The following is a 64,666-nucleotide window of genomic DNA, read 5'->3' on the forward strand; positions in this document are numbered from 1 at the left end:
ATGACATTCATTCCAACCAGTAACATTTAGCAGAGCCACCCACTTCTATCAAACAATTAACTCAAATTGAGCCGTTTCTTCCTTTCTCTCTTTCTTCTCATCCCTCTCTTTTCATTCCTCCCTTCCTCCCTTTTCATGTCCTAATATGAATAACGAGGCAGGGGGTTAACTGCAGGTCACAGACATCTCCCTATCTCCAGGGTTAGTTATTCAGCAGAATGAGAAATTGATCACATTATTGTGTTAAGAGGGAGCTGATTCGTTATAATAAGCCTGGTATTGGCAGTTGTAGGCCCGCAGGCCTGGTTGTAGCTTTAGGTATGTTCAGCCTGTCATAGGTCACCACCGCTCAGGCCATTTCACAACTTCAAGTCACCTCCCTGACCTTTTGATGACCACTTACCAAAATGGAGGGGTGGACGAAAGACAAAAGGAAAGCAATGAAGGGGAGTGCAATATTAGTCGGTGAACAGACACCATGCATCTTGACTACAGGACATGTGGTATTGTATGCCGAGGGGCAGAGATTCAATCACATTAAATACACCTACACCTATTCCAGTAATCTTAGAAGCAAGCACAAAACATATCAACAGTATGCAAAATAAAAATTAAACGTGGGAGCGTGATTAAATCTATTTGTGACATTGTCCTGTCATTCTAAAACAAACTGAATCAGACCTGTTGACTAAGAAATGATAAGATTAGTACTGGCTTTCTATTGACCACATGGAACCATATTTAAGCTGTGCATCCATTTCAGAGCCATCATGCATTTTATCACCATCTCCCAACCTATTTACATGCCCAAGAAAGACAGTTATGTGACAGTGCTCAATTGAGACAGCTGTATTCAACAAATCCACAGCATTCAAGAAATTAGCCCACTGTACAAAAGTCATACGTTTCAATTTGTTTTATTGAGCGTTTGCCTCCTAATGTAACTCAATGGCATCTTTCCAAATGAGTGAAAATGGTTTAGAAGACCTGGTACTCTAACTAACCTCTCTCCCTCCCAGGTTACATCAGCCATTACAACAGACCATTAATCAGGGGAGCTCCATCACTCTGTTTGCATAGCGGACGGCAGATATTTGTTTATGCCTGTTGATCAAACCCATAACGCCTCAACATGGGAACACGTCCTTGGATCTAAAATTAATCTTCAACATAGATGTATGATTTTTCTCGGGAAAGACATATTTGTTTTTACAGTATATAAGACTTGTAACGTGCCGTGCCGCCGCACCCAGGGCTGAAAAACAGCCCTACTCCCTCTTTCTCTTCACTCTCTCTTCTTCAGCCTCTCTCTCTCCTCCCCAGCCTCTCTTCCCCCCTCTTCTCCATCCTTTCTCTCTCCTCCCCAGCCTCTCTTCCCCTCTTTTCTCCAGCTTCACCAGATCTGTACAGCTGTTTACAGTGAAAAACATCTGCATTTAAATTATTCCACTTCCTCAGGCTTGAACAAAATCAGTCTCCTCAAAACAACAACAGGAAGAGAGCCATTTTTACAATAGCTGTACTTAAATGTGTGGAACAATTCAGTGACGCCTGCTGCCCGCCTGTATGCAGATGAATACACTGTGAAAGTACCCCAGCATCGTCTGCTGCTTGTATGCAGATAAATACACTGTGAAACTACCACAGCATCGCACGGTAATGCAAAACAACACCATATTTATACATTAGCAAATGCCAACAGAAAAACATTTAGCAACTTTAAAAACGTGGGTCCCAAATTTTTTAATCTTTGCATTTGTATTTGTTTTTCACAGAGGAACATAACATTTAGAGTAGTCCTTTTGATACTCGGCACTATCAATCAAATCAATCAAATGTTATTTATAAAGCCCTTTTTACATCAGCAGATGTCACAAAGTGCTATACAGAAACCAGCCTAAAACCCCAAAGGCAGAAACCTAGGAAGAAACCTAGAGAGGAACCAGGCTCTGAGGGGTGGCCAGTCCCCTTCTGGCTGTGCCGGGTGGCGATTATAACAGTACATGGCCATTAAAGCCAGATTTTTCTCCAAGATGTTCAAACGATCATAGATGACCAGCAGGGTCAAATAATAATCACAGTGGTTGTAGAGGTTGCAACAGGTCAGTACATCAGGAGTAAATGTCACTTGGCTTTTCATAGACAGGCATTTAGAGGTTGAAATAGCAGGTGCGGTAAAGAGAGAGAGTTGAAAACAGCAGGTCTGGGACAAGGTAGTACGTCCGGTGAACAGGTCAGGGTTCCATAGCCGCAGGCAGAAGAGTGTGTTACCCACAAAATAAAATACTTTCATCATTACGTCTACAACATCTGTAATTGTATTGCCTAGGTTATACCAGAAGATAATGTTCTGTAGATGTGGTCAGAATTACACCATTACACATAATAATAATCTGAAGCCCCTGTGGCACTACATCAATGTTCCTTCAGTGTTCTCTCCTCTCCTCCATCTCTCTCGTTCTCTCTCTAATATCTCTTCCTAACACATACTGGAGGCAGAAATCTGTCTTTCCTCCCTGCAGGCAGACATGGCAGGCAGCTCTAACTGGTCAATCATTAGCCAACAGCTGCCACTGCCTAGCCCTGGGCACTTAAACACACACAGGTCTCTCACAGGACCAGCTCTATAGTACACAGTGGTCCTGGGAACCAAACCTCACAGCACACACTCAATCTCATTTCACAGGGAAAGGTACAGGGTGGCAGATAAAACCTTTAGTGGTTGAGTAGTCAAGAATGACAGCTTGTATATAGATGCTCATTTATTTAGGAGCATTAACTTCACCAAGCTCATTCAAGCTAATATATGGAAATGATTAAGGACAGAAGAAGTCATATAAAATACTTGTTTACATTAGGCCTACTGTAACATTTGAAAGAGTATTGTAACAGTATAATGATAGTAACCCGAGTCCCTTTATCGTCCTGAAAATGTTCTTATTTTCCTCTCTTGTTCTCAGAGTGTTTTAGTCACAGGAATCACCAGCATAAGGCACCTAGCCAACCGTTTCAGTCACAGGAAACACCAGCCTAAGGCACCTAGCCAACCGTTTCTGTCTCAGTGACTGCCTGCCTCCACCGGGGAGAAGGGACCACGGTGTTGAAAAGAGGCAGGTACTCATGTAAACAATCTTCCCACTCCACTCTGCTCTGCACGCTGCCCTAAACTTGTTTAAAAATGTCTCAGCGTCCGTCACCCTGAAGCGTTTACACAGCCAGTGTGCACACTGTTACACACACGCAGAATTAATCTGAAAGGCTTACAATTAAGACATTGAGGAATTTCCCTCTATGCGATGAGGATATGACCCTGTGATCTCTAGAACGGTAGTCTGTAGGACGTGTGTGTATACAAACCTCCTGTGGTTGCTCCAATGCTGTAAACTGTATAACTAAAGCTTAGGCCTCATTCATAAGCTGTTTACCTTGTCGATAAATCACTTTGTGTCCGGTGGGACAGGTAGCGACAGGAAAGGAGCTAAACACGAAAGCTTGTCACGAAATATACACCAAATAAAAGTAATTCTGTGTCCACCAAAATACACTTACAGAATGTACAACATTGTACAATAATGAGCTTTTCCGTACACTGTATTTGTTCTGTCAACACTTTCTAAATGAAACAGTTAAACAGACTGCAATAATGCAGTTGAGAGAAACAAACAATTAAATACAACTATTATTCATCAACCAATACATTCAAACATTGTCCATTCTTTCTCTCATGCCTTTGGAATTTTCCCAGACTGTTAAAGCGGGTGTGCATGCTCTACCTGGCCATTCAGCAACACGGTACTGTGCTCTCAGACAGAGCTACAGTACCAGCAGTGCTTTTACAGGCCAGTGAAAAGGCCTGGCCATGGGTTGGTGGATACTCCAGTGTGTGTGTGTGCGTGTGCGTGTTCGTGTACGTGTGTGTGTGTCTATGTATGTGCGTGTGTGTGTGCGTGCGTACATTTGTGTGTGTGTGTCTGAGACAGGGGTGCTCTCCAGCTCTGGTTAGAAGGTATTGCTGTGGCACATTCCTCAAGTCCCTGCAGTCTACTGGACACCGCCCTGTTACATTCCCCAGAGATACAAATGCACGCTAGCTGGAGACCTCTTCAAAAGAGCAGGGCAGCAGGGCCTGTGGCACACGTCAGCCCACACCATGATGGATGTATCTAGTAGACATGGACACGTGTGGACACTGGTACTGTATGAGTAAGACCTGACACCGGAGTGTCGACTGAATCATCTAAACCTGGTTCTGACTCATTGTTTTGTGGTAACATGATCACTTCCTTATTGTTTGTGGGTTATTTTCTCTGTGAACGTTCTACAGACGGTAGTGGGCCATGTTGAAAACAGTGTGTGTGAATAAAGCAGCAATTCACTCAATAACAGTAATAAACAGTATCATATCTCTGCGTATCCATCCTCCATCCTCCTCTACATTAAACCACTAGAGAGGGAGACTCCTGCTGTATCAGAAGCTAGCCGGGTCTGCATTTCTAAGCTCCAGGGGTGCTGAACATCAATTTGGTTCTCCAAGGCTTTTCACAACCACCTTCTGGGTCAATGGTGCTTGACCAATCCCTCACACACTCAGTCAAGTGTACAGTATGAATGCAATGACATTCATTTAGGAACAAGCAAAGGGAGGGTGGTTAGGACTAATGCTAATACACAATCCGGCCTGGAGCCTTTTACATGGTTTTACACATTATTAACAGTGTTGTCACCTGGTAAGGTCACCCTTACAATCAGCCTTTAGTCTGGGAGCCCCAAGGTTACATCTGAGTAAAAAGATATTCAGTCCTGTTTACGACGGGCCAGCCCAGTAAAGCTGGAGTCAGTCTGCATGTGAAGTGTGGAATAAAGGACTTCTCAGGTTTAGTAGGAGGGGTGTGTGTTTCTGTCTGTGTGTGTGTGTGTGTGTGTGTGTGTGTGTGTGTGTGTGTGTGTGTGTGTGTGTGTGTGTGTGTGTGTGTGTGTGTGTGTGTGTGTGTGTGTGTGTGTACAGGGTGTTGTGCAGTCCCATGGGGAACAGTGGCATTAGAAATTAAACTGTGACTGCTCTGCTAGCTAATAGCCATGCTGCATGATAACAACACAGCTGCTATGAAACTTCTTCCTCTGATGTCTGTTACAAACTGCTACGGTTTCACTTGCCCTCATCAAACTTCAAACTTTTAAATATTCAAATAAGAATATGAAGAGTGAATATTGAAACCAGGGAGGTATAATACTTTGACAATGTTTGACAATGTTCAATAGTTTTGACACACAAAATGAAGGTCATATAAAATTATTTGGTTTCATTACGTTTCATATGAACATTGTAATATTTTAACAGTCGGTTAATTCAGCAAAAAAAAAAAACTATGGCATTACAGAAATGGACAAATATCTCATTTATGTAAAAATTTGAATAATTTCCACCATAAAATTCCAGTAAATTATTGTAACAAATATCATACCAAATACTTAGCGTACAGTCTTTTACGGTACTGTTACATCTCTGGTCATGGCCCTCCTCTATGCCAGGCAGCACATGACCCCTTTGTCACAGTAGGATTATCACAGATGAACACTCACAATAAGAAATGCTTAAACGCTACAGTAGCAGTGGGCTAAAATCCGCAGTATGATGATTAGACTGACACATTTGTCTCTCTGTAATGAAAATAAGCCATTGACGGCACTATTCAGTCATTCAGTCATTTCCCTACCGCTGCCACCCACATCCTGCCTCTTTATCCTTCATAATAGTGTCAGACAGACAGATAGGAAGTCTGTCAGGGGATGTGACTGAGGGAAATAACAGTCACGGAGCCAGCCAGAGGGGTGAGGTAAATCTATCTGTCACTCTGCATACAGTGCTGTTGTGTATGACAGACCTGTCTCTCCTACTATAGTACGCTCTCCCTCTGACTCACCACGCATAGTTAGTTACTACGTACTGCATGTGTGTGTGAGAGAGAGCTCAACCAATATTATAGAAAAAAAATAACTTGTGGAGCATGTTCAATAGGCTAATTACTATTTGCAATTTAAATAATAATAATGCCCTTGGATTTCGCCAACGATGATTATGAATTTTTTTTTAAACAACAATAACAATATGTGGAAGAAGAAAAACTATTATTTACAGTTCTTTGGACACTAACCACTAACCTTAATGAACAAAGCTCTTATTTAGAGTTGTGGGCCTCTTCATCCACAGTATATCAACAGTCTCCTCTGTAGATATGGCAGGGCAGAGAACCACACCAGACCTGATAAAGCCAGTGTAATCCTGCCTCATGGTTAACGTCGGGCCCCACTGAAGTTGTTTGATCCTGGGTTAGTGGTGGTGACCCTCTGCCCTGTGTGTTGGATTCACCAGGCATACATACTCTCTGAGAACTCCGTTACGGGAGTGTGTGTGTGTGTGTCTGTGTGTGTGTGCGTGCGTCTGTGTGTAGTGTGTGTGTTTGTGCGTGCGTGGATGTATGCATTCGTGCATGTGTGCATGTTTGTGTGCATGCACACTGTGAGAACTTTACACTACCGGAAACCTGGTTTTAATGTCCGACTGGCAATCTGATGACTTCACAGACCCACTGTATCCGTCTGAGACAGTAATCTACCCCCCTAACCCCCCATAACCCCCAAAGCCATGGGATCAGCACTGACAAACTCCTGACACACACTGGATACAGACAGAGCCACTTTCAACACACGCATGTTCACATCATTGAACATTTCAGCGGTTGGTTGCTTGCAGCTGCTCTCAAGGACTCTCAAACTAGCTCTAAGAACAAGACAGAAACAACAGACTACTGGAGGCCTGACCTAACCTGTGACCTCTGCCCCCTCCTCCTCCTCATCATTGTCATTTCCATGTCTGGCATTAGGTTTTGTTGTGCGGTGGTCCTTTTAACTTGATTCCCTCTCTTAAACGTGCCCTGTGGGGGCTTTCTCTGCAGCTGCTCTGTGGCACCCTGACTCCAGTGTGACAGTAATGTAACACAGCCTGCTGAGGACCCTGGTCCCAGAGGTGGCCCATTAGGGTTCAGGTGAGGCTAATTACAGAGAATTGTTAAGCTTTCCACTGTGTGTGTGTGTGTGTGTGTGTGTGTGTGTGTGTGTGTGTGTGTGTGTGTGTGTGTGTGTGTGTGTGTGTGTGTGTGTGTGTGTGTGTGTGTGTGTGTTGGGAGGAAGGGAGGGTTTGTTTGATGCCTCCAGTGTTGATTCGTGTCGTGTGTGACATGACTGTGCAGGCTCCAGGGGTGTTCACAAGCACATTTACACACAGCCGGGCCCCTCTACAAGTGCCAATCACTTACTGGAACAATTCTACATTGTACTCCACAGCACAACCACAGGACAGGAAAATACCCTGCAATATCATTAGCTTACACTTTGATATTTTCCAAACACAACCTATAATTGACAATGTGATAAATTGGTTGACATAAATTTTTTTAACTAAATATACAGCATATACAAAACATTTGAGAATTAAAAAGATTTGTATTTTATCAAATGCTATATACACCAATTTTTCACATTTGTGTTTTTTCATCAGAAATGATTGCTTATGGGTACCTTCATGTGTGTATAAAATATTACTGTTCTCAGATTTTTTATTCATTCTCAGATTCATATTCAAAACGCTATATATCCATTGTTTAGCTGGAATGGAATGTTTGTATCCTGTGTATTTGACTGTGATAATATCATAATATGTGGTTGTGTCGCCTAGCTATTTTAAGATGGATGCACTTACTGTAAGTCACTCTGGATAGGAGCATCTGCTAAATGACTAAAATGTCAAATGTAAATATTTTACATAAAGATCTCATATTCCTGTATTGAATTATTTTATTAATATTGATGTCAAATGTGTCATTTGTACATTTCTTTATTTTATTTAATGATATTTTTGTACATTTGATTGTGTAAAACCTAGCAGTACTAGTTATATATCTGAGAGTGAGGCAGATATATAGCATTTTGCTAAAAAACATGATTATATGTCTGTCTGAAATGAAATCATCAAGTGATAGATATTAAACAAATACATGTCTGTCATTGAACAACCCCATGCCATGATTAGATAGTGAAAAAGCACACCAATCTCTTTCATAATTTCTTTAAACAATAAAAGCTTACTTACCAACATTTCTGAAAACAGATATATAATGTTTTGGAATGGCATTTTCAAAGTTCTAAAATCAGGCAGTTTGAAACAAGCATTATGCATGTCCAGACAAAGAAAAACGAGTGACTTTAAAAGGCATTAAGCCATGTTTGGCTAAGGATGGGATTATATTGGATTAAGAGGGAATTTTGCAATGCAAATGAATACACCTAGAATCAATAAGTCCTGTTCAACTCAATATACAAACTAATTAAGAGGTAATACAGTCAAACTAAAATAGATTGTTCAAGCCTCTTCAGAAAAAAAAATCCAATCAAACCTTTTTATGTGAATGATAAAATCTAAAGCGATCCTTCTTTGTACGAATAATGACCTGAGCTTTGTGTCTACTTAATAAAGGAAACTTGTCTTAAGAGGTTACATTCAATGTGCATATTCTAATCAATATGAATTACATAGGGTTTTATGTTATCTGCACCAGACGGCTAAACTAATTAATGTTTTATTGAGTGTTTTAACTCAATTATTTTCCAAAGTCACAGAAAGGTAAAATGCCATTTTCTATACGAAGGCAAATCAAGCAGGAGTAGAGTCTATTTTCAATGCAGTCTCAAGGAGAGTTTAGTTCCTTAGTAAATAAACCTTAATGGAAAACAAAGTGTACTTACCTAAGATGCATATTTTCAGTTTAATAATAACTACTACTATTTATACTAGTGATATTAAACATGTAGATAAATATTTATAGAAAACGAAATTAATTAAATATCAAATTGATGAATTACACCAACTCATATTATAACATTTACATTTACGTAATTTAGCAGACACTCTTCTCCAGAGCAATTTACAGTAGTGAGTGGATACATTTTCATTTGTACTGGTCGGCCGTAGGATTCGAAACCCACAACCCTGGTGTTGCAAGTGCCATGCTCTACCAACTGAGCCACACAGGACCACCCTGTGTGTGTGCACAAGTGTAGTGTTAGTTGTTGATATATCTAAGTATCATATTATTTCACATGCACAAAATGCTCAGCATGCCTATAATGACCAAAGTTTGGATATGTCCCCCACCCTTCTCCCCTTGTTCATTCCAGCTGATTGCTCATTTTCTAATGCTAATGTCTGGGCTGCCTGTGAGCCTATGGCTGGTCTATAGCCTGGACTAGGAGGCTAGGGTTTCTCCCCTGTCAGCTGGCCAGCCTGGCTGCTCTCTGGGACTGCTCTCTGGGGCTGTGGGACGGATCTAATGGGCTCTGACAGGAGGGAACTGATCTCATTCACAGGGGATTTGATATGTGGCATGAATGTGGTGACCCTCAATGGACATATTAATGACCGTTATCATTCACAGACTTTCTGCTGCCATTCATAAAGAAGCCTTTTTCAATACTCCGGAGCTGGGACACAGTCACACTGCTGCTCCCGGCTGCATAAAAGACATGACTTATGGATGAGCTGGCCATATATTGTTTTCACTGCCTTTAAGATAACGCAGTGTCAATGTGGCTTAGCCTCTGTTCTTGTGAGTGGGTAGGTGGGTGGGAGGGGGTAGTTGGGTAGTTGGTTGAATGCTTTGAGCAGCAACATAGTGCAGTAAATAATAACATTGTTTACAGTTCAGTTACAACCACACGCTGACAGAACAAAAACAAAAGCCTACAGTCTGTCACCAGAAACCCATGCTGCAGTCACATGGTCAATATTTAGCATCAGCCCACTGCTATTTATGATCGAGATGCTTGTTCATTTTCTCCAAACAATGTTAGGGACCCCTCCTCTCTCTCTCTGCTATTCACATCTTTCCCTGTAGTCAGTGTAGTGGGACTATGAAATGGTTAAATGTTAATTAATTTAATTTTGTTTATATCAACAACTATACCCAATCAAACATTTGTATTTATTTACAGGAAGCTTTGAATATCAGTATATGATATTACAAACAGACTTACAGTATACATTTCTCCATTTTATTAGAAACGTATCAAATAAATATTCAAGAATTAAAAATACTTAAAAATACTGTAATAAAAAGTTTGAGAATCTATACCTAAATTGTAAGCAGAAAAAAAGTTAATATTTACACAAAACCATATAGTACTTATTAATTTAGAGGTTCATCTGTGGTATGAATGCTTATAAGGATTATCAATTTTAAATCCACTTAAAAATCGAAATTTAAATACATAGTAATTTCAAATGAAAAATGCCAGATTGCTGTAACGACATGGTTACAATAATATATTTGGACGCCCAAAAACAAACATTGCTTTAAAAAGAGCGCACAGCAAGTGAACAAAATAGAACGGTTATAATTAAATGTTCTAGAGGCAGGACGTTCATCAGTGTGTGGTTTTACAAAAAAATCCCAAACAAATCTATCCTCTCTATGAATGGGAGAACAGTCAGAGAAATGTTTCAGTCACATTGAAATGAAATGTCCATGTGGTTCAGTCCAGTGAAGAGGGCTGGTTGGGTTCTGCATTACAAAGGGTGTCCATTACAAACATGTGGAGAGGCAGCTGCAACATGAGTATTCTCTCTATGTACCTGGCTTAGATGTCAGTCAGAAGGCTTTTGGTCTGCCTCAAAAGACCAATAAACCCACAATATGATGTTCAAAACTATTGGACTTGCTATTGGTAAATTAATCAACAATCAGGAAATGTAAATGTATCACCTGTCAAACTTAAATCTCATAATGTGCTTTTTTTAGCCAGAGCATTTTTTTGTTTAGGTAGATTCCACAAACTCAAATGTTTGAAACTAATGTTTCAAAGGTTGTACTTAACGAAAGCGTGTATTTAGCATTTTTCCATTACATTACTCCAAGCTGGCAGGCCAAATTGTGTTTTCCAAGAATAGGTTTCTTGACATAATACACACTGAAAATTAGCTAGCAAGCTAACATCACAACTTTTCTAATGAAAACTAGCAAAACAAATTCCAATGCATATGCAAGTCTAATTTCCACTGCAATATTATTAGAGAGGCAGAGGTGCTGATAATAATATGAAAGTTTGTAGAGTTCTATGGGTGCTGCCTGCCTGGCTGCCTGGCTGGCTGGCTGGCTGGGACTCAGAGGTGTTGTTTGGCAACTGCACAGGAAGAGCATCCCTCCCTCCCTCCACACATAGAGGTGTCAGCAGCGTCTGTACATTTCCAATTTTGATGTCAGATTCCCTGTGCATGTGTCGATATCAAAATCAGATCCTCTTCCGCTCTACATCGCTGCTTACCTCTGTCTCATACACCAACCAATCTGTTCATTATGATAAGTTGCTCATTAAATTAAAATGTGTACTTGTTCTTCCAAGCTCACAACAAAAGATTTTATGCAATTATTCATTCCAAGCATAGCTTTACCAACACTGAGGGGTGTTTGATAATGCTTTGAAAACACTTAATTTAATGTGTGCTTTTACGGGTGAAAAAATAAGCTACACTGACATACTGTTGAGAAATATATACATTTACACCAAATGAACAAACACCCCCGTCACTTCATAACAAATAGAGATGCCGCTGGGTTAATGTACCCTTGTCACAATTTAAAATAAAGCAATTGATATTACAGTTTATGCTTTTCAAAATGGTATATATAATTTTGTTACCTTAAAATAACTTTAGTTGAAATGCTTAATCTGATAAGTAAAACAGAAATATAAAAATGTAACATGGCCAAAGTAATAAGCTCTACACAGACAGCAAGTGAGGCAGGAAGGACGTTTTCTACCCAGCTTCCAACTGAAGGCAGTGAGGGCAGCCTCTAAAATCCTCCCCATGCGAGTGCAGCCTCTAAAATCCTCCCCATGCACATAACTCCTATTGTGAGACACCGGCCACTTTACTTTTACAGTCCAGAGATCAAACCAGCAGCCATGTTTCCAGAGGAACAAACGTCTTCGCATGCTGGGCGGTTGGGCCGGTGTTGGTGTGAACACAGATATAACGCTGACAGGAAGCAGAGGCAGTCAATTGGAGAGTCAATTATGGGCAGAGCTGCAGGGGAAGGTTTAGAAACACCAGTGTTTCTGTGTCGCGCCACTCTAGGGTACATGATTAACTTCTAAAAAAGTCCCCGAAAGTCAGTCAGCCTTTTGTTAGTGGCAGTGAAACAGTGTGTTGGCAAGTTGGCAAGTTGGGGGTGGCACTGCCCAAAGACACCAGACTGGCACAACAACAACAACCAGACAACTAGTAACGAACCAACCAACCAGAGGGCTTGTTTTGTTGTTCCCCGAACTGACTGAATTACCACATTCTTCAGGCTTTTAATGGTTCCTCTTTTTTCACATTGGGTTAAGTTTTAGAGTGTTACAGTGTATCAGTAAGAACATGCAGGTTATGAGGCCTCTCTTGAAGCTACGGCGTGGAGGGAGGCAGGGCAATGAAGGCATTCTCCTCCAGTAGAGTTAGGAGGAATTCAAGTTGACCCATCCAAAGAAAATAGCTCCGCTTTATGGGAAGAACTAATTACAGGACTTTGCCATCTGAATGGAGGTTGAAGGAGAAAGTTAATTAACTGGCCTCCAGAAAACAGAAAACCCTGCTTCGCCTCTGTTAGTTCGATTTTCCACACAAAATAATTTAGCAAGTAAGCAAGGGCTCATCAAGATTTGCTCTGACAGTTTATATTTCAAAAATAGAAGAAAACGAGGGATTGAGAGAAGTAATTCCCTGCTGGTCAATCTCTTTTGGTATCAAAATAAGGAGTGTCCACATGTACCGGCTCCTCCTCTATGGCATTGTGATGATGGCAGAGAGGGGTTAACAGTGAACAACAGTCTTTTAACTACCCATGGCTACCAGCCCTCCGACACTAGCTGTATTTAAAAAGTTCCTTTCACTCCATCTGTCCTCCTCTGTTCTCTCCTTTCTTCACCTGACTTGCTCAAGAGATTCGCTTTATCTTAAAGGTCATTTCATTCAGCCGGGCACCAAACAGAACTGAATATAACTGTCCCGATCTTTTCCCTCAGAGCAGAATTCATGCTTGAGTTGCCTCAAATAAAACAGGACCCCAGCTAGCTAGCCGGCAGCAGAGAGAGAGGGAACTCTAACAGAGCTCAGAGCAGCTCTATTGAAACTGCTCCATGTATCATACAGTTCCACTTACAACAGAACATTTCCATTTAATGACACCAAACATATTAACCCTGGTCAGCACCCAATTACTCAGAATAAGTGAATTATCTGCTCCGCCATGTAATTTGAAAATGTTGTCATGCAATGTGAGCCAGGCCGACACAGAGGGAGGGCCCCCTTTTTTCATTTTCATTAATCCAGCTCTCATTAAATCCCAGGCCTCGTGGGTTATTTCAAATCCATTAGCTTTGAATACAGGTGACTCCCTCATTCCCGTCCGCCCATTCAAACAGAAGGGAACACCGAGATTCCCTGTCTGTCAGGGGCTGTTGTTAGGGGTGTAGAATGACACGAACAAAACTGATTTGATGAGCTTTTTCCTCCCAGGCCAGCACTCAATCAAACAAACTGGCCGGGCAGCGAACAGAACTCCATTCATATTTAATTACAGGCTTCTAACATCTCCCTCGGATAGCATTACACCACTCAGGCTTATACCAGTTCTGTTGCTATCAAATACTGTACATGGGGGAAAAGTTCTTGAGAGTTTGTTACACCTTAATTAACTCTCCTTCAAGACATACAAAGATGTCTCTCCCTGACACACACATATCTTATTCTACACCTCATACTGATGTGTGTACAAAGTAACAATGTTTCAGTTGTAGCACCGAGCCAGCAGCTCCCATCTCACGTTTAATGGCATGTAAATAACACCAGGTGGCGAATATTAAGTATCTAACGTGTCACATGACCCAGCACTCTGTGGGTGTAAAGTCCCTGCTGGCCTCCCAATCAATGAGAGTAGAGGGTGATTTAAGTTATGGGCTGAGCTGGTGAACGTGTTACACTCTGAGCCATAGCATTTATTCTACACTGTAGACTAGAACATGGACAGCTAGTTTAGACCGTACAACATGGACTGACAGATAGGGTATCAACTATTATGCAGTAGAGACATCCAATGAGCATGAATGCACAATGAATGTGTAAACATACTATTATAGACTTGTCTTGGATACACGTATGCACACAGGACACACACACACACACACACACACACACACACACACACACACACACACACAGTACTGTCAGTGTATCCTGGCATAAAAACCCAGGCTGGCGCCTGTCACTCAACGAGGTCCTGGAATATGCACGGGGTCCATCGACAGGACGGGCATTCACATCGATGCCTGACAAACCTCCAGGCACCAGGCTGTAATTGGAACGGCTGGCCTAATCCTCAGATCAAGACAGACTCATTGACAACCTAAGGGGGTGGCCGGTCCCAGCAGTGTCTTCTCAGTGGAGGGAGCAGCCCGCCTCTGTGGTGGAGGAAGTGGTGATGTCATCACTACTAGACAAACAACACAACCCTAAATAAAGCACTCCACCTTTTACACAGCATAGTATTGTGAACTATAACTCTATCATATATCGGCTGTTCCAGTGTGTGTATGTGTGTCTTTGTGTGCTTGCAATCAACTGTGTGTGTACATGCATCATATCCTCTTTAATTGGCCATCCTGTGTATCCCGTGTGTGTCTCTGTTCTGTTTGGTGCCATGGATGGCCAGGCCTATGCAGTATCATGTAGAAGAAGTGAAACATCAGCCTCATGACTTTAACACACTGGGCCAAGTCTCCTCTTCACAGTATACTGAAGGCCATCTGAGGAGTCGCTCACTCAGGATACACACACCTTACTTCTAGGATCACTCTGAGCAGACAGCCAGTAGACAGCCTCTCAGACCTCCCTGCCTCAATAGAAATAGCCACTACTCTCTCTTGAAATTGCCCCATGTCCCTTCCCCTCACCTCCCAGATAGGTAATCTTCTCTCTGGTAAAAGGGAGTAGAGGAGAGCCATGAAGCAAAGGCCTACTGTGACATGTTCTTGGCAGGGTCTCACAGTTTGGCTCCAAATCCTATTTTCAACAGCCAAGTTGCACCAAAAAACTGCACAGTGTTCATTTGTAACCCTTGTGAGTGCCTGGGATCGCCTGTCACTGAGCATATCAGGGTCTGTCTATGAAGTGAAACACACAGACTCATATACACTAGTGAAACAGGACAATTGGGTGGTTGCTGCTACCAAACATTTCAAATAGCAAATTATTGATCAGTGAAGTGCCACCTGTCTTAAAAAGTCAATAAAATGGTGGGAATGACACAAAACTATTCACATAAAACTACCCACAGAAAAGTAAACAATGGAAACATCATGTAGTTCGCTCAATCACTGGAGCTGCCCTGTAACCAACAACAACCAAGCAGTGCTGATGTGGTCCACTGGTACTGCAGCAAACTAAATCAAACACATCCCCAAATAGACAAAGACAACAAATGTAATGTTACACAGAAAACAACAATATTTCCCTTTTTTTAAAGAAAGGACACTCTTTGGCAGAACCCAGGAGGCGGGAGAAACATCCTCTCCATACAGAGCTTAATATTAGTGAGGGTGATTCCTGGGTATTGTTAGCTGAGTGGCCTTTTTAGATGTACTGAGGGAGTTGGGATGAAGGAGCTGTTTCATTACAGAGAACGAACAGGAGGTATCGCCTTCCCCTTGCTGTTAGAGTTAATTCAGCTAACACACAATGCGTTATTATTGGTTTTGAATTTAAATGTGAATTTTGGGAACTAGGCAACTGTGACTGCCAGAGAGCTCTGTGTTCATTCCTCATTTGTCAGTCTGTCTGTAAACTAAAGGACAGTATGTCTTCATGTTAATGGTTAACTCCCAACTCTCCATGCTACACCTAAGCTCAACACAGGAAGGGACTGAGGCCTAGCCTATACCAGTGTGTCTACACTGCAACCAGTCAGACGTCTCACCAGCATTTGTCTAAAAACTAGACCCAGTGGGAACCTGTGGGATCCTTGATCCTGCTTGGCATGACAATGATCATAGGAGTTTGGCTATGCAGCACAAACAGATCTGGGACCAGGCTAGAGCTCCAGGGCTAGGCAGTGAACAGTGGGTGTAGCAGGGCTCCAGGGGCTACTCCTACACTCTGGAGCTGGGCAGTGAAGCTCCGGGGCTGGGCAGTGAAGGCAGTGAACAGTGGGTGTAGCAGAGATTTGGGGCTGGGCAGTTGAGACAGTGGGAACACAGACGTGGGTTGTGGTTCATAAACTCTGAGGAAGGAGTCACTATTGATCTGGAGTCTACAGGTCTAAAGAGAAACAGGATATTCCAGTGGCTGGTGTATGGCGTGGTGCGGTCAGCGGGTCAGACTCAGCACTATACTGCTGTACACAGAAAGAGAGAGAGAGGAAAGAGGAGAGATGAGAGAGAAAGAGGAGTGGAGTGATGAGAGAGAGAGAGAGAGAGAGAGAGAGAGAGAGAGAGAGAGAGAGAGAGAGAGAGAGAGAGAGAGAGAGACGCAGTAGAGAAATGAGTGCATCAGCAAGCAGGCCATCCAGGGAGATCTATATGACAGGAATTAAACGGCATAATCAAATTGTTTGCGGAACCATTTAGCATCTCATTCCCCCAGCCTGCCGCCCTGCCCTGGGGCTAAACTGACCACTGGAGACCGGCCATCCGACCGACCTCAGCAGTAACAAAGTAGAGCAATAACTAACAGTGATTAAAGGAATATTGATGGCCTGTGACACACAGCATCCTGAAAAATGTTATTTGGTCAAGTAGCTACAATAATTAAGTATATGAGGGTCAGTCAATTTAATCTGGTGTTTTTATATGGGTCCATTATTTAGATAACAGGCCAAGGCTTCAGAGAGTCATTATTGCTGACCAACTGTTTGATCATTCCATACTGCATGAGGTGTAGTCTCATCATGCCATAGTGTATGCTGGTGTATCATCAAGACCCAGCCGAAATATACTACTACAATACAAACATCTCTCTACACTATTACAATACAAACATCTCTCTACACTATTGCAATACAAACATCTCTCTACACTATTGCAATACAAACATCTCTCTACACTATTACAATACAAACATCTCTCTACACTATTACAATACAAACATCTCTCTACACTATTACAATACAAACATCTCTCTACGCTATTACAATACAAACATCTCTCTACACTATTACAATACAAACATCTCTCTACACTATTACAATACAAACATCTCTCTACACTATTACAATACAAACATCTCTCTACGCTATTACAATACAAACATATCTCTACACTATTACAATACAAACATCTCTCTACACTATTACAATACAAACATCTCTCTACACTATTACAATACAAACATCTCTCTACACTATTACAATACAAACATCTCTCTACGCTATTACAATACAAACATCTCTCTACACTATTACAATACAAACATCTCTCTACACTATTACAATACAAACATCTCTCTACACTATTACAACACAAACATCTCTTTACACTATTAAAATACAAACATCTCTCTAACATCTCATACTTGACGAAACAAGCACCACAAATAATTACATAGGATGTAAAATTTTCCTAAACCTGGTCTTAAAAACAATTAAAGTAATGAATGTGTATATGTTTAAAACCTTCTGCCTTAGATCAGGTACAGGCAGTGGTTAAAAATAAACAGGACAATGTTTTGTCCCTTCTCTGATTGATTAAACATTAACCAACAGGATGTGGGATATTTCCAATTCATCACAGGTGTTATGGCCATGAGGTACAGACCAAATACATATTTTCCAATACACTTTTCACTAAGGAAGTACATTTCAGTCACTTAGCAGATGCTCTTATCCGGAGCAACTAGGGTTAAGTGCCTTGTTCAAGGACACATCGACAGATTTTCCACCTAGTAAGCTCAGGGATTCAAACCAGCAACCTTTCAGTTACTGGCCAACACTCTTAACCGCTAGGCTACCTGCCGCCCACCCTTTGGCAACAACTGGTCTAACCCAAGAGCAACCAACTCAAACTAAGGGCTCTATTCAATCCATAGTGATGAAGATCCGCTGTATAGCGCAATTGAAATTGAAATGTAATTTCCGATTGAGCCGACATATGCAGTGTTTACCATGAATGCAGGGAAACATTTTCTTTCAATGTCTATCGCGCTGTAGCGCAAATCTTCAGCGCTGCGGATTGAATCGAGCCCTAAGGCTCTGAGCTACTGGATATGTCCTGTATGGCTGCAGGTGTTCTAAAGACACTGGCAGAGTTTTAGCATCAACATCTAGGTCCAATGGGTTCCCAGTATTTAAGGGTAAAGCCTATTGAACAGAGACAGCAGAAAGCAGACCTGGACCTCTATCAAACCAAAATGATTTCCCAACCATCCAGGGCTTGGCAGGAGGGACTATTACACAGGCATAATATGCCAATGAATATTCCTCTCCTCCATTATGACGGTCTTAAAGTCAACCATTTCTGAGTTCTAATACTAAAACCTGTCATCAAGATCACTCCTTCAACTTTTTTGCTATGACCTAAACATTCAAAGAGCCTAAGGACATCTCCATATGACAAAATTACAATATAAATAATCTTTCAGCTGTTTCACTGCTGATGTATGTACAGTGAAGGAAAAAAGTATTTGATCCCCTGTTGATTTTGTACGTTTGCCCACTGACAAAGACATGATCAGTCTATAATTTTAATGGACAACAAAAAAATCCAGAACAATGCATGTCAAAAATGTTATAAATTGATTTGCATTTTAATGAGGGAAATAAGTATTTGACCCCTCTGCAAAACATGACTGAGTACTTGGTGGCAAAACCCTTGTTGGCAATCACAGAGGTCAGACGTTTCTTGTAGTTGGCCACCAGGTTTGCACACATCTCAGGAGGGATTTTGTCCCACTCCTCTTTGCAGATCTTCTCCAAGTCATTAAGGTTTCGAGGCTGACGTTTGGCAACTCGAACCTACAGCTCCCTCCACAGATTTTCTATGGGATTAAGGTCTGGAGACTGGCTAGGCCACTCCAGGACCTTAATGTGCTTCTTCTTAAGCCACTCCTTTGTTGCCTTGGCCGTGTATTTTGGGTCATTGTCATGCTGGAATACCCATCCACGACCCATTTTCCTGGCTGAGGGAAGGAGGTTCTCACCCAAGATTTGACGGTACATGGCCCCGTCCATCGTCCCTTTGATGCGGTGAAGTTGTCCTGTCCCCTTAGCAGAAACCCCCCCCCCAAAGCATAATGTTTCCACCTCCATGTTTGACGGTGGGGATGGTGTTCTTGGGGTCATTCGCAGCATTCCTCCTCCTCCAAACACGACGAGTTGAGTTGATGCAAAAGAGCTCGATTTTGGTCTCATCTGACCACAACACTTTCATCCAGTTCTCCTCTGAATCATTCAGATGTTAATTGGCAAACTTCAGACGGCCTGTATATGTGCTTTCTTGAGCAGGGGGACCTTGCGGGCGCTGCAGGATTTCAGTCCTTCACGGCGTAGTGTGTTACCAATTGTTTTCTTGGTGACTATGGTCGCAGCTGCCTTGAGATCATTGACAAGATCCTTCCATGTAGTTCTGGGCTGATTCCTCACCGTTCTTCATGACCATTGCAACTCCACGAGGTGAGATCTTGCATGGAGCCCCAGGCCGAGGGAGATTGACAGTTATTTTGTGTTTCTTCCATTTGCGAATAATCGCACCAACTGTTGTCACCTTCTCACCAAGCTGCTTGGCGATGGTCTTGTTGCCCATTCCAGCCTTGTGTAGGTCTACAATCTTGTCCCTGACATCATTGGAGAGCTCTTTGGTCTTGGCCATGGTGGAGAGTTTGGAATCTGATTGATGGATTGCTTCTGTGGACAGGTGTCTTTTATTACTGAGATTAGCATTTTAAGGTTAATCATTTAGCAGACGCTCTTTATCCAGAGCGACTTACAGTTATGTGTGCATACATTATTATGTTGCGTATCCCAGGGAATCGAACCCACAACCCTGGCGTTACAAGCGCCATGCTCTACCAATTGAGCTACTAGAGGACCACTCACCGTGACCGGGAGCCAGAAATCTTTCTGATTGAGAGGGGGTCAAATAGTTATTTCCCTCATTAAAATGTAAATAAATTTATAACATTTCTGACATGCGTTTTTCTGGATTTTTTGTTGTTGTTATTCTGTCTCTCACTGTTCAAATAAACCTACCATTAAAATTATAGACTGATCATGTGGTCCTCTGTAGCTCAGCTTGTAGAGCACGGCGCTTGTAACGCCAAGGTAGTGGGTTCGATCCCCGGGACCTCCAATACACAAAAATGTATGCACGCATGACTGTAAGTCGCTTTGGATAAAAGCGTCTGCTAAATGGCATATTATTTTTTTATATTATCATTTCTTTGTCAGTGGGCAAACGTACAAAATCAGCAGGGGATCAAATACTTTTTTCCCTCACTGTATACTGAACAAAAATATAAACGCAACATGCAAAAATTTTTACTATTTTACTGAGTTACAGTTCATATAAGGAAATCAGTCAATTGAAGTACATTCATTAGGTCCTAATCTATAGATTTCACATGACTGGGAATACAGATATGCATCTGTTGGTTACAGATACCTTATTAAATAAAGGTAGGGGCATGGATCAGAAAACCAGGCAGTATCTGGTGTGACCACCATTTGCATCATGCAGCGCGACACATCTCCTTTGCATAGAGTTGATCAGGCTGTTGATTGTGGACTGAGGAATGTTGTCCCACTCCTCTTCAATGACTGTGCGAAGTCACTGGATATTTGTGGGAACTGGAACACGCTGTCGTACACATCAATCCAGAGCATCCCAAACATGCTCAATGATTGACATGTCTGGTGAGTATGCAGGCCATGGAAGAACTGGGACATTTTCAGCTTCCAGGAATTGTGTACAGATCCTTGTGACATGGGCCCGTGCATTATCATGCTGAAACATGAGGAGATGGCGAATGAATGGCACGACAATGGGCCTCAGGACACCATACACGTGGTCTGCGGTTTTGAGGCTGGTTGGAAGTACTTCCAAATTCCCTAAAACGACATTGGAGGCCGATTATAGTATAGAAATTAACATTCAATTCTCTGACAACAGCTCTGGTGGACATTCCTGCAGTCAGCATGCCAATTGCACGCTCCCTCAAAACTTGAGACATCTGTGGCATTGTGTTGTGTGACAAGGTGCACCTGTGTAATGATCATGCTGTTTAATCAGCTTCTTGATATGCCACACCTGTCAGGTGGATGGATTATCTTGGCAAAGGATAAATGCTCACTAACAGGGATGTAAACATATTTGTGCACAAAATGTGAGAGAAATAAGCTTTTTGTGCATATGGAAAAATTCTGGGATCTTTTATTTCAGCTCATGAAACATGGGACCAATACTTTACATGTTGCCTTTATATTTTTGTTCAGTGTACATACAGGAGGACAACACAAAACACTAGAACAAGCATGGTCTGTTTTGACCAAACTTCAATAGCTTCAGGGTTGTACTAGCGCATCAGCTGTCACTGTGTGATGTGCTTGTAGGGGCTTACCACTGCACAGGTACCCTTTTTACTTGCAGGCCGAAAATGACACATTCAATAAACTCAAGTATCTTGGTCAAGTGTCAATGGAATCAAACACACCTGACAAGTGACTGAAGTCTGTCCCGCGAACATCGAAGCCATCGTTTCATGACGTTCTATCAACCATAATATTTTATAATTTCCAAATCGTTATCTCTGTTTTGAAACCATAACGTTGGTACATCGAACCACTGCCTTGCTGTCATGCTTTGGCACTGTGAAAAACAGGAAAGTAAGAATGTATGTCGAGGGTTGTGGGACTTAAGGTTAGATGGTGATGAGGAAATCTAATCTGTGAGATGACATTAACAGAGTGTCAACGAGCCTGTGTGTGTCTAAGCCCTCTAGCAGACAGTGGTGGATAGGGTTACCAACCGTAATTCTGACGGTGAAAGGGACACAATCAGCCTACTTAATCTCAAAAAGCTAGTCTCTTAAAGAAAAGAAAGACGATCTGTCTCCGTTCCACTGTATAATGGAAACGTACATGTGACTTATCTTAAAATGGAAGCAAACGTACATGAAATTAAAAACGCAGATAGGAGAGATCATAAAGCAAGTCTGAGTATCGTTTTCCCCTTATAAATAAAAGCAGGTTGTTTCTCCTCAAAAGCCCAGTCTTATAAACCTACCTGGCTTGAAAGACACAAACCCAGACACCACATATTTAAGAATTAGCATCACAAAGAAGATAAATGTCTCTCCTTGCAATAAACCCCTCCTAAAACGGCCCTGCAATTTCACTGGTGATGATAAACAGGGGGCAGAGAGACAACAGAGGCCTTGTGGGTAAGACAAGCCCTTACTGTACATTACAGCCATTAGCATCCCTGAAGGATCCTGTTGGATGGACGATGGGGAAACAGAACATTGTGGTGGCTGTGCTATGCATGAGTGACTTATTAAAGAATACCCAAAGAGCCTTCCAGTCCCTCCTCTCTTCCAGTCTGGTCTGACTAACCCAGTCTTCCTTCCCTCCCCAAGAGGACCCCACATTAGAGCTCCCACCTGTTTGTCTGGGGACTCCCTGGACACAATAGGTCATGAAATGCAATCTCTCTTTCTCACCACACAAAAGGAAAGAGAGCGGATGAACTGAAAGCTAAATGACCTTCACGTTTGGATAGTCCCCAGAATCGCTGTACCATTAAAATAAACCATGCAAATACTATATATTTTAGAACTACATGAGACCAAAGAGGAAACAAACATGAAGGGTAAGTGAAAAGTCTTAGAACTGGGTGTATAGTGGATATTTCCTTGGAAGACTTTTATCGCTCTTCTGTGATAAATGTGAGTGTAACACAGGGCAAAGAAATCCTGCTTAATGTTTGTACTCACAATCTGGAAGTCTTGTCTCCCAACCAGCTGTGTACACGCTGTAGACTGTCTCTGTTTTTTCCACAGGAAACCAAAGCCATGAGAATCATCAGAGGAGAAGAGAGGGGGAGACACACTGGAGTAGAAAGGGAAAGTAGAGAAGAATAGAAGTGATTTAAAAGCATACTCAAATGAGCTGATAGTCATAGAGAATATAACAAATGTTATATTTTATTCACTATTCTGTTCACTCAATGATGAGTATGATTTCCAATGAATTTTCAAAGTGTATATTACATATGATAAAAAAGATTTGAAACTTAACACTAACTAACTCGTTGACACTCTGTCTAGGAAGCTCCTTTTAGAGGCCCTTAGCGGCAGGCCTGTCACCTGGCTGGTATTGATTGGCAGGTGTAGGCTGCGGTGCAGGTGTGGCTCGGTGGCCGTGTGTCTTGGGGCCGTGGAGCGTGGCTCAGCGTGGCTCACCATTGTTCTCAGCAGGTCTTTGATCACCCAGAGCCAGGCCAGAGACTCAGTGGGGAGTCCCTGCTCCACACCATACCAGGCTATCCACACCACCAGGCCCCAGGCTACAGTTTGTATCGACTCGGCAGGCCTGACAGCCCAGGACGGGACAGTGAAGGAGGGGGGCTTTGGAGTACACAGGTCTGTGAAGCATAATCCATACTTCACTGGGAGGTTGGGCTAGGGACTGTATGGAAGGTACACTGCATGAGTTCAAGTCCATAAAATATGTCTGATGGATTATAGAATTAAAGCGGTGTTAGCTCCCTTGCTGTTTATTCTTTCATAACTAAAATTGCAAAAACAAAAAAAGATAGCAAATTGCAAGTTATAAATGTGCTAATTATAGAGCACAGACTTTACTGTAGAGACACTAAAACTAAAGTGACAATAAAGTTACTTTGCTAATATGTCCCATCCTCCCCTTCAGACATTACCTCCTTAAACCAGTTAGGTCCGTTAAAGAACAACACTAAAACATAACGTTATAAAGGCTGCAAAACAAACATCAATACCAGTAATGGTGGAAACGAGACAGAACTACATCTTCCATAAGGACGTTTGTAGGTAATGCACACAGAGTGAGTGTGTGTGTGTGCATGTGTGTGAATTAAAAAGTGTATATTCATCTTATTCTATCACACCGGACAGTGGCATGGAGACACACTCAAAAAGCCTGTCTGTCAGAGAGCCACATGGGCAGAGTAGGGGCAGCCCCACTCAGCCTGTAGCGATTGTGTTTCACCATGTTTCACCCCAGTCTTCCTGTGGTGCTGTGTTGTGAAGCAGAAAGCCACTACTGGGAGGCACAGTGGAAGAGATCAATTCTACACATTCCTGCCACCTGAGATTCAAGTGTTTCTGTAATGCTGCACAGCTCAATCAATATTTAACCAAAAGCTACGTGGGGCTGCTGCCTGCTGCACGCCTGGGGAAAAAGACCCTCCTCCACCACACATCACTAGGACCACTCACTGAGGGTTTGTTACACAACTAAAAGCATGTGTCTATTTCATGATTTCTCCTTATTGCATCCTTTCTCTCTCCTTTGATTACACAAGGGGAGCTGCTCCGTATGCTTATCCCACCATTTTTCCTTCTCCTAAATCCCTGGCCAGGCTCTCGAGTTAAGGCTGGGTTCTTTTTTTATGATTATGTAATTAGCAATCATTTATGTTTTGTACACTAGTATCTGGGCTCTCAAGCCTCTGAAGATTTGATCTTTCTTTAAATAGCGGAATTAAAAGGATGTATACATTAATAGGAGATATTCCTGAAATTAAAAAGACCCTTTTTTTCAACACATTTCCCTTGGTGCATTGCAGCATTTCAGAGCTTTGGACCGTCATCAAGGACATAGACTATACCCTACTGCAATCAGAGTAGTTTATCCACCTTGAGGCTGAGTGAAAACAAGCACACTGTATCACTTCAACCACTTCATTACCACTATATGCACAACAGTGATATAGTGAACTATAGCCACACATTTTATATAGGCATATAACTAATGTTTGAAGTTCCACCAGTTCAAAGTTTGATTGAATTTAAGTAATTCCTGCTCTTAAAATGATAACCATAATATCCAGCCACTATTACATGCATTTGAAAATTGTATCTATTGTTTTGAATGAAGAATTATGAACTATTTTATATTTAATTTAACATGATTGAAATAAACAAATGAAACAAACAAATTGTTCTCTTTGTCATTGCAATTTTACCATTATTATTATTATTACTATTATTATTATTATTATTATTATTATTATTATTATTATTATTAGTTCATTATAGTTTATTATAATCAATATTATTATTTTTTAAATATGGTGCTTCTGGATGGATATTGAACCCACTATAGTATAACATATATTATGAAATTCGTGTTAATAAATCTAAAGAAAAACTTTTTTCCTGCGTAGTTTTACAGGCCCACTTAAGGTTACAAACGAAATATTAAATAACTTCCATTCTACATCAAAGTGTATGGAGCTAAATATACGACTGATTAAATGGGCAGATCAGGTATCATTAGTCAAACTATAATCATAAACTGCTATATCAATAAATGTCACATTTACAATCCAAAAAAATCCGATATTATCATGCACTTCATTTCCTTGTTTTCTTTCCTAAGACAAATCACTGACCAAATCACGGAGTACCGAGATCAGAGCACATTTGTATTCCTTTGAGTCAATAAACAGAGGACGGAGTCAGGTATTCCGACTCTGTAATAAAAGAATCCGGAAGCTGATGCACTGTACAAACAAAGCTCTATCAGCGGACCAGATGTGACCGTCAAAAGGGAAAACAGGCATGGGGGGCGGGGATCCCATCGTCGGTCCCGCACCAGGCCCGCTGCAAGGATCATTTAGCATCGAGATCTTGTAAATATTGGGGAATTTAGCCAGCTATAAAATCCCGAAGAGGGGGAGAGAGCGGCGAGGGAGAGAGGATGCCGAGCTCAAATGAACAGGTCCTGTATTGCAGGATGTGCAATGATGTGTTAAATTAAATGCAGCTGTTGAAAAGCAAAAGGGGAAAATATGCCTCCAATGTAATCAACCGTTCCATCAGCTGTCGTTGTGGCGATATGTCCCTTTCTCTAGTTTTGTGAGGCGTTACACAGAAAGTAACAATGCAGCTTCTCTTAGGACACTAGCTCAAAACAAAAATTAATATTTTCTATCACCAAATGAAATAGATTATTCAAATACTATGCGCCATGACACATTGTATGCCTAAATTGGCTAATTTGTTGTTGTTCACTTTGATGTAATTTATAAGGCCTATTCTGGCCATCATCAAGAATATAATGATGCATTATTTTGAAATTTGAACTAAACGTGGTCTGCAATCTGCATAGGCATAAAGCCCGGACACCCCATTTCTTCCCATTCACTTCCTTCCTAATTTCACTCCGGTGAAACATGGATTAAAATGTACGATGAGTGACAGAGAGAGTTACCCTTTAGAGTGACGACGAGTCTTCTAAATCCATCACATCAAGCCTTTGAAAGACAGAGGGTTTCTGGACCGGTCGATTCTTTAATTAAAGATTCAAAGGACTGACAACAGCAGGAATGATGAACTAAGAAATGTGACTTCTGCTATCGCATAATTTTTAATGACCGATCAACACAACCCAGGTGTCCTCATTGATTACGTCTACATCCGAACTCAGATTGTTTGACACAATCATGAAAATCACTTTTAAATTACTTTACAAAAGAATAGGCTGCTTCACAACAAGTGCCAGTCGAAAATGAGAGGGGAGATCAATTAATTTACCATTGACCAGTGTTATAGATCCATGATACAGTATTATTTCATAAGTGCATGTAGGCCTATTTAAACTCAAATTAAAAAGATAAATCCACAAAAAAATATATCTGATCCCTCAAATAACATGAAAAGACCACATTTCAAAAGTGAAAACCCTCCAATTATTCCAAACCCCCATTATCGGCAAATCATAAAGCATACAAAACTGAAAGAAATAAAAGAGAATGAAGAGACACAAACACTCATAATTTTCTTTTGGAAAACGGATGTATTTGATTATTAGAGTAAAGAATGACATTATCTTAGTTGTTAGTAGGTATTAAAGTGTAGAGAAACTGGACCCATAAAGATCTTCCAACTTTCCAAGAAAGTGCATGTAACAGTCCGAAGGTTGTCAAACCTAATATATATTTATATTTATAAAAACACTATCATTTGTCCCCTGGCCAAGATGGACTTTGTCTTGTGAGCTTTATATGTACATTTTGTTGTGATGGAATTTGTAGATCCCACATCTGACATTATTTACATACACTTCAACACATATGTTGCACTTGATGTCAATGAGGATGCTGAGGACATAGCAGCAATGTGGAAATCCAGCAGATGACCTATAGGAGAATCCCACCCACATGATTGGCTCTCTTCTCAGTTCAAACCAGGAAGTGTCCCTCTCCGAATTCATCATCTCCTCTAACAACACAACTGTTTTGTGTTAAACTTTACACCACAAAAGCAAAACAAATAAAAAAAGATCAAGAAGAAAAAAATGGAATTATGGAAGAAAGAGAAAAAGCACAATACAGAGAATAACATTAAAGAACAAAACAGGTTAGGCCTACTGTAACTCTAAATAAACACTTGAAATGCTTGAATGCCTTCTTTTTCCTTAAATAACAGATCAATAGCGGTTGATAAGGAAAGGACTACAGTGCCATCATAGTCCCTTGCCTGAAGTCTCAATGATTTTTTTCATGGGGAACGTTAATACACATCTGTTAGACCATCTAGAGTAGATTAGTGTACATTATTTACATCCATTCTGTTTCGTTTATTACAGATCTAATGCATCACATGAACATCAACAGTTGTGTTATAGCTATTTACTAAAGACAAAAAATAACTTAATGCTAAGGTAAAGATATGCTAAAGTTTCAAAAGCACACTTTTAGCTCATACCCATTCTGGCCGTAGAACAGAAAAAAACGAACTGTTAATGCTTCCACTTGGTTCCGAGCAAGGTTATAATCACTAATAAATAAGCTCCTTAAAACTATAACATGTTGTACATTGTACAAAAAAGCAAGTTCTCTTCACACTCATGTTCGTAAAGTTTCAAAGGCAAGCCAAAGCCAAGTCATTCTTGGTCTTCTCTTTCTCTCCCTCTGTGTGTGTGTGTGTGTGTGTGTGTGTGTGTCTCTGTGAACATATGAGAGGAAAAAAGTCTCTAGTTGGTGACAATCTCTTTGTTGTCCTCCATGAAACGTGTGAATCGGAAGTGGGTCCCGTTCTCGGCGTTGGCCATTTTCTCCAGGCCAGCCAGAGCGGCATTGGATTCTGTACTGTGCAGCTTCTCCAGGCTGCCTGTGAGGCCGCCCACGGGCGAACTGCCCCCGTTCCCCATGCTCCCCGACAGAGACGGCAGGCCTCCGTTCTGGATGACAGAGATCTCGTTGGTCTTCATGGCTAGGCCGTTGGAGAAGGCTGCAGCGTACTGGTTCCAGAAGCTAGCCGGGTCTCCGTTGCCCGCCCTAGACACCATGTCCTTCTGGAAGATCTCTGGGAACTTGACAGGGTTGGTGCCCAGGAAGGCCATGGAGCCGTCTACAGAGAGCCGACGGCCACGTCTGGCAGGGGCGCTGTTCCACATGTGTGTGCCCATATGAACCTGGAGAGAGAAACAGAGAGAGAGAGAGAGATAAGCAATATTTAAAACTTGGTCACAACAAAGGCACATAGTAACAGACGATGCAACGGAAAATGTTTTAATAATAAACAGCAAGTTAGCGTTAAAATAGTTCAGCACCCTGGGTGCAGCAGGAGGATTGGTGCAGTGAGCTGTGAAAGGCGTGGGGACGTGGGCATGGTGTAACCATTTTATTATGGCTAGGATGATATACTGCATTTAATCTGAAACCTTAATTCAAATGTCTCATGAGGGAGACCCTTGTGCTTTTGTTCAAATTGCAGTGCCCACTCTCATTGCCCTGGCCAGTATTACATCTGACATTTACCCATGCTATGACCTTTCCCAACAAGGACAATGTATTTTCCTTCTTCTTTTGATTCTGAAAGGATGAGTGTTTCAGATAATTATGTTATTCTTTTTAAATCAATGTTCAAACATGTAGGTGTCAGATACACAACTGATTCTGTTGTCCAGAGCACACAAGAAAGCACACATCTAGCAATGTGTTTTAAAATATCACTTGCTAGAAATTAAACATTATTTTAATAAAAACACACTACAAAATCATAGCATCAGCAATATGTGAACTCTTGCTACAAATAATAAGGGTATTGTATTTTTATATCAACAAGGGTGTGAACTATAACTAGTGCTGATTACTGGTAATTGCAATCTGGTTATACATTTGACAGTCCTTCCTAAATGTTACGCCTCTCTACGTTTCACCCCCTTGATTTCTCACAGTGGTGTGATCACATTTGGCCCTTCAGTTCCTGTTTATCTCTGAGTAGGGACCTTTTCCAAATGATCAAAGGGAAACTCTGGGATTTTCATTGGATAAACTCTGGAAAACTGAGGATGGTTGCCTCTGGTAACTGTAGTTAATGCTGTTAACTGAACCATTCCCAGCTGTGCTCTGCTGATCACATTCTCAGGTTTCTACCCAATAATCATATTAATGGGGTGATACAACCTTTCCGCTAAGCTGGTTCTTTCATCAATTATAGTCCATTACTACTTCCGAATGGCACTGACATAACACACTTAAATTTGTTGCTCAAAGTTGTGGACCAAAATTCGGGTGCTTTTTATACTCCTCTTATAGATATTCATGAATAAATATGTGGACATTTTCCAAATCCATTCATAATGTTTTTAAACATACAATTGCCCTGAGATTTTGAATATGTGTGTATTTTACCTATTGCATTCATAATGTTTATAATCATACAATTACCTTGAGATTTCCTTTGGTGGTGAAAGCCCGACCACAGATGTGGCAGGCAAAGGGCTTCTCCCCAGTGTGGGTCCTCTCGTGTATCTGCAGAGCGCTGGAGGAGGAGAAGGTCTTCCCACAAGTGTTGCAGTAGTGCTGCTTGGGTGTCCGGCGTGGAGGAGCAGAGGCCGAGGGCACCGGGGATGTAGAGGCCGAGGAGGTCACCAGGCCATGGGGCATGTTGCTGGGCATGTCCTTACGGTGATCCCGGTCCTGGTTGTGTCCCTGTGGTGGTCCCTGTAGATGGTCCCTGTGATGGTCCCTATGGTGGTCCCTGTGGTGGTCCTGATGGTGGTGGAGGCCGTGGAGGAAGCCGTTGACCTCTGATTTGATCATGGAGGACAGGGAGTTCACAGAGAGGAGGGAGGGGGTCGGACTGGAGGAGAGGCTGGTGTTGGAGGGTTCGAAGAGCTGCGAGGGCAAGTCCCTCATCTGGTGAGTGAGCATGTGCTGCTTCAGGTTGCCCTTGGTCGAGAAGCCCCGGTTACAGGCTGTGCAAATGAATGGTCTCTCTTTGGTATGGCTTCGGTAGTGGATGTCCAAGGCACTCTGACATGCAAACGTCTTCCCACAGATGTCACAGGCCGTGTTCTTGAAGGTGCCGCGATCGCGGAATGGGAAGAGCATGCCCAGTGGGTCTTTAGACGGGTTGCAGGATGTCAGGTCCAGGGCCCCAATGCTGGAAGGGTGATGCTGCATGAGGCTGGCACTGATGTGATCCAGGGACATAGCCCTCTGGTGCCTCTCCTGTCTCTCCTGTCTTTCCTCCAGGCTGGGGGATTTACGTTGCTGTTGAGGCTGCCCATTGGTGGGGGACGAGGCCTGCATGGAAGAGGTAGATTCTGACACAGCTGGACTCCCGGCACTCTGGCTCTCGATGTCCCCACCCAGGGATGAGGAGTCGTTAGTGAGGCAGTCCCCTTCCATTGAACCTCCGTTCCCCATGGCCTTTATTCTGCTGGCCTGCAGCTCCTCTACCAGCCTCTGGTGGGGGTTACGGTGGCTGTTAAGCTGATTGTTATGGTGGTTGTTATGGTGGCTGTGATGCTGATTGTTATGGTGGCTGTTGTGGTGGATTCTATAGTCGATATCATGGTGGGAATTGTGGTGGGCGTTGTGGTGGGCATGATGGTTTTTCTCCTGCCCCTCCTGGACGACCATCTCGGTGTGAGAGGGGGAATTGCACAGGCTGTCTTGGGAGGCGTCGACTGACTTAGGGGTGTCTGGGACGCTGCTGTCAGGGCCGTCTTCCATTCCTTCCATCCCCTCCATCCCTTCCATCCCCTCCATATCATCATCATCAGAGAAGTTGTCCAGGTCATCGAAGTTCTCATCGAAGTTCCTCTCATCGAAGGAACCCGTGTCGGAGCCCATGGACTCAGGGTAGCTGTCTGGCAGTGGGGTGTTTGGGATCTGCCCTCCCATGTGCATGCGGATGTGCTGCTGCAGGACAACTGCGTTGGTGAACTTCTTCTGGCAGATGGGGCAGGAGTGATGGACCCTGAGTGGAGGCATGGCCCGGTGGACGGTGTAGTGGGTCTTCAGGTTCCCCTTGGTAGTGAAGGCTCTGCCACACACTTTACACTTGAAGGGCCTCTCTCCAGTGTGAGTACGGTAATGCATTTTCAGGGCGCTCTGACAGCTGAGCACGCGGTGGCAGATGACACACTCGTTGGGGTCTGTCACCTTCCTGTCGATGTTCTCCACCAGCTGCTGCAGCTTGGAGGTCTCCGACCCCTGGAGCGGGTCCAAGAGGCCCCCGAACGGGAACTTAGCCTTGAACTGCTCAGACATGAGGGGCATGAGAGGGTTGGTCATCATAGGAGGGCTGTTGGAGGTTGTGTATTCTGTGTTGCGCTCAGACTCAGAGCTCACTCTCGCCATAAAGCTCGACGAGTGACTGCCCTCTTCAGTTTTCCCGTTTGACGTAGGCAGGGCCGCAGCTTCTTCAGACACCCCATCGTTGCTTTTCATTGATGGCTCAGCAGCGTCACGACCGGAGTCAGTCTTTGCAGAAATGGAAGGGCTGGTTATGGCTACCGAATGATCCTCTTTTTTAATGAATGGCGGCAGGCTGGGCATGGTTGGTGGGAGCAGCATGCCCACTGACGAGGTCAGAGTGGAGAGAACAGGCTTGCTGTCCAGCCAGCTGGTCACAGGCTTCTCTGGGGGCATTGACATACCATATGGAATGCCGGTGCTCGTTGGAATATTGTCTAAATGCTCAGGGACAGGGTATGGGTTCATCTGAACATGTGGATACTTCTCTTTATGACGCTGGAAGTGGACCTTCAAATTACCCCGGGTGGAGAAGCGATTGCCACAGATGTTACACTTGTACGGCCTCTCACCTGTGTGAGATCGCAGGTGGATCTGCAAGGCACTGTCACTCCCAAACACTTTGGCACAAAACCTGCACTTATGCTTGAAGAACGCCTCCTCTGAGCTGCTCTTGGGTTCAAATGAAGTTACGTTTGGTGGCTTGCCTTTCCTCTGGGCCAGCGCGGCCAGAGAGTTGAGGTCCTCCACTGTGGTGCCAATACTGGGCAGGGAGCTGGAAAATAGAGGGTTGCCGGAGGGGGGCTGAGGTAGAAGTGGATTAGTTACAGGGTTCAACAGGCTACCTATCCCAAAGGCTGGCATGGACGACTTAGTGTGTGATGGGTTGCTGAGCTGAGAGTGGAGGTTGCTGCTGATCGCATGTATTGGCCTCTTGTCAGATGACGACTGGGCGTTGTTGACTGTGGACGGCCCCAGTGAGCTGATGCTCTGAGATGATTCACCGCTGCTGGGGTTGTTGCTCTGAGGTAGCTGTGCCCTTTCAGCCAGCTGCTTCAGGCTGCTGATGCTGGCAGACTGGCTGGCCAGGCTCTGTGCTAGGCCCGCGGCTGCAGCCAGCTGCTGAGAGAGATGGGAGCTGAGCGTGGTCAGTGGGTTGGCTGACTGCCCCAACGAGCCTAATGGTGCTGAGATGCTGGGGGGCACCTGCATTTCAGGGGACTGGGAGGCCAGTAGAAGGATCTGGTGACGGATCTGTTCAATGAGCTGCAGCTGGTGGATCTGTTGCTGCTGCAGGCCCAGGAGTTGCTCCATCAGGGCCGGCACTGCCACCCTGGGGCCCCCGGACCCGGTCCCAGAGGAGCGCTGCGTCTCCTGGGAGAACTGGGCCACAGCCACTTTGGTGCTCTGCAGGTTTTCGATGATGACGTTGCTGTTGATCATAGAGAAGCTCCCCAGGTCAGTCAGGTTGCCGAGCTGAGGTAGCTGAGGGGCAGAGATGGTCGAGGTGCCTGGTGCTGGGCCAGAGCTGTTCCTGCTGGAGCTGTGGCTGTTTCCACTGCCCGTGTTCATGTTGATGGGACTGCCTCCTTCCATGTGGCTGTTGCCTCCATCATTGTCGTGACCGTGATGAGCGTTGATTCCGGAAACGTCGACGTCCATAGATTCTTCTTTGTCAAGAGCGTTATGCTCCAAAAGGTCACTGCACTCCGCTTGATCAGTGTTATTAACCGTGTCATTCATCTGCTCATCAGGATTATGTGGAGGGGAGCCGGGCGAGAAGGTTCCGGAGGGAGAGGCAGGATTTTCATTCACTATCAGAACTAATTGATTCTTAGTGCAATTCTTCTGGTGCTGTTCAAGATCTGATAGTTCAAAGAACTCAGCACAACATCTGCTACAGACGTTGGCATCTGACTCCTTGTAGGGGGGGTCTTCCTCCGAGCAGGGCTCCTCTGTGTCCCCTGAAAAACACAGGAGGGGGAAACAGAGGATTAGTGATTACAAATGTTTTGCAGCTGAAGAAGCAGCTTTATCTATTCAAATTCCTTTGTTGTTAATCTTAAATTAATCAGTTTTACACTTATCCGCTTGATACGTTCACAAAAAAACAACCATCAAAAAAGCAACAATAAACCAAAAGAAAAAATGGAAAAAGACCCCTTTTAATGTGGTGACTCTGAGAAACAGGATAAGAAAATAATGTAAATCAATAATGCTTGTTCTAATATTGCCTAAAAGTGATCTTTGAAGATGTACATCTGGGTTTCATCAATCCAACCATCTTTTAAGTAATCATTTTCTATAGATAATCCATCAACATATAAAATACTATGAAGTGAGGACATTGGTGCTTAATGACATTTCATAGAGAAGCATTGATTTCCAATATTTCATACTCCTCAATGTCTACTTGTCCACTGAGCGTAAATCAACCATTTGAAGGACTTATTAGACTTTCAATTTGCTGTCAACTTTGCTCATTTTCAACTCGACTACAGGCATCTTGGACAGGTTAGCCCTGTCACTAAGCTAATTTGTATCCATTGAAGCTGCAATCGGAATCTGACAGCAACAATAAACAGAGCCTTTGGATTCCAGATTGTTCTCTCTAGCTACTCGGACACTCAACACAGACGGTGCAAAATTATATATGCCATTATTATACTATTATGTTTACATAACACATATTTTAATAAATATACATAACATAAATATGTAATGTATATTTAATAAATATACATCACATAAAATAAATAAAACACATTATAGTACCTAATATAAAATGAAGAGTTAAACATAAAGTATAAAACTTTGTATAAAAAAACGGAATTCCAACTGTTCATTTGTAGTGTTGTAAATGTGTAAGTATCACAATGCTTTATATATACTTTTTAGTGAAAAATAAAACAAAAACATAACTACAAATGGTGAGTCAAGAACTATGAGTGGAGCTGCTGTCATATACAGTATATTAAAATGAACATCTTGCTGCCCAAAACCAAGCAACTGGCCACACCAGTTTAAGCAACAGGCAATTCAATACCAGCCAATAAGAATACGCAAAATGAATGATAATTGTATTTTAAATGTGCATAGAAACTGCTTTTGGTTATGCAATGTCCATTCAACAAACACAGGGGTTAGTGTGAAAAGAACAAAAGGCGAGACAACACCCATGGGCCACTGCTGTGCTCCAGACTTTCCTCATTCTATCTCCTTTTTGCCAAACCAACATCTCACTGTTTAACATACAAGTTGATATACAAATTGCAATTCTCTATGAATCCCTTTCATTGTGGGCGCCGGCCATCTACATTTTCATCAGGGGCAAAAAGGGAGGAGGATTCATTTGCAAATGAAACCCAGAGAGAGAGAGAGAGACAGAGAGAGAGCGGAGTGCGGCCCTGCCCCACTGAGACAGGATGGCTTCCCATTGTTCACTCAGCATGGGAGTGGCGGGCTAGTCGGCACGGCCTGGCCTGCTCTGCTCATCTTGGCCGACTCAAAGCAGATCCTGTTTAATTCAGGGATTATCTCCCTCAATGTTTCTCTGCTCTGGGACATCAGATAACGCAAAGTTGCCATGACAGTAAAACCCAGACTCACACCACTCTAACCATGCAAACGGAGAAGACTCGCTCCAACTTTAATGGTAACTTTTTAATATCAACCATGCAGCCCCCCCTGAAAGCGTCAGTAATGAAAAATGTGTTTGATTTACCTCGTGGGAAGGAAGACTATCTTTGTTTGGTATTGGTTGACCATGTGAACAAATGAAAGTGGATTTTAAGTAAGAGGAAATACATCAACTTACACAATGTCCTGAATACACTGCTGTAGAAAATACTGATGTAGCTAACCAAAAACGTGAGAAAACTTTTCCAAAGTCAACTAAAAAATAAAAAGCGCTTGAACCCCCCTTTAAGAACTTAAAAAACGTACCTAGAGGTTACAGGAGCAAACTTTTACAAACTTACAAAAGTGCACTATCAATGCAAAAAATTCTCGTACTAGATTAAAGTACACTGCAGTGTAGTGATGACACACATGTTGAAGCCGCGAGCTACTATTTCCACATATCATTAATGTAAAAAAAATAGAAAAAGATTGAAGATTCCATACATCCAAAAGTTTGTTTAAACTGTCCAATGGAATCTGTAGGAAAACACTAAGAACAAGTGACTAGCTCAAGTTTGTTCAGAGACTAGTGGAAAACGTATTTAGTTAGGCAGTCAGTCTAATACAGAGTAATACCTATCCTTCAATGGAACATTCTGTCATTTATCAAGTGAATGGAAACTGGACATTGTGGATTGTATCACATTGTGGATTCTATCTAAACATTATCGTGTTTATCGACCAAAATAACTATATCCAAAACCACAGAGAAAAATAAAACAAAGAGCATATGCCCAAATGTAACTCTGTTATCAACTTTAGAGTTCTCATAACATTCACTGAAACCACAATATATATATATATATATATGTATATATATATATATATATATGTCCGTAATAATAACATACTTGTAACAGGCTAGGATTTGACCAACCAAGGGGAAAATTCACTTTCTAAATCTCAAAGTGTGTTACTCTCAACACCCAGCACACCCCACCCCCTTCCTTCGTAAATACTCAGTGATTGTAAAGCAAATAGTGGTCAAAGTAAAACAATCAAATTATTCCATCTCAAATGTGCTCTTTCACAAGAAGCTATTTCCATACCACCACCTTGACTATTAAAAATGGTAAAACATCTCAGAAGCATGCAGTATCTGAAAGTCTTAAATCTATAATCATTTACTGAGGTAATCATGTCTGTTTACATAAGTAGACATGCATTTAAAAAGAGATGATATTGAATATTTTGTTAATCTGATATCTTTATGAATAAAAAAAAAGAATACTATGAAAATAACACCAACAAATACGCAGCCTAAATGAGAACAGCTCTAATCCACACAACGCCCAAATGTCTACAGCAACCGTGCATAAGTTAGTCAATGTTTTAAAAAATAGCTGAGGATTATCTCTGAATATAAATAATGTGTTACTCTGTATAAAAGCGGTGTCCTAAAACTGCTAAATCTCATCATCATCATGCAACAAGGAGTCACCAGAGCACAGGCCTTCAGGGAGGCAGAAGAGACACATACCAAAACCGAGATCCTCTGAGAAAAAGGACAGAAGCGAGTGAATAATAAGGGAGATAGAAATGTTGATTAGTAGAAAAGATGACAGAGTAGCTTTTTGAGAGTTCCTACGTTACTTTGCAGGGACGCTGGCTTCAAGCCTCTTCACACTTGTGAATTCAGTAGGATGTCTGATGTCTGATGCCTGCATGAGCTAACCCATCTCCTCTCCAGCCCTCACACTGCTGGCCTCACTGGAAACATCCCAGTGAACACTAGATGGGGTTCCACTAAAGCTGCCGTTTCCCGGACGGACAAGCCCCAGCCTTAGCAGCTTTGCCCTGGTGACATGCTTAAAGCTTAAAGGGGAGGAGAAGGGAGAAAAGCAAGCAAGTCCTTCAGCCGGGATACATCTCAGCCTTCCACTATATAAACATTGGCAAAATGACAAGTAACTGAATCCCTGTTGTTTGCGGGGTACAACAGTGCGAAGGGCCGGGGACCGCCCTGCCGATCTCCCTCTGGGGGGGCTACTCTGGCAGGGTGAAAGGGGATGGCGGTCACATTGATAAGACCCCCCCATCACAAATAGAGGACAGGGTCCCTGCTAGGCCCCTGTGGCTCTGATCAGCGGGGTCAATGACGAGGTACAGGAGAACACACTGCGGCCTGAACTCTCATCAACTTCACACAGGGAGACACAGGGGGACTCTGGCAAAGGTTAAAACAGCTCAACATCCCTCCCGAGAACTCTCTCTCTCTTGGAGCGACGAGATGAGAGACAGACAGACAGACAGCCTTGACTCTCACAGCCTCATACACTAACTACCCAGCTGCAAAATGCCCTCAGCGTCTCCTTAAAGTGTATTGGGAATGTTAGCCTCCCTCTTTTTATTTTGCATACAGAGACTCCTGAGGACTTTCCAGTTCCACACAAACAGGAGATCTCTCAGTCATGAGCACACATTCTAGAATTATCAACCCATTACCAGAAATGCAAGTATTCCATGTCCCTAACCCAGAATTACAGGTATTGCATTTTCAGCTTGTTTAACGCATAATGAATTTGGGTTATTTATTGTGAAACTCAGTAGGCACCAGTCTGCTGACAGAGAATGACTAAAGTTACTATTCACTACTTTATTAAATTTGAGGGAAAACGCAACAGTCATGGAAAAACAAGTATGATTCTAGGTATAGACAATGTTTTGCATTGATCCTTAGTTCCAACAAAATCATGCAACCTTAGGTAGCAATAAATGCTTCTCATGCAAGGTTTTTTTAGTTGGTGAAACAGACCTTTATTTCCAGTTAGCATAACGTGTTTCTGAAAGTATACTGCAAACAACATTGCTGTACACACAGCAAACAGCTTAAAACATGGACAACGTCAAGTCATTCCAAAAATATAGATGAATTATATATGAAAAATAAGTCAAACTAAATGGACTGTTTCGATGAAAATATCTTTCCATACAACTCTTCAGAAGGAAAATACATAGACAATGTGTATGGAAAAAACAACCATATAGGGTAAATAAAAGAGCCTCTATTGTTTTCTTTCTGTAGGCTATGTCATGGCAAACACTTCTAACAAACAGATATGAATACTAATAATAGTAATAATAGTGTAATATGGGCTACTATAGAGCAGTCACTACAAACAAGTCAAATGGAAACTGTATCAGAGACAGGAGCTTCTGATTTCCTTTGAAAAAATGCCAATGACAATATCATCTGCAAAAAGACAAAGCCTACTCTAACCATTTAAACGAATGAACAGAGAAAACGCAACGCTTAAATCTACTATATATTTGAGACTTTTGAAATACATCTACAATTCTACAATTTTAGATCGAAACTACAGTCGTTTCACTACGACCATTCAACAATTTTTTTGTAATGGTTATTGCATTAAATTGTACGTTTGAGGCAATATAGAATATACAAACTTTAATAATCTGGAAATTGCTTGCTATTTTTAAGATAGTGAAACTTAAACTTTGCCGAATCAAAATACCTTACAAACACTATAGGGTGAAAGTTATGGCTATAGGTGTTGTAGGCCTATAAAAAAAACGTTTTCATACTTCCATAACCTGGTTTTTCACATCAGGTCTAAAGCACATCTTTAGCAATAGAAAATTAAAGCCCAACTTGTTGTAAGTCGCTCTGGAAGACATCATTTTATCAAAGTTATCATCATAAGAGGAAACGTGACTGTTGGGTGGACTTAACAGAGATGGACAGCTGGTCACTTCGGAGTAGTGGAAACTCGCAAGTGTGACAAAGCGTTCCAAAAGCAACCATCTTTTTGATGCTCTCAACCACAACTTGACATATTTCTTTATACCAGCTAATTTTCACGGTAATTTGGTGCTGAGCTTTTGTTAAAGTAAATGAACATAAAACTCTTTACATATTTTGGAAAATGATAGGGAGAAGTTTCAGGGAGAAGTTAACTTGTTTATCTCGTAAAATAACAGGCCTCTGTGCCTCACTGTTTCTTTCTCTCAGGTGTGTGTGTGTGTGTGTGTGTGTGTGTGTGTGTAAAAAGGGGGCGAAAGAGAGAGAATCGAAAGCAGTATGTCATCTATACTAATATTTAGTTTTTAAATATTTTCAAAATTATGGTTTAGGAATATACACAAGGGAAATGTAGGAAGTAAACAAAAAGTGTGCATGCGGCTAAGCCTAAAACTATTATAATGTATTAACATTAAATAATGATATACATAATAACTATAAGGTCATTATGACTTCAGTGTTCTGTTGCATCGAGCATCACATTGAGATTGTGGTTTAAAAGTCATATTTACATTTATGTCATTTAGCAGACGCTCTTATCCAGAGCGACTTACAGTTAGTGAGTGCATACATTATTATTTTATTATTTTATTTTGATTTTTTTCATACTGGCCCCCCGTGGGAATTGGACCCACAACCCTGGCGTTGCAAACGCCATGCTCTACCAACTGAGCTACCTCCCTGTAAACTAATGTTTACATATAATTTGTAAACTAATGTTTACCATCCACCATTAAGACCACAAAGATGTCCACAAACTGAAAATCGATAAGGTATTCATTGCAAGCAAATAATGATTATATTTTATATATCATTTGATTTTCATCTAGCCAATGCTTGGCTGAGAAATACCGAATTTGTAGACTAGCCTACATACGCGACAGTCAGAAACAGTAGAAACTTTATAAGAGTATGCAGATTATTATTTATATTCTATATATGCCTAAACATTGGTTATTTCGACGCACAAGTATCTTGTCCGTGCACAGTGTACAGTTGGGCAATGATTGGAGTGAAAACTGAGTCGACTACAAAAGCAGAAACTTGAAGGAGCGTCTCGCTGCAGCAACTTCGCCTGCCGCAGCAATAGAGGAAACTTGCTCCAAAGTGTGTAAAACAAAAATGCTGATTAAAAACTCAAACTTTGTAGCCTACCACACAAAGTGTTCTAAAAAGTGAATACTAAAAGTGTAGGCTACAGACAAGCCTATGTCGAGGTAAAAGTAGACTAAGCAGCCTAATAACAAGATTATAACGCATGCACTTTTTAACGGTTATATTTTGTAACATACAGTTTCATTCTAAAGTTGTATGAACAACAAAACGCAATAATATGATATTTAGAAGAATAAAAGTATTTTACTGTGTCTTAGAGCGATATACAAAAGGCACGGCCTATAGTTTGATCATTAAGTAGATAGCCTAAACACATAGTAAATGTGTCTAGTTGTGATAAGCTGATTTTGAGACTGTAAGTTGCATGGTTTCATTGAAAATTAGGCTAACTTAGAAAAGGGGGAATAGTTCCTATCCAAAAAGAAACAACCCTAAAAAAGACAAAAAAATCTGTAAACCAGATATTGAAAGATAGTAGCTTGGATAAGAGCGATCCATTTCCCGAACTTACCATTGTGCTCGGATAAGGCCAGATGAGGGTCGGATTGGAAATGTTGCGGCTTTGCTTGTTTCCTCCGCGACATGCTGGCTCACACATCAGCCAAGAAATAATACAAAATTAATACAAAATCTGCTCAAAATGACGAAAATCGAGCCCATCCACCGCGCATGTGTCCTGTTATGATTATCAATAATGCTTTGCGATTAATCATACAGGGTTCTTTGAAAGGCGATTGGCACCTCGCCAGCCCCCTATTCAAATTAAGTCTCTTTAATCAATTAGGTCCTGATTTGCTGGGGACTCTTGTCTCTCTCTCAGCTCCCACCCAATGAGTTGATCCGTGTGGAAGAAAAGGCTGGGTTTTCCAACTCCCTTTAGATACAGTTTAACCCTTCTTAGCAACCAGCTGGTAGCTACGTAAAGCTTATCTTGGCTACTAGTGGAATGTCAGTCTTGAGTCAATGCGCGGAACCGTATCTTTCCTATTGACCAAGCAGCGATCAAACCCAGCAGAGTTAGGTAAATTTGAACTGATGAGACGCTCACGGTGAAACCTCCGTGATCTCACATACAAATAGTTTCCACAACTCTGATCCCTGTTGCTGTGCATATCCTCCTTTCAGATTTGCATTGAGGTCGTTGTAATTCAGGTCTTGTATGTTGAAACACCGATACCTAATCGTTGGTTGGTGGTGCCTCAACGCAGCGAGGAAAACGTAGATCGACTATAGGAGTCTCATGCGTAATGGCACCGTAGGTGTCTCGGAAGTCCAAGCTATGTATCGAATATTCCAATCAGATTCATTTGATCATCGCCGAACGGGGTTAGTAACACGTTTTCATCACACACCGCATTCCGCGAACAAACAAACTTTAAGGGCCCATGTAGGACTGTGAGAAATGTTGAGCCCAGCCCATCTATGATGTGATTGGTCACTGGGCTATTCTATCATAAACCGTCGGAGGTGCAATCTCTCTCGCTCTCTCTCTCCCCTCTCTCTCGCTCTCTCTCGCGCTCTCTCTCATACACATGGTTCGCGAGCGAGTGTGTGTGTGTGAGCGTGAGCGAGTGACTGACCAGTAGAGGGGACAGTAAAGAGTGTATGATTCTGTTTACGAAGGCATGAAAATGTTTGTGTTGTTTATAGATGTTTACTATACATAGGCTACTTCAGCGCATCATGCATACATTTCACGAACTTGCGCGTCATTGAAACATTGAGTTGCTTTCATTTCAAACTCGCTACAATCAGCGTCTTGTCCAAATTGTAGCCTACTGTAGCCCATCATGTCACCGGTAGCCTATGTGTCTCTTTTGCTGTACGTCCGGTTTATGTTTTCATCAGTTCTGTAACAAAAAGGAGAACCTTATTGCGCAGTTGTAATACAAGACAAAAGCAGTTGCTATTCAAGAAGTGGATTTAAAGAAAATAATTATCCCAATAGTAGAAATTTAAAACTATATAGGTTACACTGAATAGACGTTGATCTTTGCTCCAAACACAACGATAATTGTATACTTTTTCAACATAGAGAACTACTGGCATATACAACGGGGAGGAGAATAGGGCCAGACTTAAATTAATCAAGATCTTTATTGATAAAGCATTAAAATACAATATAGGTCACGTAATAAGCGTTGATTAATATAATTTAATTGTTAAACATTGTTTTGAATATGTGAAGCCAATAGTTAACTCCATTTTAAAACCTACTGTATGTACGTTATTAATTTTATTATAATAATCATAATGATAATAATAATAAAAATGATGATATTACAATTATAAGAATCATATACATTTAGTTGTATAATTATACACTATTCGTGATGACTCCTGTAGTCATCCTTGGGAATGTTTGGAGAAAGCAGGAGTTCCTATAGGAACTGCTCTGTGTCTAGTAGATTTATTGTGTGGAAAAGATAAACGAAGCTATCAGTCAGGCTGATGTTGAGAAATGAAGATAATAATGTTACTATAGGTGATGTCTTGGATGCCATTATTTTTCACTGAATATTTAAAGAGCTGCTGCAGGCTAGATGGATCTAGTCCTCTCTTGTTTCAGCTATCTTTTAGGACGACTCTATTTACTTATTAATGGCGGAGGGACAGGGGGAAAAATATTGGTGATTGCTACTTTTGTTTGGCGGACACTGATATGTCAGTACAGAATATCAATAAGTAATACATATTTTTCACATTTTTATAAATTTGAAATATTGATTTATATATTTTCATATTGGAATTGCCATTTACAGTATAGTCTATAGAATAACGTGTTATGTTCACAATCCCTCAATATCTCAAAAGGTAGAAATAAGACAATAAGGAATAAAATAACACAACTAAAATAAAACCTATTCATACAGAGATGATAAGGAAACTGGAAAACAATTACATACCTGTATGTCATATAGGGTAATGATAGGCCTACTCGTATTGATACCCATTGGCAAGAATCTTTGCTGAGAATTATATCGGCGATAAAACTAAGAGGGACAAGAAAATAGGTCTGCAATATTGTAATGTCCCGGGCGGAAAAAATCAATGGCCAGTTAATTGATGTGAGTGTTGGTGTGAGATTGTAAACAGGGTGATTTGCAGCCCAGCCGAGCGAGAGACATTTTAAATGAGATTCACCCCAGACGGTCGGACTATACTGTGTTAACAATCACGGGATGAATGACACAAACAGCAAGAATTTTGGGGGTCTGAATTGAAATAAGTGGAGGAATGAAAGCGAGGGATGGGGGTAGGGGTTAAATGAAAGCAGTCAGAAACTCACTCCCACCCACATTGAGAGGGGCAATTAATTGGCAGCACTGGAAACAAATGTATAGGAGGGCATCTCTCGCTTATAATGAAAATATGACAAAGTTATTAACAATTATATCATATTCATAAAGCGGGTACTACTAGAGTAAGACATAGCCTATACATTAAGATTGAGTCTATTGAAAATAATATGTTGGTTGTTTCACTAAATAAAAAAGTAGTTATTCTCTTGAGTTAGGGAGAATATTTTTGCAATGCAGGGAAAAGTGACTGACGCTGTATTTTGCGCACACATACTCAGTGCGCGCTCAATCTCTCTGTCACGCGCAATCGATACGCAGCATATAAGAGTGGGAGATGCGTGGGACCATCATTCACTATTATCACTGACATCCGATAATTGATCATTGCTCAGAAAACACAGAGCGTTTGACCGCATAATTGAATAGCATAAGCAATATGGGCATTTCCACCGCACCCCGAGACCTGTGTTGTTGGTGGATCCCATAGATCAGTCTCTTGCGAATACCCCCCCTCTGTAATAGAGGGCTTTTGTATAACACCGCATTCAACATGTAGTATTCACACACAGTTCTGTCGGTTTCTAAACACGATGCCCAAAGAATTACAACTAGTTGGATCACACTTTGAACTAGGTCAGATGCATTAGTGTGCTGGAGGCTAAGACAGTATAATAGAAGCTCTAAACAGCTCGAAATTATTTAATTAATGTAAAGAAATTAGACAAGTTGTTTCACGGATACATTTATGAGGGTTTTCCCTCTGTAAAAAACGGATAACGGTCTGTCGTCTTCCCGGTATAGGCTACCGCCCATTACACTCTTCAAGGCATTTACTTACCCAGTAGGCCTAGGTTGTATCGGCCTAATTTACATGCGAACAGTTGAAGAACACGGGACTATTTTAAGATCCGGTATTTATCCAGATTCACTCGAGCGCCTCATGAGGATAAAGAAGGATTTCAATAGGAGAAAAGTAGCAAATAACACATCATCAACTGACATGGGACAAGACAATACCCAGCTGAAAGAATGAATATTGCTTTACTAGAATGTTTCCATTTCAGTTGAGTTTCAGTGCTTCACAGTCATGCGTGCATACATTTTTTTTGTGTATGGGTGGTCCCGGGGATCGAACCCACTACCCTGGCGTTAGAAGCGCCGTGCTCTACCAGCTGAGCTACAGAGAACCACATGACATGCACGCCATGGTAGGCCTACTTCTAAACACGATATAATCAATTAGTCAGCGTTTTAATTTCAAACGCAGGCATTTTACAATAATCATGATCAAGATGAATACTGGACAAGCAGAGGATGGCCTCATTTATGACACTGCCGTCCTTAATGCGGATTAAAGTCTTGATTAAAGGGATTTCATGCAGAGACCAGCCTGCTACACAAAGCCATAGTCATTTATTTTCCATGTGCTAACTTGCTAGAATTAAAAGTAGGCCTATGTTACTTCTAAAGATTAACAATATAACTAAGCTATTCAATACAAAAACCCAAGATAACATAACTGTGGATATTACATATTATATTGTGACCTTAGTTGTTAAAATTATTTCAATACATATTTTTACAAAATAATATTATTACAATATTTATTAATAAGTAAGATTACACCCTGTCAATCATCTTTATTTTTGTGATGTATCAAGTTTCCATCAGCAATAACAGCAAGAGAACTGACAACCCACTTAAAAATAAAAATACAATCATATTTTCTGTAGGAACTCTCCCCTGTTTAAAACTCTAAATAAGACAACACAATGTGCCATTTGGCAGGAATCCCATTGAAAAATGGTCTGCATTAGAATTCAGTACCTGCTCCATGCAGCAAAGAATGATGTCCATTCATTAAGAGATCAGACCTCTTCTATTGTCCTCTTGCAGGCCTGCTACACTTGTCCCACAGATTGTGTCTCCCCATTGTTGCCCTCCACAACTTCCTGGAGCATTACTCCATATCAATAGGAACTTGTTTGTTTTTACATTATCTTAGCTGGAATTACAGCCTCTCCTTTCAGGTCTGGCTTGTTTGAGAAAAAACAAGCAAACATTCACAAGTGTCACAGTGGTGCCAGAGGTCATCACTCTCCACCACTCTGTTTCTCCATTTTGTGTGTGTGTGTGTGTGTGTGTGTGTGTGTTGTCAGGTTAGCTGTTGTCCAGGTACTAGTGCTGAGAGCTGCGGGTAGATTAATAAGTATCTGACCTAAAGGCTTACTACCAATCAGAAGGAGTGAGGTGTGAGAGCAGAGAGCCAACAGTTGATCTTGTATTTACGGCCAAGAGACACTTAGCTAGAGTATGCATACAGGCTTCAGGATGTTAGTGGGGGAGTGAGAGCTCCTTTCAGCTCCAAAAACTAGGACACAGTGGGTTGGGGTTGGTAAAAGTTGTTCATACATGCTCACATCCCAGGTCGGGCTTAATAACACATATGTATAAGGCTATTTTAATGGAATTATTTGCCTCTTTTGATTGAAGTAAGCGTTAGAGTATTGTTGCACACACAGGGTGTACGTGTGTACTTTCGTAGGAAGTGGTATTTGTGTGCGCAACACTTGATAAGTGTGTTTTGCTCTATTTAATGATCTTATGTGATAAATACATTTAGGATATTAGATATTTGATTTAAAAAGTATTTGTGTAAATCCATATACTGGACCTCAATGTCTGTTTCTCATTAGTTCAACCATCCCCCAAGAGACCCAGAAAGTTTTCTCAATAGATAAACAGTCATTCCCAGAGATGCAATCATCAAATACTCTCCATTGGTATGATACAAATTCACTTGATTGTATTTGATGAAACCCACTCGCTTGAGTTGGAATAATGATAAACATGTTGGCACTCTGAATACCACCAAGATTCTAATTCTGGAATCCTTCATATTCTTTTAAAACAGATTCTGCTTTCATATGACTTTGACAAATGATATTTGGAAACAGAGACGCTTACTTTGTTAGATGTTTCACTGGAGTCAGAATTACACTGACACACATCACTTCAGACATGGGAGTTAGAGGACAAAACACTTTAAACATCTTGAAGAAATTACAGACATCACCAAAAAAGCTGAGTGTTTATGTATTTTTAAGACCCTGGAAGAAAAACTGAAAATTACACTTGAAATTATCCCTACAACACCACATACACTCGCAAACATTAAACATATGCATATGACGTTTCTTCGGGTGAACCAACCAAACAGGCAGTGTAACTTACTACCCCACAAAAGGCCATGCATGCAGGTAACAAAATGGAGGGAGAGCGAGCAAGTCAGTGAACACCACGAAAACCATATGTCCTCGCAATAAATAACCCTGAAAAGTTCAAACATATCAAGTGGTTTATTTGTAGCGGTCCTGGACACAAGATGTTTATCAGCCACCGTCAGACAGCCATGCTGGTTGGCCAGCGCTTTAACTCTGTCTCAGACAGCCCCTTATTGCTATTGATAGTTAGCATCAGTGTCCCGGCTGAGAAATGGAGCTGCTGCGGGCAAACGGTGGCTATTGATCTCACGCTTGTCCCTGACTTGCCTGGAGCCAAAGGAGAGGGATGGGAGGTCGGGTGTACCACAATTGTGTTTTTATTCTCGTTCAAATGGTGTCATCTTATAGCTGCACTGTAATTTGTTGGCCATTGTAATAAAGTTGAACAATATTAAAGTATTACAGTATTTCAGGTTCAGAGTGTTCTTTCTCGTTGTTGGCATAATGACCCCAATTTACTTGGGTGGACAACAGTTGCCATGCTATCTCCATGCTGGGCAAAAGTGGCTTGAGATATATCAGATGAGTATTTCAAGATGTTCTCTACATCATTCATGTTTCCCCCTCTGCCCCTATAAAGACAATAATGCCTTATTTTTAACGCCTTTCCATTTTTAATTGTTCTTTAAAACAAGCACAAACTCACATTAGACTGAACTGAGGTTATGGTGGTTGAAATGTGTCACTGTCTGGAAAAGTAAAGTGAGGAGTAGTAGAGTAATGTGAGGTCCTTCTTTGTAAAGCCGTCTGTTATTGTATTTCATAGGGACCACACCGTAAAGCGCTGAGTGTAGACTACACTAAGGAAATATCTGCAGAGCAATAACAACTAGCAGACAAGGTTGGGGTCAATTCCATTTCAATTCAGTCAATTCAGGAAGTAAACAAAACGTTACAATTGAAATGGAACTGACCCCAACCCTGCTGGCAGATCTTCTCTGACAAACGCATTCAGGAAAATGTGTTATGATTAGAATAGAGCATTTCATTCCTTATCATGTCTACAGTATTACTGTATTTGGCACCGTGAGAGAGGGAGACGATGCCCAGAGGTTAATGTGTCATACTCATTTAGCCCACTAGCTCAAGCACAGTCGGATGTGGGACTTCAGAGAACTCCCTCTCTCTCCCAATGACTACCACACTCACTACCTAGGGGGATGTGTGAGTTTATTCAGTGACACTACAGCAGTGCCCCCCCCTCTCTCTCTCACTCACCCACTCCCTCTCTCTCCATCTCTCTTCCTCACTCTCTATCGCTTTCTCCCAGTGTCTCTCTCTCCCCCATCCTTTTTCTCCTTCTCTCGTTCTCTCTCTCTCTCCTCAGCCCTACTCAGGCAGTGTGTCAGACAGAGCAGAGCTGCAGTCTGCAGACTCTCTCTCTCTCATTGAACAGAAACACTGCCCTCTAATCTGAGTCACCTCCCAGCTTTTTGGCCTGGCTGTCTTGTCTGTCTGTGTTGCTTTCTATGCCCCTCAGTGTCTGGCAAAGAGCATAGTGTGAATCTCCTTACCTTTTCATGACCGAGCTAGCTACGTTAATTCTGTCTCTAACGTCTGAAAATTGAAAACTTTCTCTTACAACAACAACAACAATGATTTACGCACATGCACACAAGTACACTCACACACAGGTCTCTTTTCAAAGAAGTTTGCATTTTTTATGACTTCCTCTCCCATTCAGTGTCCCTCTCCCTCTCTCCCAGAGTGCCCTGGGTTCTGCTGTGAAAGAGCCTGGGCTATTATCCCCCTAAAACTCAAAACCCAGCTTTGTTTTGTCCAGATAGCTCTGCTTTTCTCTGCTCTACTCTCTCGTTAATATTCACAGAAAGAGCCCTGGCTTTCACAAGACGGCTGCTCTCACAGTTTAGTTTCCCCGCAGCCAGCCCAGTAACAGCCCCGTGAGTGTAAACATGCTGGAGGGAGGGACGTCTCCTGACAAACATCTCCCAGGACGTGCCACCCTGGCCCCCCATCGGATCCCCCTGGCCCCCGTCATTCACAGCCTCCAGCCTGGCACTGGAGCTAAACAGGAACGTGAGAGTACCTGCTAGACATCACTGCCAGAGGGTAGCGGGCACACACACACACACACACACACACACACACACACACACACACACACACACACACACACACACACACACACACACACACACACACACACACACACACACACACACACACACACACACACACACACACACACACACACACACACACACACACACACACACACACACACACACACAGGCCTCCATCCCCTGAATAGCCACACTCTCAAGTCTGCTTTCTGCAGTGGAAAATTGGGGGTGGATGCAGCCTACAGTGACATTAATTATGGAATAAGTATTACATTTATGCTAAACTATCATAAGCTATTTCATATTTCATAGAATCATTTAAGAATGATAAATAACAAATAACAGTGTTTCAAATAATCATTTATCTAAGCATAGCTACCATGGAAAACAACATAATACTACAATGTTATTTAAAATGTTTTACCATGTAGCCTTTATTCAACCAGGTGGCTCAGCTGAGAACCACTTCTATCAAGGTAGTATTATCTTAACCTTGCAGCCTTACACTCCCTTCAACCCCACCATGGTAAAAAAAAACACACACCATGTATTAAGTACAGGCCCTATATTTAAGAGCCAAGCGCATCACTCCACTCCAAACATTGATAACGCAGCAGACCGTGTGGCAGTCAGACCCCTGGTGATGTTAACAGCACACTGCTATTATCGCAGGTGGGATGGCTAGCTCCACGCTGTCTCCCTCACCAGCCACCATCCAGCCCACAGCCACATTTACATCTTAATTACCTGGCCAATGAATGGGGCTGCACTTTGGCTTCATTTGTGACATTCATGAAACCTAATTTAAGGTATAAGAATAGCCCCCATAAGTATCGGTGGCGAAAGAAAAGTACCATTCTTCAACATTGTGTAAAAGGTAGTAAAGGGACTAGGTAATGCATTTTTTATACAGTACCAGTCAAAAGTTTGGACACACATACTCATTCCAGGGTTTTTCTTTATTTTTTAGTATTTTCTACATTGTAGAATAATAGTGAAGACATCAAAACTATGAAATAACACATGGAATCACGTGGTAACCAAACAAGTGTTAAACAAATCCAAATATATTTTACATTTGAAATTCTTCAAAGTAGCCACCCTTTGCCTTGATGAAAGCTTTGCACACTCTTGGCATTCTCTCAACCAGCATCATGAGGTAGACACCTGGAATGCATTTCAATTAACAGGTGTGCCTTGTTAAAAGTTAATTCTCATGAGGACCGCCACAGGAAAGGAAGACCCAGAGTTACCTCTGCTGCAGAGGGTAAGTTCATTAGAGTTAACTGCACCTCAGATTGCAGCCCAAATAAATGCTTCACAGAGTTCAAGTAACAGACACTCTCAACATCAACTGTTCAGAGGAGACTGCGTGAATCAAGCCTTCATGGTCGAATTGCTGCAAAGAAACCAATACTAAAGGACACCAATAAGAAGAAGAGACTTGCTTGGGCCAAGAAACACAGGCAATGGACATTAGACCGGTGGAAATCTGTTCTTTGGTCTGATGAGTCAAAATTTGAGATTTTTGGTTCCAACCACCGTGTCTTTGTGAGACGCAGAGTAGGTGAACGGATGATCTCCACATGTGTGTTTCCCACCGTAAAGCATGGAGGAGGAGGTGTGATGGTGTGGGGGTGTTTTGCTGGTGACACTGTCTGTGATTTATTTAGAATTCAAGACGCACTTAACAAGCATGTACCACAGCATTCTGCAGCGATACGCCATCCCATCTGGTTTGCGCTTAGTGGGACTATCATTTGTTTTTCAACAGGACAATGACCTAAAACACACCTCCAGGCTGTGTAAGGGCTTTTTGACCAAGGAGAGTGATGGAGTGCTGCATCAGATGACCTGGCCTCCACAATCATCAGACCTCAACCCAATTGAGATGGTTTGCAATGAGTAGGACCGCAGAGTGAAGGAAAAGCAGCCAACAAGTGCTCAGAATACGTGGGAACTCCTTCAAGACTGTTGGAAAAGCATTCCTCATGAAGCTGGTTGAGAGAATGCCAAGATTGTGCAAAGCTGTCATCAAGGCAAATGGTGGCTACTTTCAAGAATCTAAAATATAAAATGTATTGTGATTTGGTTACTACATGATTCCATATGTGTTACTTCATAGTTTTGATGTCTTCACTATTATTCTACAATGTAGAAAATAATAAAAATAAAGAAAAACCCTTGAATGAGTAGGCGTGTCCAATCTTTTGACTGGTACTGTAGTTGTGGATAACACATGGCACTGAACGACAGATATAGTGAGTTTAGGTATTTATGATGATAGCTGGGAGTAGCAGCCTCCTCCCCAAAATTACAAAGCAAATTGTTGGAACATTTGTCATACATGTGCGATGTATGACAGAAAACAGATAGCTCATTGGGGGTGATCCGGGTGATTTAAATGGCAAGTGATTGAACAACAAACTCGCATTAAGACTGTATTGATCAGTTCACTGTTTCATTTGTGATCAATAAAACAATAGGTAGGGGCTGAATCCAATACAGGCAGGGCCAGGGAAGAGACTGGACTGGAAGTGTATCGAACCCTCTTTACTGAGGTATGGAGGAGAGAGTAGCCCGGGACTAGATAACAGGAGAAGTAGCAGAGGACCATTTCTATATGGCAGATGGTCTGAAATAAATATCTTGAAAGCTTATCCATCCTTATCCAAAACCTTCACCTATTTGTAAGAGAGGAGGGAAAAGAGAAGATGCAAGAATCCATGAAAGTGTATTGAGACTCACCCATTGAATCTACAGAGGGCTCCTGAGTCTGACATTCACCCCAGTGATAATAAAGGCCACAGTGCAAACAGTTCTACTTCTGCTGTAAACCAAGTGAACATGACTATCCCCTGTGTCATCACTATCCCCCTACAGGGTGATTGATGTGAAATACGCACATTTCATTTTCAGCAGCACAGTGAGACACGCTGCTCTTCTGACAGAGATGAACGGGGGACTGCATGATGAATTATAGCACTCTGATTTATCACGACAGGACGATCTGAAAAATACAAATGAACAATTAGCAAATGTGGTCTTAATTAGCTGTTTCCAGACATTACAAAGAGCTTGTACAATAATGTACATGAACATGTCTCATCTCTAATCTTTAGGTAGTTAAATGAATATTACTGTGACTTAATTAGGGTTAATTATATAATTTCCTTCCAGTTATCACTGATCATGGATGTCAAATACAAAAGGAAAAGCTACACGTATCTTAATTAATTATTAATTAATGAATCACCAAGCGTACCAAATAGAAGCTGCATGACTTGGTCAAAATGAAATCTGGCCTCAATTGGTTGATCTATTCAAAATAGACTAAAGCAGGAGGGGAGGCAGAAGGGTGCACAATTGGCCCAGTGTCGTCCGGGTTTGGCCGGTGTAGGCCGTCATTGTAAATAAGAATTTGTTCTTAACTGACTTGCCTAGTTAAATAAAGGTAAAATAAATAAAATAGATAAAGAGTACAGGAAACAGTTTGGGACCAGGGTTTGTTCTGGTCTGGTTGGCTAAGTTCAGGCCTTGTTAGGGCATACTAGGTTGGAGACTAGGGGCTTGTTATACTTCATATTCCCACACCTCAACACTGGTGTTCCTCATACCCTGTCTGACACACAAACAATCCCCCCCAAATTAGGATATGTCTCATAATTCAATGTCACCAAATTCAATTGCCATCAGGAACATTCAATTTGTCTAACCCTCCTCCCCAAATAATACCTTGATTAGAGTAGACTCTATAAAAATATCAAGGGTAGGCCTAAACTTATGTAAACAATGCATTGTTCTGTTTAGGACAAGGTACAAATCAACAGAATTACAATGAATTCGCAAATTTAAGAAGGCATCCTAATGCCTTACATAATGCAGGTACAGAAATAGCGTGTGGATTATACCAACCTAACAGACAGGATAATTGGATTGGCAGTGAATGGTTTCTAGCTTCACATGAAGTCCATAAACCCATGCTTGTTCTCATACAGGGATATTTGAAAACCTCTCATGGTGAAATGTGTCTACTTAGTGTGCTTAAGCGTTACAGTGGGAGCATTCTGTTTATTTGTAAAATTGTGTTGAGAAGATGAATTGCTTAATTGAATGATGAAAGGCGTAAACACAAACACAATATGTGAACATACAGCGGTGAATGAGGTGAGTTTCCCCTACTACTGTATGGAAAGCTCTTTGAGTACCTCAGTTGGTAGAAAAGCGCTACATAAATCCAATCAATTATTATGAAATTACATGCATGTATAGTAGTACATACTTAACAAGATCAGAGGATCATCTCAGATTTGTCCATTTGGGAAAAATAAAGAAGGATCAAAAGTTGACACGTAAACATCGGGGAAGCACAGTTCTGTATCAAATTAAATCTGCAAGGTGATGTGTGTGTGTGTGTTAAAGAGAAAGCCACCATCAGCCAGAGAGCTGGCAGTAAATATCAGGCGTATAAATGATAATGTGAATACATGGGGCTCATAAGCTCATAAATCAGACTCCTCCTCTGCAAATTAATGTAGTTCACAGCTGACAGAGGGAAGGCACAAATCATAAATACTGTGTGGCATATTAATATTACATCAAAAGTCAAGAGGATTGTGTTATAACATACTCACTCTGCAACTATGGTCCTTCAAGCCTGATCCCGGACTTTCAGCTCTCTAGGGAGAGAAAGTGTTAAATAGTTTTGGCTACTACATTGCATTGTATGGTAATAACACTTGTCAGTCATTGCTCAGTAGATAATGCTATCAGAAGTGCTAGTGTGCGGACATACACTATATATACAAAAGTATGTGGACACCCCTTCAAATTAGTGGATTCGGCTATTTCAGCCACACCCGTTGCTGACAGGTGTATAATCGAGCACACAGCCATGCAATCTCCATAGACAAACATTGCCAGTAGAATGGCCTTACTGAAGAGCTCAGTGACTTTCAACGTGGCACGGTCATAGGATGTCACCTTTCCAACAAGGCAGTTTGTCAAATTTCTGCCCTGCTAGAGCTTCCCAGGTCAACTGTAAGTGCTGTTATTGTGAAATGGAAACGTCTAGGAGCAACAACAGCTCAGCCGCGAAGTGGTAGGATGTTGACAAAAGGTTGACAAAAAAGATAGAGGGAAAGTGAGAGAAAGAGGGAGAGAAAGGGAAATAAAGGGAAAGAGCAAAAGACAGTCAGGGGAGAGAGAGAAAGAGCGATAAGAGCGATACAGAGAGAGACAGAGAGAGACCAGAGAATGTGTTAAGGAACCAGAGACTGTGAATGTGGGGGGCTAATGGTAGTGGGGGGTGGTGGAGGCGGAGGGGGGTAACTGAGGTTGCAAGGCAATTTCTCTTTGTTATCAAGTGAAATGACTCTGCAAATATGACAATAAATCACGTCGGAAATCAATCTGAGAGGAGGCGACTGCGAGCCACTGATAATGCATCAATCAATATTTAATGTTTGGGCCTTAATTAATCCACAGACGCCAAGCATTCTTTAAGTGACAAAGAGGAGTGAGGAAAAACGAGCCGAGAGTGCTTTAGCATAGAATAGCTCTTATATCAAACAGGGGACACTGAACGGAGAGGCCTCATCAGTCGATTCCCTTTTTTGTGTGGTTTATTAGTCTTCCCTACGTAATTTACAGAACCAAGACAAGCATGAGACACGCCGTGTGGCATGGGATGTATCAGAATCATGCATTGTGGGACTGGTGATTAAAAAGATACAAAAGTTAATGTGTTAATATACAACTATGAAAAAAGACTCAAATGAAGTAAAACCTTCCTCAATACATCCAACACTGACATAGTACAATTATTTATAAGTGGCATCACAGTAATTTCATTTGAAAAGTTTTAAAACTATCAGCTAATTCTCTATTCTGTACCAAGGTGTCTCCAGGTTGTGAGAACACCGAGACCCTCCCTAATGCATCAGCTGCCCCTGCCTCCAAACCTGTGCACCGATGACATCTCCATGTTTGATCCATGCGAGGTGAATACAAGGCCTCTCTCACAGTTGCACAGAAGAATCCAAGCCTGAACGCTGCAACTGCAGAGCCGTAATGGAGGCCATGCTTACCCTGAGCCCTCTGATCACACAGACAAAGTCCCACAGGTACTAATTACTGCATCCACAATGCAGAGATACTGTAGCACAAAGAAATAACACAGGGGACGGCTGACATTTGGATACCTGCAGTCAGATTCAGCCGGATAATTGGGCCACAATCACCCACAGAGAGGGAGGTGGTCCACAAGGTGTGTTTAAAGGAGCTGGTGGATAAGATGCTCTCTGGATGAATATAGTAACAGTTAACTAGGCCAGGTCAGACCAAGTTAGTGAAGCTGCAGATAAACACAGCAGTAGTACTTCAAGTTACAAAAGACTCCTTAATAAAGAATTGCTTAAAGAGCTTCTTGAGATGTGGATAAGGGGATTATCTATAAGGGCTTGGGTATTGTTGACTGAACATATTGATAGTGATAGCAGCGTTTTATCTGTTGTGTGATTGCCCTTAGATTTACAGCTCTTCTTTCATCTTCAAAGAGAAAAAAAGATACATCTGGAGCAAGGTTGAATTATGCTCACATCAAATAAAATGCAACACACTACATGCATGAAATTGTAGACATTCTTGAAAAGTCTTTGTCTCGACGTAGAGCTAAACCCCCACTTCATTTTTACCACAAACCTGAATACAGGTCAAACGAAAACATTTTCTTACTCAGTGACATTTTTGTCACCTCAAAAACACAGTATCTTTCTATTCCTGATACCTATCTCAGATATTGAGAATGCTCTGAGGCACTAACAGAAATATCTTGGCAAGTTCACTATTAAGCCAGAGGGTAGCCCCAACACATTTACACAACGATATTACATGTACATCCTCAACATTTCAAAAACCGGAGTGAATAACAAAAATAATATTCCACTGAAATGAATGACAGTTCTTATGCCATTTCCTGCTGGTGGTGTGTCTGATTGCAATAACCTCCATGGATGATGTAATGAGACTTTATAGGATACTTCCTCCGTGGTGAACTGTAACATAAAACTTAGTCTACATTCGCTTGGCTGTGTATGCACACATACACACTGACACCTTATGCACATATAGTCACATATATTGTACAGAACATACAGTACGACATGACATACGACACAGCTCATACACTTGACATAGGGCTACATATGACACCACAGGCCGATAGGGAGCCACATGAACCATATTTACAGACTGTCACACGTTCTAAAAACTAGAAATCCAGAGGCAACCCATGCAGCATCCCCTTTTCTGGTCCCCTGCTACTCTAATGCACAATGGCTCGCTGTACTGGAGGAGCTATGCAGTTGCCAATAGCACATATCCAATTGGCCATGCTCATTAAAAGCGAGGGGGCTAAAACAAGCAGAACGGAAAGTGAGTTGTTGGGCAGACAGAGGAGCCATTTGGTGATTTATTGGGATGTGCTGCTGCGAAACGCAAAGTGAGAAATGAAATAAGCCAAAGTGTGAAACAGCAACACTGAGCTGCAGACAGACAGAGCTATGTCGTAAATACCAGGAGGTTAAATAAGACATCGGCCCAAATGGCAGTAAAGTGCCTTAATTCCCCCAGACATATGTGAACATGTGTAACTATATCATCAAATCTCCCAAATGCCATGGGCGGACATGTTCCCCGCCATGCAGGCTGTGTCTGTGTCTGGGTGGGTGATGTAATAGCAGCCTCCTGTCAGGGCCTATCAGAGCAGAATACATGAACATGTCTGGGGAGAAGACAGGCTCATATGAACTGACTGACTGGAGAGATACTGTACTTCCTACTGAAGTGTACTATAGGATGGACAATGGTGGTGTCTAAAATATGAAAAAAGCTAAAAGAGTTATTATACAAAGATGTAATCTTAATCATTCATAAACTAAAAAATATGCTTTTAGGAAACTAAGAAATATACTTTGGGGAAAATAAGAAATACGCTTATAGGGAAGTTTAGAAATACACTTTGGGGAAACTGAGAAATATGCTTTGGGGAAACTAAGAAATATGATTTGTGGCATCTAACAGCAAGTAAAAGACAACGGTTTTACCATGAATACATAAACACCCAACAAAGAAGTATCACACCACTGATGCCCTTCTAAACGGACTTCTCAAAGTCTCTCGAGACTCTCCCCTCCCTCCAACCTCCTCCTTGGCCCTAGAGTAGACCACTCTCCCGACTGCCCCCACCCTCCTCCCAGTCCCATCTTTAGTGTTTATTACAGGTGACCTGCATCTTCAGTCAGAGGCTAAGTGGTGGCAGGCTGGCGGCTGGAAACAGGCCTGACACACAGGATTTAATGAATCTCCTGACGTGACAAACCTCATCCACAAGATGCCTTTAATGCAGCTGTCTGCCACTAGAGCTGGGTTCAAATTCTATTTGAAATTTAAATACTTTATCTGGGCTTAATTTAGCTTACCTAGTGCAATGGGACCAATGGAATAGTCCCAAAGATGTGAACCCTGACTACTTGGCACTCCAGACAGGCTCAGTCGAACATTTAAAGTATTTGAAAGAAAACAAATACTATTTGAACCCAGGCCTGGTGTCGGATGCCTCTAATGCAAGCTCTCAAAGCATCTCTCTCCCCTGATGTGGACCACTGCCACAAGATGCCAAGAGACAATGGGGTCCAGAGGGGCACCTGACATTCCATTCCTGCCTCATAAAAAAACTAACAACAGGGGACGAAAAAACTCAGGCAAGGAGGGGATCCATCTCCTATGTCCCCGACCGACAAACGAAGGAAGGCTTTCCAGCTGGATCAAGGCTACGTCTGATGATGTCACCCCTTTTATCATCCCTTTGATTAATTCCTCTGTCAATTTGAGATCCAAATTTGTTGCTGTGGTTTTTAGAATGCATCCAAGCAATATACAAGCTGATTGCATATAAAGTCATAGGCTCGGGTAATGGAAATGGGGGTAGAGGGGGGTGGGAAGGTGGAGGGTGGGGGTGGGGGGGTCTGGGTCAAGGAACTTTAGGAATGTAGTGTTGTTCTGTCCTTTAGTGTAACCCTGCTCCTGTGCCAGGGTGGGGGCTTTCTCTCTAATCCACGCTGATTTGGTAAACACTCGCACTAATACCGCGGCCAGGGCCCTAATTCTGTTGTTTTCTCCCTACTAAAGAAAATGTGTATTTCTTGGGCGATGTCTTGAAGCAGATGGATGGAAATGTGGGGATAGATTTAATCCCACTAAGGCTCATGCTCAGATTGGACCCACAGATTAGGATTGCAGCCAAGTATTTTCAATAATTATTCTCTGGTTGAATTAAACATATCCTCTTAACACGAAAACATACGCTTGCCATGCATGTCTGACTGATGGAACATCTGTAAGGATCACTGCTGTTATTGAGTGGAGAAAACGTATCCATAGGCTTTAGTATTCTCCATTTGCAGTAGAAATGTACAGATTTTATATATAATTTGGATTAATTCTAACTGTAAATATAATGTACAAATAAGTATATGAAGTTATTATACTGTATATATACAGCAGAAATCAGATATTTTATTAAACAATCACATAGACTGAGAGACTGAGAGCATGCTGGCAAGCAACAGCCATTTGAACACTGACTATCTCCTATGACACAGGGGACAGCATAATCGCATAACAGCATCATTTGAAACAGCGTCAATTGATTGAATTCACCCCCTTGTCGCCTGAACAATGACCTGGAAACGTATCTCTCTGCTCACCTGCTCCTCTGATTGTCCCGTATCAAATTCATTTTATTTTTCTTCCCTCAGAGACAATCAAACAATTGGGCTTGTTTGCTAATTGATGGCAAAGTGGCAGAAGCATTCATCTTAGAGATCCATCTATTTGTTGGTATGGAGCCATGGATAAAGACAGCTCATTGAATAAGACACCTCTCCCCTGTCTGGCCCAGGGACCATTGTTATTTTATCACTCCCCATTTTCATAAATCTCAGGTGGTAACCTGCCAGCCAGCCCAGTGTGGCCCACCCCAGATGACACCATGTAAAACAGTTACCTGCCGGCCTCTCCTGCTGATGTTATCTGGGGGATGTTGACAATGAAAGCAACTGCTCTGTAGACTACCTTGGGTCAGCCCCCCTCTCTTCCCTATTTTGCTACCTCCTTCCACCTCTCCTCTCGTTCCCCCAGGAGGTGGTGGTAGTGGGGGGTCACTCGGTCTCCTTTCCCAGATCTTATCAGGCCAGTGGAGGACCTGCTCCCCTCTAATCACTGGCCTCTGTGGAAATGACACAGTGTAATATAGTCATTCAGGCTGTACCATGTGTGTGTGTGTGTGTGCATGTTTGCGTGCATATGCACCATGCATGTTTGTGTGTGCGTGCATGTGTGTGACTATGGTTTAATAAAGGGAAAAAAGCCCAGAGCTGCAGCAGCAGAAGCAGGCAATTTTTGTTTTTACAGATTAAAAAAGCAAATGTTTTAGAAGTCATTAAGACGGACTCAGCAGAAAGCCTGCTGTGGACTTGATTTAACACGCCAGGCCCGTAAGTCAGTAGTGGGTGTAAATAATGTATTCATTTTTAAAGAGATTTTTCTCTCCTTACAAAGATAAAAAACAACATCTCCATCTGGTCAAGTGTGAACTGGGACAGAGCTAGATTAAAGAATGTTCTGTTATCTTATGTGTGGCTCCACCGGCTTAATGTCCTCAGAATCAATGCCCTTCCAACAAGTGGTTCATTAAAACAGAATGGCAATGTTTAATTCTGTGTATTACAAACGTGTACTGGCACTCATTCCAGACCTGCCAGTGGTGCTATAGACTAGAGGGATATGGTTGTAGGTGCCAGGTGCACCCGTTTTTGTCAAGAACTGCAACGCTCAACAGCTTCCAGTGTGTATCAAGAATGGTCCACCACCCAAAGGACATCCAGCAAACTTGACCCAACTGTGGGAAGCATTGGAGTCAACATGGGCCAGCATTCCTGTGGAACACTTTCAACACCTTGTAGAATCAACTCAATATTAGGAATGTGTTCTTAATGTTTTGTACACTCAGTGTATATCCTAATACATACGGTCTAACCGCCTCAGGATTATAATATCTCACACCAGTAAAACCAGTAACCAGACCCACATTAACCAAAACACTACAGCCCCTCCCACACCATGCCTGTTAGCCAACCAGCTCCGCCCAAATAACTCATCACCACTTCAGCCACCATCACCGCCCGGGACGAGAGCGTCCCTCCGCGGCTTTGTCTTTTACTGCCAATGAACTGCACCAATACAGACACCAAAAAATAGAGAGAGTTTTATTCCAGCTTCTGATCATTAATGTACATAAACATGGAAGTGGGGCAGGAGAGGACAGCAGCGTGTCAGCTAGCTAGCCCTTCTCTCCCTTGTCTCCTGTCTCTGTTGTCTGTATGGCCCAGCCCCAATCACTCAGAGAGTCATATATATAATTCATGAACCCCCCCTCTGGCTCCTCTCCCATGCCCTGTCCAGCCTCGGAACAGCCACGCCCAGCCCTATAAAGGACTGTGTTGTGGGGGTATGAAGTTGTTTGGTGCCAATATCTCGTCATGCTCAGAATGACAATGGCTTGATCCTGCCTCTATCGATCACGGCAGAACAGACAGGGCCTACCATGATATTAGCCAAATATTATTAAAACTTTGAACCCCTCGCCCATAAATTAGGAGCTAAATCGCCCCGGTGCCGTTACGTGGGGAGAATGTATGGGCTTCCGTCGTCTTCAAAGTAATTACACACTAAATGGGAAGCGTGGCTGGGCATTCTGCAACGAGGGAAGTAGTGGAGAAGCGGAAGAGTGGGGGTAAGAAGGGAGGGAGGAGGGGAGGAGTGGGGGTGAGAAGGGAGGGAGGAGGGGAGGAGTGGGGGTGAGAAGGGAGGGAGGGAGGAGGGGAGGAGTGGGGGTGAGAAGGGAGGGAAGGTGAAAGAGGAAAAGAGAGAAGGATTTGCGATCGGCATTATGTGCTTGTTACAGTTTCAGTACATTATTCATTCATCAGGTCAGGCCAACCTGAGTATGGAGCCATTACCAGGCCTAGAGAGACCTAACATCTGCTGTTAAGTGCAAGCAGGCGATACTGTGACATGTTTGCAATCTTGTCCTCTTCAGATGTTTGGCCTACAGTGATACACTTCAAACACTTGGCCAGTGCTACTTTCTTTCACCCGCTCCAACTCTCTCTCTCTCTCTCTCTCTCTCTCTCTCTCTTTCCCTTCTCTCTCTCGTTCTCTCTCAGCTGAGCTGTGGTACTGATACCCTCTTCTCCTTGACTTTTTCATTATTTTCTCTGGTATCTGCTGCCTGTCTTATCTCTCTTTCTCTCCCACTCTCTCTCCAACTCTCTTTCTCTCTCTCTCTCTCTCTCTCTCTCTCTCTCTCTCTCTCTCTCTCTCTCTCTCTCTCTCTCTCTCTCTCTCTCTCTCTCTCTCTCTCTCTCTCTCTCTCTCTTTCTCATATATATTAGTATCCATCACTGTGCGTGCTAAACAATTATGAGATTTGACCTTCTTTCATTGGATCATGCTAGGTAGATCTCTAAGCAGGTTAGCATCTCACCCTCTCACAGGTGGAAAGGACGCCATGTTTACTCTCTCTCTCTCTGACCTGGACACTGTAGAAGGCATCTCATGTCATAAACAGGTATGGACTAGTAATGTATTCTTTGTTGTGTTGTAGGGTCATTGTCAGTACTTAGATACAGGATAGGTGGGAGATAAGAAGCAGGTGTATTTTGGTGGCTGATGCCTCCTTCAGGCAATGTGCATCAGTTACCCCCACCCACCTGACAGGCTAGGCCTACATGGGTACTGGGACTGGTGGGGGCTGGGGATGAGAGGGGGAGGATGGGTTGGGGAGGATGGGGCTGGGGCTGGGGGAGAGGAGCATGGTAGTGATAATGGATGGAACATCTGCTGAGCTGCAGGTGTCTCCTCCTCCTCCTCCTCCTCCTTCTCTTGTCACTGTGTTAACTGATGATCTCACCCTGCTACATCGCTGTACTGATCATAGTCCCCTTTTGTTCATAGCCACCCTCCCTCCCCACTAAACAAGTGACTGTGAAACACACGTCCCTGGAGCATAACAAATGACACAGAGTGTACGTGTACCTGTAGGCCCAAACTGACTTGAGGTCACAGCCATAGCTCATCTCACCAACCGACAGCGTGATGTCCCATGACTTCAGAGGAAAGGCATTGACACTGCATAAGAATGATCCTCGCTCACCACAGCTTTATTTGTTTTAGGAAGATGAAGACATCATTTTTTTTGCAAATACAGCTGGCAGGCAACTTAAAAGGGCCATTAGACTAGGTATTGTAATTGTTGAAAGATAAGAGAGCAGAGGACAGGGAAAACTGCACACAAGACAGAGGCGGTGGAAGCGGGGGCTGGGCCCACTCTTCAAAGAGATATCAATTTTGCCATTAGTTCAATTTGAATTGATCTCCCCCCTCTCAAACACTAAGAAACAGATGCCAAGATGCTTTTGTTACAGTGCCCCCAAACACAAAGCAGCGGATAAAGCAAAAAGAGAGAGAGAGAGAGAGAGAGAGAGAGAGTGGAATTCAGCATCTCTGAGCCCTTTGATTGCTATCTTGGGGCTATACAGAGCAATTACTGGCTGGAACCATTAAAGAGGCTGATTACAGGCAGGCCAGACTGTGGAGGGAGCAGCAGGCACAGACAGGCCAGGCAGATTCCAGGTACCACTCAGCTAGCACGTCTGTCTGCTGGGCATGTCACTCCCTTAGCTCGGCCCTCGGCCTTCACCGCAACACCTGACCAGCGGACACTCACACTATGGGGACACTAATGAGGACACAGACAACCCATCACACCTATAGGCTGAAAGGCACAACTCCTATTACATCTATATGCCAGTGGGGCTCAGCTCTGTGGTCAATGGGGCTCTATCTTGTCTGTTCATTACTAGACACTACAGCCGAGGATACAATGAGTCAGAGAACAAAGTATTTTCAATATGACTAAGACCAGCTCATATATCCAGGCCACCGTCCTGTCCCATCTGTCCACAGTCATACTATATCACGTTGGTTTTATTTCCTCTTAATAAACATGCTACCATTTCATACAAATCTGCCCAATCTGCTATCGTTCCATCTCCTGAGTAACCTAGTTATGTGATATAGGATGCATCCCAAATGGCACCCCATTACCTACACAGTGGACTACTTTTGAACAGAGTTCTATGGGCCCTGGTCAAAAGTAGTGCACTATATAGGAAATAGGGTGCCATTTGGGATGTGACCATGGAGTGTATATATAGTGTTGGCCAGGGTCACTGTACTCTGGTGTCTCTGGCTGCTGGTCTCATCTAACGCTTTGAGGTGTTCAGTTGGACAACAGCCCCCCCTCACTTTCCCCCCATCGCTCTGTCCCCGTGTTCCTGCACGTCGCTGGAAGATGAGGGGGTAGGCTGAAGGATAGATGGATGGATGGATGGCGGGAGGGAGCAATAGCATGGAGGAAGGGAGGGAGGAGAGGAGGGGGGGCAGATCATTTGTTTCCAGTTTTCTCACAGCTCCAGGCCTGGCGTCTCCCACTTCTGTTGATTTACGGCCTTTCTCGACACAACCACATCTAAGAGAGGAATAATTAGAAGCCTCTAAAACTGGGCAGTTTAAGGCTGTTGTAATGAAATTTGTTGGCCTGCAGTCGGGTGTGTTAAGGGTGGGGATGGGGGGTGAGAGGGTAGAAGGAGGGATGGAGGAGTGGCTGGGCAGGGGGGTGTAGTGCTAGGGGTGTGGATGGAGGGAGGCAGGGAGGGAGGAGGGGGTGGGGGGTGGCTGGGCAAGGAAAGCAGGGGAGGTAGGTGGACTGCACATACACAACTCCACCCTCCTCCACCCCAGCCCATAAGCTGTGATCCAGCTCATTCAGAGAGCTTCATAGAGAGCGAGCCTTTACAAGGTCATTTATTCCTACCAACTCCTTGTTATGGTGATTAAATATATCCCCAGTCCAAGGCATCAATTACTGGGCAGTGGAGCACCACAATGGGGCCTGGCTGAGGGGGCTGGCGGGCTGCTGTCCTGGCTGCGATGTGAGGAGGAGTTCCAGGCCCAGAACCTGTCCCCAGCTCCAGGAGGGGTGTGGAGCAGTGCCTTGGGGCCTGGCTGAGGGAAGCCTGGCTGGGTTAGCCCTTGCTGGGGGACCAGCAGCTGGGCTGCCTCCCTGGCTCCAGTGAAGGGAGCTCCAGAGGGAAGGCTGCTGAGTGATTTAGTCTTACAGCTCTGAGGTCAGCAGCTCTGATGCAAGGCGTTCTAAACAACACAACACATGCATGCTTCCTACAAACAACGGCTACCGCTCTACAGCCCATCTCCTGCTCTGGCAAAAGGGGGGGTGATGGAACAACAACATTACAGCAGTAACTATAACGAGCTATTTGGAAACTGCGGGATGGTTTTTTGTTTTCAAACTATGTGGTTTTATTGTAGGGATTTATAAACCTATCCTCACCACTGAAATGACTGTCACACTTCTCCATGGAAGATAAGCGAGTAGAAAAACACAACACAAAAAATAACGGG

At 42.4% G+C, this 64,666-nt stretch overlaps 1 protein-coding gene and 1 long non-coding RNA gene across 2 annotated transcripts; both read right to left on the bottom strand.

The window, feature by feature from the left end:
- Window positions 1-27,546: 27,546 nt before the first annotated feature.
- sall1a (spalt-like transcription factor 1a) lies at window positions 27,547-41,793 on the bottom strand. The gene is made up of 3 exons (XM_045217516.1): window positions 40,902-41,793; window positions 30,013-33,794; window positions 27,547-28,754 (listed from the first exon to the last, which is right to left on the bottom strand). The coding sequence occupies exons 1-3, from the start codon at window positions 40,972-40,974 to the stop codon at window positions 28,314-28,316; spliced, it is 4,296 nt and encodes a 1,431-aa protein (XP_045073451.1). The 5' UTR covers window positions 40,975-41,793; the 3' UTR covers window positions 27,547-28,313.
- Window positions 41,794-51,263: 9,470 nt separating this feature from the next.
- On the bottom strand, window positions 51,264-53,799 carry LOC121579579. The gene is made up of 3 exons (XR_006659308.1): window positions 53,695-53,799; window positions 51,967-52,070; window positions 51,264-51,744 (listed from the first exon to the last, which is right to left on the bottom strand). It is a non-coding gene; the product is annotated as an uncharacterized LOC121579579 (long non-coding RNA).
- Between the last annotated feature and the right edge of the window lie 10,867 nt (window positions 53,800-64,666).

Source organism: Coregonus clupeaformis, unplaced genomic scaffold (genome assembly GCF_020615455.1).
Source record: "Coregonus clupeaformis isolate EN_2021a unplaced genomic scaffold, ASM2061545v1 scaf1089, whole genome shotgun sequence".
In the NCBI taxonomy this organism is placed as follows: Eukaryota; Metazoa; Chordata; class Actinopteri; order Salmoniformes; family Salmonidae; genus Coregonus; species Coregonus clupeaformis.

Coding starts and splice junctions, on each gene's coding strand:
- sall1a (XM_045217516.1), bottom strand. CDS start 40,974: ATGTCGCGGAGGAAACAAGCAAAGCCGCAACATTTCCAATCCGACCCT. Junction 33,795..40,901: donor GGCCTTATCCGAGCACAATG/GTAAGTTCGGGA, acceptor TGTGTTTTTCAG/GGGACACAGAGGAGCCCTGC. Junction 28,755..30,012: donor CCACCAAAGGAAATCTCAAG/GTAATTGTATGA, acceptor TTCTCTCTCCAG/GTTCATATGGGCACACACAT.